Raw genomic sequence first — 72,089 nt, 5'->3', positions numbered from 1 at the left:
GTGAGCAGTCTCTTGAAAAAAAGAAAGAAATATAATTGTGTGCAACAAAATCTTACCGTTCCACCCTCCTGCTACCTATCACTCCTCAATCTGTCCGGAGCGTGTGACTGCTGATGCTTGAGTAGCAGGTGGAATGTTTCAGTGAGCCCCATGTGCTGGATGGAGAGAGGAAGAGATGTGTCCTCCTCCCTCAATCAAGTGTGCCTGAGTGCACAGCACAACAACACTTCATCAGGCAGGGGCTTCCAGGACCATCTGTGGGGAGGGGGACGGGGAGAGGACTGCTTGCTAAAGACCTGGCGCAAAAGATGCTGCCTGGTCCACACATGTTCTCTGAGAACGCCGGGAGACTGAGATGGATGCTGATGGATGGAGAAAACTTTGAAGGAGGGATGCACTTAAAATAAGAGATGATTATCCCTGTGACATCTTTGTTTCAGGAAGGATATGTAATATGGTGGAGAGTTGAAGTTGCACGCCAAGCCCCAGCATGCCTTGGTGGGGCACATCCCCCAGTTTGCCTAGCGCTCCTCCTGATTCAGATGTCATTTGTGTATTCTCTTTGGATCATAGGCAGGTCACGTTAATTAGCAGATTTCACACTGCTCTGCCAGCAAACACCCCCATCTCCCCCTGACTGTCACGGAGTCATTAGACATGTTAATCGCCTGCATAAGCCTGGGAGCATAATAGTAACTGGTCAACACATGCTTCTGGAGGTCATGGTCGAGGCACCTCTGTGACACTTGATCAAACCCAGCCCAGGTGTGGCTTGGTCAGTCCATCTCAGGGGTTCCCATTTAGGATTGCAGGGTCTTAATGTGTCGCTTTGATCCACACCTGGGCTTCTGTTCCTCCTGCTGGGCTGGAACGAAAGCTACCACTGCAATGGATGGGTTCTGGAGGCTGGCCCGAGTACTTGAGCCCTTTGAGAAATTTTGATCAATTCAGTCTTTTTGGCACTGAAGTGTCTTCTGGTATTAGTGCCAAGAGTATTAGTGCCATGTTGTGTCCCATACGTCAGTCCAAGGGCGAAGTAGAGGACACAGAGGATGAACAGAAAGTTTCATGTTAACCTGCTGTACCTGTTCGTGTAACTAGTAACTGAGCAAACTGTACTTCACTGTGTAGAATACAGGGAAATATACTGTACCATTCAGAAGTTTAGGGTTGGAAAGATTTTTTTTAAAGTCTCTTATGCTCACAAAAGCTGTATTTATTTGATCCAAAATACAGCAAAAACTGTAATATTATGTTATTACAGTGAAAATAACTGTTCTCTATATTAATTCATTTTCATATTTTATTCCTGTGATGGCTAAGCTGAATTTTCAGCAGTCATTACTCCAGTCTTCAGTGTCACGTGATCCTTCAGAAATAATTATAATATGCTAATTTGGTGTTTAAGTTAGTTATCATCAATCTTGAAAATGTGTTGCGTAGTATTCGTTGAAACCATGAAACAATTTTAAAGCCATTTTAAATCTAAATGGATAGTTTACCCAGAAATGAAAATTAGTTGGGCGAACTATCCCTTTAATGCACTCTTACTGAATAAAAGTATTTTTTCCCTAACCTTTGACTGTCTATTTTTTTCTAAGGCTGTCAGCTTGCATCTAATTGCATAATATGCCGATAAATTAATCAGAAAATAAAAATATTTGCTGAGAAAAGCACCCAGTTGAAGAGTCAAAGATATTATTAGGGCTAACACGTAAAGCATTTGAATAGATGTTACAAAAGGTTGCTGTAGAAAGCATGCCGAGCTTCTGAAATGTGCAATTAATGCAATTACTGCTGTAGATACCAAGAAAATTGTTCGTTGTGTTAAATTGTATTTGTTTGGCAACACCAGCTACATTCATTTGGAGTCAAGCTTAAGTTGATTTACATATTTTCCCCATGATCCAAAAATTCATGTCATGATGAATAAAATAAAATGGAAACTTTCATCTGAACTGATAAAGCCTCAGACCAGCGTGTGTCAGCTGCCCTTCAGCACTAATCTGTGAATAGTTCAGGCTTTGAGTTTAAAATAATGGTGCTGAGATGAAGCCAAAGCCCACGAGAACATAGGCCCAATACAGAGAAACCCTGGAGCCCTCTAATCCCTATTGGAACCGGTAAGTCTTCCTGGATGTGAATTTCTATCCTGTCAGTGTGAGGAATAGTTCGACCCAGTATCTTCATTAGGAGCATCATTTCAATTCCAGGTCTGTCAGGCTGGCGTGAGACTGCCATCTAACCGTTCCCGGCTGCAGGTGAATCAGCGCGGCAATTAAGAGAGACAATTAGAGCCCATTCACTTCTGCAGGCTACAGGCACAAAGATAAGCTAAGCCTCAGCTTAATTGGATCATTGTCTCTGCAGAAACACAAAATACTAGAGGAAAAAAGGAATTAAAATGTGATTAGTTCACTGACAAAAACAACATAAATAGGTTTTTAAACTTCTTGGAAAGCTAGTCATTTCTTGCGGCTTTTTGGACTTTTTGTTTTACCTAAGTGGGTGAAAATGTGCACTGAATTTTGTATCCCATATCGCCGTCTCTTCTTCGCCCATGGTGTCATTTTGTGTTGGAAGATTAAATTAGATCGTCGTATGTACCCTGACAATTAGATAATGGAATAATTACATCCTCACCCTGACTGTCCTCTGCCCTAGCCATTGGCAACCTGGAATATTTGCTTAATGAACTGTTTTTTTATGGCTTATTGTTTTGCTGTAATAGTTTTTTTTTTTTTTATATGATAATTTTTAACATCTCTGTATTTTTGAGAAATGCCTTCTTATTATGTGAAATGAAGTATTCTCTGAACTTTTTCCTCACAGGCTGTGGGTTTGCTGTTGGCTCCAATATTGTTTGCACCGCACAATTCAATAACAGCCTTTTGGCAAACTCTGAATTACACTTGTGACAGCATCACAAAATATAATTCTGTGAAACCATGAAGTTGACACTAAACTGATCAGAAACATTATGAAAAATAAACAGCAGTTCATTTCTAATGTTGGAATCTGTCAGGAGGACATGTTGAGTTGTAGTTGCTTTACACAATCAGAGTTTGTAACCATAACTGTACAAAAGCGTACCAAAACAAAATAAATGGCAACCATATCAATGATATGATAAACAAAAGATTCTGACGACTGGTGGTAGGGGTGGGCGATATGACCAAAATCTTATTTCATGGTATGATACATTTTATTTCACGATAATGATATGTACCTCGATTAAAGCAATTTTTATTTAATTTTTGTTATTAAAATTAAGAAAAAGGAGCAAATTGCAAGCACAACAGAACAAATAAATATGAAATAAACTTTTAATTTATTCAGCTACAGTAGGCTAGGTTTATTTAATTTAATCCTTTTTTCCTCTAGTATTTTGTGTTTCTGCAGAGACAATGATCCAATTAAGCAACTCTTTAACAGTGTAAAAAACTCAGTATGCATGAAATAGCATTTCACCCCCCCTTGAAGTACAATTCATATTTCTTTATTAAATAACTTACAAAGTAATTTGAAAACTTTGATATGTTATTTCACAAACAGCATGAGTGAATCACCGCACACTCTCTGTCTTTCCCTCTCAAAATGCGCAGATGTCTTCAAATCACCACATCGCATCCAAGTGAGCTGCACGGTTGACACAGGAATTGTCATTTACCCAAGTTTATCATGTATATTTTAATGTTTACAATATAAGTTTATAATAAGTCTTGCCAGTGTTCAAACCATTCAGCACTCGTGTTCTCTCCTAGAGACGGTGTGCTCGTGCACAAAGTGCCGCACACACACAAAGACGGCTTGCATACAGCTCACAAAATCAGACTTGTGCTGTGTGTAAGCTATTGTGCAACAACTGCTCCATTGTTAAAATAAATGCACTGTATGGTCAAACATTTAGGTGAGAAAATTATTACATATTTTTGAAAAATGAAAAAAAAGAAAAGAAAAAAAAAATGACACCCACCCCTTAAATTAAAAAATCCCCCCACAAGAGTCACCAAAGAGGGGAAATCCCTCCCATTTTCAAAAATGAAATTCAGGGTCTGGATGAATGTCTGTAAAAATCTTGATTTGAGCATCAATATAAATAATTCTACATGATAAAAAGAAGGCTTCAAAAAGATCAGTATCGGTGATCGTATCGGCAGATCATGGTTCCTGCGATCGATTATCGGTGATCGGCTCCAAAAATCTTGATCAGAGCTCCGTGGAGAAGTGTGAAGAAATTCTGCATTTTATCTATGAAACAGCCCAGATTGTGTTGTGAGACTCAGATGCAATGCTTCGCAGGGTCAAGTGCTGTGAATGGTATTTGACCTAGCTAGTAAGGGAAAGAAATTGCAGTTTTTGCCCTCTGGCCCACACCTGTGGCCACAACAATACACACAGGCCTTGAGAAAAAGGAAACACGTGGACTGTCAGCAGACCTTTCTCTGTGTGTATGTACTTCCTTTTCCTCTGCCCTCTTAGGCTTGATAAGCGAGAGGGGGGAAACATGATGAAAGACAAGACAAACAGCACTGAGGCCTTTTCTTTTTACACTTTTTCTGTCAAGGGGATTAGTTCTGAGGTGAGGTTGGTGACAAAGGAACATTGTTCCCACCTCATGCTCAAAGAGGCCGTATGTATGTGCAGTGCCGTTTTTCCCTCGAGAGGAACCAGTTTTTTTTTTCTTAAGAAAAGGGGTTGAGGCATACTTGTGAGTGGGGCAAGTTACTTTTAAGTTTATGTTCAAAGGCTCATCTTAATAGCTGAAGCCTGATTTTCAATAAGAATTAAATTCTGGAGACTGAACAGGCCACTTAAGAACATTCTATAACTGATCCCTGAACCAAGCAGAAGTAGGTTTGGATGTGTACTTTGGGATGACTGTCTTGCAGGAAAGTCCACTGATCATTAGCTTCAGTCTTTGCACTAAAGGCATCACAATTCTTGTAAAAATGGCCTGATACTTCAAAAAATCTGTGATGTCCTTCTTATAGTCATGATTTCCACTTCCTGCTACAGCTAAGAAACCCCATAATAGGACTGATGCACCTCCAGGTTTGAGGATGGAGATGGTTTTCTTCAGCTTATGAGCTTTTCCTGTTTTGCAGCAGACATACCGCTGATCCATGGGTCCAAAAAGTTCTTGTTTGGTCACATCACTCCATAAAACATTCTTGCAGAGCTCCACGGGTCTACACAACTGAATTTTATCAAGTTCAAGTCTACCTTTTGTTCTTCTTGTCAAGAGTGGGATTCATCGAGATGTCTCAACATGAAGGCCATACTTGTCTAGTGTTCTTCCTACACGCTGCATTGAAATGGTTTTATTCCTCACCTTGCAAATAAGTGATTTTAAAACAGCATTGTTGAATAGGGGTTGAATAATTATGACATAGCAGTATTATTAAAAAATCTTATAACTCAAAAATATTACATTATATATTGACAATATCACTTTTAATATGACCGTCAACTGTTCTAGATGCAATTTTTATTTTATCCTGAATCTTCAGAAAAGCTGGTATTTGTAAAGTACTGCAATCTCTGAGGGTTTGAGTAATTTTGATTGCAACTGTGTGTAGTGCAAAGATCGCTCTTTTCAATTTGAAAATGATGCGAATGAAAGCTAAGGACTGAATGTGCAGAAAAGCACCTAATGTAATCCCTCGATAGACAGGACAGCTATAAAGATAGCATTAAAATCAATGTGGATTCTCTGTGACAGAGAGCAAGCTGCAGATAAAGTGATCCACAGTTTGTTCAGAGACACAGGATGATCGGGATGATTTCTCCTGACACTGGTCGAATTGATACGCACTGAGAAGGAAACGTAGAAGAACAACAGGCTGCTCTCTAAGATAAGCCTCCTCGGTCCTCTTCAGATGTGCATGTGTTTACCCTGAATAATTTAAGCAGTACACTCCAGCAACTGTCTGATAAAGACTGCACATGACATTAATGAGTCTGAGCAGTCAGTAGATAGCAGTTGACTTGCTGGTATTGGCTATTCGAAGCTTGTTGATGTGACTACTCAGCAGAGCAAGAAATAGACCATAATGGTGGATCTCAGCAGATTTACTGAAGGACCCTGATACATATCTGAAATCGAGCAGAGGGAACATGATGTCATCAAGTGGATGTTTTTTTTTTCTTCCCTTTCTTTACATAGGCTGGGCAAACATGTAAAGTGGCATTTTGCTGAAAAAAAAAAAAGATATAGATATAACTCAATTCAGTACTTGCACACTGTAACAGCTTAACAGTAATACTAATAATGGTAATGCTTCCTGACTGATTGCAAATAATTCTGCTCAGTGAGTGGACAATACAATAGACAGTTGTGTTAAATTTATTGTCAAATTGTGTCAGATTTGGTGATGCTCAGTCTTTTTTTCCTGTCACATTCAATTTACAAACTAGCAGCGCAACTGAAATATTTTCTCCTGTTGTACTGCAGATTTAGCAGTGGTGCAGGAAACATTGCTACACGTGCACAAAAAACACCCAAACTCCATTCAGGAAGTTCACTGGTCAGAACTGCTTCTCAATGGAATCTGCAGATGTTTGGATCTAAACTTTGGGGGAATTTTGAATGGGCTGAGCAGTTCTGACTCCATGTGACCCTGAGTGTGAGTCATTGGCTTGGACTCAGCTGCTTTTAAGATTTTCCTTGAGGAAACGGAAAGAAAGCATGTGCCAGAAAATGGGCAGGAAATACTGCATGTGTGTGCGTGAGTTACTGAATGAGTTTGAAAACCAGGGTAAAAGAGGACGATCTAAATCTGCTCTTGAGCTGCTGTCATCCAGAGATATGTTTATAGTGTCTTGAATCCTTATAAACCTTTTGTAATTACTTCTCTTACCCTAAGCACTTCATCTGGATTAATGGTAAGATCTGGCTTAAGTACTGTGCATATGCGAGTTCCCCCTCTCTGACCCCTGACCCTGCTGAATCTTGACCTTTGACGTTGAAGTAAACAGACAAATTTCTGGATGGCAAACTAAGGTGTCTGCACTGTGAAGATACTGTTGCTATTTCCTACTGGAAAACCGGCAGACAGCATGCTGTTATTTACAGATTTGTATATTTTGTTCCAAGTAAAATTCTACACGTCACAAATTCTATACATTTATAAAAGTCCAACTCAGTTTTTTTTTAAAGCATTAGTATTTTGATATTTAGCTTTCAGTAGGACTACCTAAAACATAATAGATTTAGAAAAATTCAGATTCCATGACTTAATCACAATCTTCATTTGAACATTCCTGAAATCTATTTTTAAAATGGCAATAAATAAATAAATAAATAAATAAATAAATGTGTTTATACAGCACATCCTCTCCTGCAGGTTTCACAGCATTCTGCTGAATTGTGTATGATGTGAACGTGAATTCGTAGAATGTGTTGTGATTAAAAAAAGAACATGTGCCGTGAACTAATCTTTCTATTGAGGTTTTAGTTTAAGGCTGCTATCAAAAACAAGCACAAAGCAACCAGGGTAGTTCAATTGACAAACAAATGGCTCTTATAAGGCAGTCCTTTTTAGTCAATGAACAAAGCATGAAAACAACGAATGACCAAAAATATGGCTTACATATATAATTTACAGCATCAGCAGGAAATGTATGTATGCACCAGCTAAATGGACATTATAGTTGCAAATCCATTGTAACTGAAATGAATGAGAATTGAATCAAGCGAATCCGAATCAAACCATGAAATCTGTATGAAATCCCAGCCCGTTGCCAGGCCGTTGCTACGGTGTTGTGATTGGATGTTTAAAGTGTATAGAGTTCCACAGTAGGTTCTGGAAGTAAAAACTCCATTCCATGGGGAAATGGATTTTTTAACAATAGCTTAAAAACCTTTAAAGACAGACCTACCGTGAGTTCCAAGATTGTTAATCGATAGTTTATGCTTTTGTTGAAGCTTGTTGAACAACTTCATTACCCATGAAGCTGGACAGAAAATTCCGCCAATCAGAGTAGCAGGAATCTGAGGAAATATTATGCACAATAAACTTAAAATATGTTGTACAGTCATCAACAAAATTCTTATTTGTATATTTTTTTAACTTGATTATATAATTTGCTTTATCTTTTATTTATTTAAAAAACTTTTTTTTCTTTTTTACCAATTTTCAAATATGTTTTTGGTTCCGATAAAAGTTTGTAATCTTGTGATTCACCTTGTCGCTAGTTAGCTTGTTTAATGTCTTCTAATGCTTTAAAGACTTTTTAAAGATTCATGTGGGCAAAACTTTTTTAAATAAAATAAAAAACACAGCTTAAACCAACACAGCTGAAAAAATGAGCAGGCACTAATGCACTCTTGATTTGTGGTTGCTAGGGTGTTTTTAGTGGTTGCTAGGTGGTTTTCTACTATCCTGAGTGCCCTTAGACATTGCCTGGGTTGTATGGTTTGTGGTATTCATTCATATTTATATAGTACTAACATGAGTCAAAGTTTAATTCTAGTAACAATAGTCATTCTTGCCTTAGCAAGCACTGCTAATGATGTTTTAATCTTCAGACAGTCCACTCTCAGATTTCAGTTCTTTTTCTTTTCCCTCTCTGAGACACGTGGTTGACAGAAGGGTGCTGAATGCTATTTACAGCAAAACAGTGGCAAAGGACAGACAGATCTAGCACAGTCATATCAGAAACAATCACAACAGATATTTGAAGAGGGTACTAGAAAAGTGTTTGGGTGTGTGTGTATGTCAATCCGCTCAGGAAGTGTTTATTGTGGTGTGTTTGCACGGCTGCTTGTGAGATCATCGTTTTTCTTTCCTCTATTCTTGGAAGTCGGAAGTCATTTCACAGGGATTTCTCTCGCTCTCTTTGTCTGAGCCACCAAGAATGTTGCATTCCTTTTTCTTTGTCATGTGTTTAGTTTATTCAGAATATTAGAATACAATGTTTCAACAAATTACCATCAAATGCACCTATTTTTCAAACTCAAGCTTGAGCTGAACGAAGTGGTATCTATTTACACGGAGGTGGTACTGTTTCAAGCTCATATAGTTAAACTACCATGTTTGCCATCATTTCCTGCTTCCAGCCTGTCAGGATACAAGTATTTCCTGTCCTGGGACAATCATGAAACCCTTCAATTTATGCCATATCCCACTCCAAATACCATCTCCTCTGGCAGTTAATATAATTCCCCTCCTCCATGGTTAGGAAGAAATTGCTGGCTTTTATTGGAAAGCGCTCATTGTGCCCTAACAGCAGATCTTTTATATGTGAGCTAATGAAACAAAAGCATATTTATTGCCATCATAAGATTAAAGGTTTAACAAAACGTGATCATCCCTCTTCAGACAGCAAAGCAGACATTAAATTATTGTCTAATACAATGAAGGGCTTTTACGAAGTTTCTTTATGAGTCCTTTGACATTTTCACCATTTTCAATCAAGTTTGATATTTCATTGTTGGTGGCAGTAAATTTTTTTTTTGTGAAATTGCTGGTGAGTGAAAAAGCTAAAATTCAAGACTATTAATGAAAGGAATCATATTTTGACCTTTTTAGTGTTTTATAACCATTTCACATCCTTTCCATTCAGCCTTCATGTCAGTTTTTATGCACATTTATACATCTATAAATACACAATATATGTACAATATATATGTGGGTATAGAAAGATTTTTTTGTTTTAAGCCTCACCAAGGCTGCATTTATTTGATAAAAAATACATTAATATTATGAATTATCATTACAGTGTAAAATAACTGTTTTCTATTTTATTATATTGTGTCCCTTTTATTCCTTAAAATAAAGGATGCTGACTTTTCAGCATCTGTGTGCTGCTTAATATTTTTTACAGAAATGGTGATACTTTTTCAGAATTTGTTGATGCATAGAAGGTTCGAAAGAACAACATTTATTAGAGATATAATTTTTTATAACACCATAAAAGTTTTTACTGTCACTCTTAATCAGTCTAACACCTCCTTGTTGAATAAATGTATGCGTTTCTCATGTGAATAACATGGGGAAACTAATTATTCAGTACCATGGTATTTCAAAATACGATGATATTATAATCTAATCCAGTTTGAGTAAGTGTAGAGAGTGGAATCATGGGAAATCCCTTTTGCTCATGCCTTCTACTATGTTTGCTTACATCCCAGAATGCAGTCTTAAGGGGAAATTTACCACCGCACAATCTAGGCGTTCACAAGAACATGTTGTGCGCAACAAAACATTGTTTTCCTGTCCCCAGCCACCTCGAGAGTCCTGTAAATTCCTGATTATCTTTAGCTATCACTTCCTTAATTAAATGACCTTTTGTTAGTTAGCATCAGTTACAGGGGTTTAGCCCTATTAAAGCAATAATCACATCAGTGGCATAATTTCCATTTAATCAACACACTAATTTTAGTACCATTGTCTCTGTGCACAAGGGCACGGGGACGTATTACATTAATAAACTTGGCATGGATGAATGTCTTCTCCGCCACCCAGACGATTCGACCCCTGTGCCAAGAGCAGAGGGGGTGAGTGAACTGGTGAATGGAGGGGGCTGGATATGCACATTAAGCTACTGACACGGATCCCAAGAGACCGAGCTGAAAATTTGCAGCTTGCAGAATTCCTTTTTTTCCTGATTAGCCTAGGTGAGATTATTCAGCAGTCACTGACACGTCTATTCCTGCAAATTAACAATGCAATTAATTGGATTTCCTCATTTACACATTTGACACCAGATGTGCTGTGTATCAGGTTGCCACTGATGAGATGAAACTGTAAGGCTTGCATCAGGAGGTGGATGACGCATAAATCTCACATTTGCCTTTGGTTTGAGGCGATGACAATGTGAATTTCAATTACCAGCAGCATCAGCCATAACCGAGCGAAGCTGATGGAGGAAATCTCACTGGAAGACATTTACAAGGCTGTGAGAATGTGCACTAAAAGTACCTTTTCTTTCACATAATTACTCTCTAATTAACCATTAGTTATTCGATTAGCCCTTTTAATCCTTGAGTCATGGCTCCAAGTTTCTAAATGGTGGCTTAGTCATTGGCAGCCCTGTGACGACTAATTAAAGGATGTGATGCACAAAATGGCCCGCAGAGAGACGTTTTGGGGGGTTGGGGGGTGGGGTCAAAATTAAATTATTAAATGGCTAGTTCTGGCTCGAAAATCTGATTGGATGAGTCGTTGCACCTCCACGGCTGACGCCTAGTATCCCAGGACGGTTTTTATGGGTGAGTGAGCTTTGCCAAAGTGGACGATTGTGGGCCGCCCTCATTGTAGGGTGGGGACAACAGGGCTTCTCTTGTTACAGGAGTATATCGCAGAATTATAAGCACTTGTTATATACTTGGACCTGCAACAGTTAGACTTCACATAAACACCTAATGTACTGATGCACAATGAGTAACTATATTATTAATGCAGCTGAGCAACCAGAAATCTCCCATAATTAGGGTAATTAACTGTAATACGAGTGTAGTTATGGAATTGATTTATTTATAAATGCAATTATATATTTCAAGTCAAATACACCATTATATCCTTCTTCAAATAAGATCTTGCACCTTCACAGTGCTTTTGTTGGCGACTGTGTTTGGCTTTCCAATTTCAACCATGGCGAAAAAAAATAATAATTTTGAGCCAACATACACAGAGCCATTGTCACAATGTGGTGATTTGATTTCTGTGACAAAAGCTGTCTAGTAATGAGTCTTGGCTTTTTGAAAGCACTCCACCAAATATTATAAAAGGTTATGACGAGACGCCTTTCTCTCACCTGCTGTCAAAGTAATATTTCTTCTTTCTAATCACAGAAAATGTCAGTCCGAGGCATTCAGATTCTACCATTTATTACACTTATTACATTCTTAAATAAAAATGCTCCACTGAACAGTTCTTGCATAGATATCTTACAATACCAATTTAAAAAAGAATTATGAAACAGACCAGTAACAAAAATAAATTTCATCTTCTGCCTTAATAAAGAACATTACCATACTAACATTATATCATACAAATAATAATATTTTAAACACTTTGTACAGCAAAAGAACCAATAAAGAAAAACACACAAGGAAAGAACAGAATAGAAAACCAAAAAACAGAGAGGAAGAGTGTGAAGGTTACAGGAAGTGAGGGGGTGGAGTGTTAGTGATGTGGCGAGGGAAAGAGAGGACAGTGTATATGAGGGTCCCTGCTCTAGCGAGAAACTACATGCTTCAGCCTACGTATGGAAAAAGTTTGTCCTACTTCCATACAGATAAATCAAGATGGCACATAACTGTTCTATTTTTGCTTTCTTTCTTTTTTTCAGATCTGTACCTGCTCTACCAACTGGCGGCTGTCTGCGAGATCAATGTTTGGATGAGAGAGAGCACCTGTGAAAGCATTGAGGTCTGTTGTTGGCCGGTTGCTTCCTGTTTAACGATGTCGAGGGACATTCACAGGTAAGAGATCGCTGACAGATGGTAATGCATAACTGCAGGATGAAGCTGAAGCGATAGCATTTTCAGGAAGTGGCTGTGGTTCAGCAGGTGCAGGGTGGGAAAAATGGGGGTGGGAGGTGAGGAACGCAAAAAGCCAAAGGGAAAGACCTGGTGAAAACCTTACGTACAGACATATCAAGTTTGGACAAACACGGATACAGACACACTTCAAGATGCGGTATACCTCAAAACAAATGACTGGGAACCATATGGATGAATATTTGAGTGTATATGCAGAAAAGCTGACTTTTGATGCACTGTTGACCAAAAAAGACAAGTTATATTGTGCCATGAACCTACAAGCATTATCTAGGGAGCTGAAAAATGAATGGTTCCCATATTCTTGTGATAAGTGCACCTTGAAATGCCACTAAATGTTATGTAGACAATCGACAACAGTGTCATTTAAACAGACTAAGCTAGCGGTAACAATGAAGAGTGTTCGTTATGCAGTGAAATGTTATTCCAATACGGACAATAAAAAAGGAAAAAAGTTGTCACCTCTGACCTTTTGTCATAAATTCCCCTTGTGGTGTTTCAAGCATCTTTTTGTATAAAATTTAAGCTGCCAAAAGCCTCTTTTGAAGCTAAAAAGCAAAAGGCTTGGGAAGGGAGCTTCGCTGAAAGAGTGCCCAGATCTAGTTCACTTAAAATTGTTCCCTTAGAATGTTTTCAAACATTCTTACTGTCGTGTAAAACGCTCCGCCACAGAATTATCTCCGTTTTGAAGTGGTACGGATAACACGCGGTACAAAAAGTGGTCTTCTGTACAGCTACTTAAGAATCGTGTTAGGAATTACGTGAACGATCTCTTTAAAACTGATTGCCTGGATGTTGATTTCTAAAGACATGCATGACCTGCACTGACTATAGAAGCACTAGAACCGATGCGACTAATTCGCTGTTTGAACTTCACGTTAAACTCATCCTCAACTTTGCATTCAAACCGTATTTTACAAAGCTCACATACTCGAGACCAATTCAGTGGTCACCTAGACGTTGTTTAAGAACGAATCATAGGAAGCTGGTGTAGGGCAGAAGAGATACTGTGAGAATAAAATGAAACAAAAATGTCTTCTTTCTCTCTTTCAGCATCCAGCAGTTTATTTGCAAATGTGTAAATCTTTGGGCAAAGTATGCACTGAACGCCTGTGCGATTGCGTGGACTGCTGCTGTCATTCTAAGAGCGAGAGATAGGGGGTTTCTAATGGCACTTGATATGTGAGGGGATATGTATGGGATGTTGTCGGCTAATGAATCTGATTGGCCTATTTTCATTGGTAACATCTGGAGCATGTTGGCAAAAGGGAGATTTGTTTGTAATTTTGCATTTAACGTTGCTTTGCACTGTATTTAAAAACTATATATTTGTATATCTTCAGAGTTGATTTGAAGATTTGCCTCATTGTTCGTCGGTGTTAAAGAAAATTATATGAAGCATTTGTTTTCGGTCCCTGCATTCCTGCTGTTATATCCCATATGGTGCATCAAGGAGTAAGTGGAATCATCATTTTGTCAAGGAAAAAGTAGGAGAGCAGAACAATGTGAAAACATTTAGCTTTTCATCCCTGCTATCAGTAAGTAAAACCCTTTCAAAGCTTTAAAGTTGTCGTGACACATGTAGAATGCTGTGCACTGTCAATAATTGCCCAATTTGTGGAATTGTGGGATATTAGCGGATGCTATTATGACACTGTAGCAATACATCCTGCTTGCTTTACAGAAACTCATACATACAGTCGTCACATACACCGCACTTCTTGCAGAAAAAAAGTGCCACGAACCACAACTGATTGTACATTAGTGGAGATTCAACCAATTTACCTCCTGTTTCTTCAGAGTTTTGGCATGACTTTGCATTTCAATTGAGAAAATGACACGGAAATAAAAAAAGACATCAACTGAAAATGGCAACTGAAGTCTAATGCCTAGGTTGTGGTCAAACAGAGGTGATGGCGTGTGAGTCTGTGTAAGTGTGAGTGTGTGTGTGATAGAAGAGCTGCCTTCAGCAGGCCTCAAATCAAGAGAAAGGCACCAACCATTCACTCTGCATTGAGAGTTTCGGAAACGATCTTTAAGCTCTGGCGGTCCCCAGAGGGATACTCTGGGATCGTTTAGTAGAGTCTGCGATGACTCAGAACATGTTACAGCTGAATTGAAATGGCTTTCAATCTCCCTTCCGCCCTTGTAGCCATTAAATCAATGCAGAAGAGGAGGGTCGGCAGGGAAAGGCCCTGATTGTGAAGCCACGGCAGGCTTCACATCCTTGGGAACGATGATATATATTTCATCCCCGCGATTTAGAAGCTGATTGTTAACACAGAGCTAGACCTTGGCCTGGTTTAGCATAATTTACTCGAGTGTAAGAACAAGCTCTCGATTTAACGTCTGACGTCTGGATGGAACGCAATCCTACAAAACAACAATTGCTAAAACCCTGCTGTGAAGATTTCGGTGCAAAACAAATAATGCTGAGAGGCAAGCTGTGCATGTGTGTGTGCGAGTGCGTGTATCTGTCTGAAAGAGGCTGCCATGCAGTGTTTTGTTTTAATGCTATTCATTAACTTGGTAATTATTGTTCTTGTTTTTTTCTTCTTTCATTTTTTTTTTCTCAGGAAAAAGCCAAGAGCAAAGAAACCATTCTGTCTGTATTGCAGCGTGTGTATGTGAAGGTTTTTTTTTTAATGCATTTTTTGTTTTCTGCTTTTTTCCCTCCAAGTAGTTTTTTTGTTTTTAAGCTTTTTTTGTATAGTTTTTGAGCTTCTTTTTTGACTGTATGGAAAAAAAAAAAAGCACAGAGGACATTGAAAAAAATCAGTGCAGACAATGGATACGAAACAGGCAAAGTTTGTCTTGGCTGATGGCACCAAGTTCTTTTGGATCCTGATCCCAGCAGGTGCTCCAATCTAAGAGTCAAACGTCCTGCCAGCTGTCCCTCCCCCATAACGTCTCCTCTATTGGCACACCGGTCTACTACGTTCTTACACAGGTGCCAGTATCAACACAAAGCAACAAAGGAACATTTTCCAGTGTTGAGAGTGACACACAAGGTCCATGACGACATGCTCTGGTTCGCTTTTCCTGGATCAAATCAGAGCAAAGCAAAATGAAAAACAGAAGACTTATGTCCTTTCATACCAAACCAGCAATCCCCATCTTATTATTATTTTATTTTATTTTTTTGGGGGGAGGGGGGTGCTCTGTTCTCATCTTATTCTTCAAACGTTTCGTTTCCATGCCAGATAGCAGTCACTGAACCATGTGCATACTGAGAAGGACTCACAATTCCCTCCTGCTTCCCGTATGTGCACATTTATGCTTGTTTTCACAAAGCAAGTTTTTACTTTTCAGGAGTTTAAGACATTTCATCTCAGAAGGAAAACAAACCATCTTTTTTAACACTCTTTTAAATAAAAACAAAGGCAAGAAAGTGTCGCTGCGCATCGTTTATGTCGCCTGTGAGGCGTGAAGAGCAGAGAAGAGTTTGCTCCTGAGCGAAGAGTACGAGAAGTCAACACACATCCTGAGCGTTGCCGTATTTGTTTGTTTTTCATATTTTTTTTATTTTCCCAGGCAGATCCTACTTTTGGGGCCGGGCGATGTGTTTGGCTGCTTGTTCCATTGGTCACTCCTCAGAACGCATTGGCAATGTTGTTTTCCGTGTTTGGTTGCTTGCTGTATACGACATAGCTGCAGGTTGGTTATTGTGAGGTGTCCTTGGAAAAAGAAAAAGGAAGTTCCTGAATGTACAATGAATATGATTCTCTAGTAGAACCATTATGTTATGTGATGAATGACATGTGCGTTTCAGTTTTATACATGAAGTGTATAGTTTCCATTCCATGCTATTGATTGATTTACTGTACACAAAGAGAATGATGGAGAAAAAAAAAAAAAAAAAACAGGGTTGTGTTTGGCAGTGTCTGACCTCCAAGCTCGCACTCGGTAAGGCATGGCTAATCGCTGATGAAAAGGCTTTTAGTCATTTAGAATCCAACAACATTTGCCCACGCTGCCTCGCATGTTCTTCCGGTTGATGTTTGCAGCCAGATCCCTCATGTGCACTCAAAGTCTGTTGTAAATGATCCCGTCTAGGCGGTGCACACCTGTTCTCCTCTTCGTTCTCACTCGTTTTCTCTCACTCTCTCTCTCCCATCTCCCTCGGCTTTAGATATGTCGCTTCATGTGCAATGCCAAATGATCAGACCTGGAAAAACATCTGTACGGAGAGAAGGAGAGAGAGTTAGCTTGGATTCACTTAAGGAAACACAGTTATCATCGCACTAAAGAGGGACACAATCTGAGTTTCTTGGAAGACGTGTGGCGGCTTTGCAGATGGAACAGAGAAAACAACATTTGGCATTTGGGAAAAAAATTAGAATTTTTAAGCGTAGCCAGCTTTTTGCTCTAAAACTGGTGACAGATCGTTTAGAACCAAAATCTTGCCAATGCAGTTAGCAGGGAAGTCTGTACTGAGCCTTTTGGGAGTGCGACCACAAATCACGCTGAGCCTATTTGAATTAGGAAATTATTTCGAGGCTGGAGGTGAAATGGTATAGTTTAAATTGTGCGGCCACATTAGTTATGTAGCACTTGAGTCATAGCGGTTGGTTTCTCGTCAGGAGCCATGGGCTTTTTTGTGTCATCATCAATTAAGCTCACATGTAGCCGCTGCCAGTAGTAGCAATACATAAACAGTATTGCAATGCCATGTCTATGTTACATTTATAAGACTATGAAGATTACAATATTACAGCTAAAGTTTTGAAAGTGAATCTTAACTAATGAATAAAAACTGTTTAAGAGTGTAGAGAATTGGAATTTTTTTTTTAATTTGCCTCTGGCTTTATCCATTATGAATTAGTCAAGAGCTACTTGTGTTAACTCTGGTTGCTTTTTGGATGGAAAGCAGCCAAGATGGAAATTGGGGTGGAAGGAGGATGTTCATCTTCAGGTAGACACAGTTGGTTTTCAAATAAGTCATCTTGATGATTTTCTGTAATGCATATCATTTGGATGGTTGCTGTTTTGTTGGTGGTTTGCTTTGCAGAATTCTGTTCAAATCGAAAATATTTACAAATCAGTATTTTTACATTGCACCATAATTTTGTCATTCACAGTTCTTCCCTCATAAAACAAACAAACACATATACAAACATTATATCTATTATTGAGGATTAAAAATCGTAATGTGAAAAACGAAGGTAGAGAAATATTTCAAGAATCAAAGCCATTCAAAAAGTGAGTGGTTGCTGTTGCATTGTGTTGACATTATTTTCACAACAATCAAGCCCATATCCCCAACCATAACCTTCACAGCAGTAGCAGCTTTGACAGTTTTTCTTAATTTCTTATATTGTTTTATTTTAGCACAGCTGGACTGCAGTATTGACCAATCAGCCTGGCTGTTGTATATTTTCTTTTCATTCAGGTATGTGAATTTTTGGCAGAGTCAAATGACATTGTATATTCCAATCCGTTAAATTTTTTGTTTGTGATTTGCATCGATATTGGTGTGACTAGGCTTTTAGGGGTGTGTGTGAGTCTGTCTGTCTGTGTGCGTGTGTGTGAAGTTTACAGGGCAGAGCGACTGGACAGATGGTCCTGTGACTCACTGTAAGTGGCAGCTACACCAGCTGGCACACCCTTAGATCTCATAACCCCTCCCCCACCTCTCACTCAACCCCTCTCAACACCCGACAGGGGGCTGTGCTTGATTAGGCAGGATTAATGATGCCCAGTACACTGGTGTGTGTGACTGTGAGACAGTATGACTGTGGCTGACTGTATTTACTGTTAGACTGCCTATGATTGTTGCTCCTCATAACTCAAACACGCGTGCAGTCAGTCATTACACCTAGAAGAGAGAAACGACACAACTCATGCTATTCCAAACCTGGATGTCTTTCCATTTATCTTTAAGAAAGTTTAAACCTTTTTAATACACATATATTCTTTATTAAAGTGACCTATTCATAAAGTTACCTTTTTTGAGTATTACTAGATTATATTACTATTTTACTATTACTTCTACCACATTTTGAAAATGAGAAGACAAATATTTTTATTCCATTGAATAATTACATTGAGAACTTTTTTTTTCCTCATTCAAACTTGTATGGCTTCAGAAGACTTCACATACGGATGTAGTTAAGGTCTATGGAGTCATTTTTGGAGCCATTGTTATTTTAGTATTATTTATATACTATTACAATATTTATTAGCATTTTCAGTTGGTTTTTATTTTTATAATTAGCTTTCATTTATCTTTCTTTTAGTTTTAGTAATTTTAGGACATCAACTTGTACAGTTTTGGAACAATATAAGAGTGAGTAAATGATGACAGAACATGTAATTTGAACATGTGAAATGTCACTTTAAAAGGCATAGATAATTTAAGTTGAACTAAAAGGTTGTGGGTTTAGCCCTGCAAGGGTTAATCCTTGAACTATCACTGTAATGGCCTTGAGCAAGACTTTTAACCTCAGGTTGACCCAGAGGGACCATCGATGTAACTTAAGACGGTTGCAAATGTCTGGCACTATACCATAAATTGTAGAAGAAATGCTCCATTGTGTGCTGATCTATTCTATTCTATTCTATTCTATGCTATGCTATAAGAAGGTTACCACATGTCTGCAACTGCTTTTGTTTATTAAGCTAACAAGTTAAATAAAATCTGTATCTAGCTATTCATCTCAATTGTAATGATACCATCACCATTTCACATGTTTTGGCAGTACAGGTGGCAAACTGATCTGGAAGCTCAACTCTGTTACAGGACTCACCCTGAACTGACTGGAAGCAGGACCAAAGAAGAGGACCGTTGCAAAATTGAAGATTATAATAGGCAATTTTGCACATCCTTTCAACAGGGTGCACTCTGAATCACCTTAAGCCCCTGGCTTATTTCATCCAGATTCAACTGGGCATCCTTCCTGCCATCAGACTGCATGGTATTGCCTCCTCCTGTCATTCCTACACATTAATCTTGATTGTTGTCCCAGTGAAGAGCAATAATGCAGCACAAGGTCACTTTTTAGATTCCAGCAGCATTGCTGTTCACACTTGTAATACTTTTTCCACTCTTTATGCGCTCATAATGCAATGCACAACTAAAAATGGATGTGCCACTCAAAGAGATTCTTCAAGGTTTAGTATTAAAAGCAAGAAACAGGAGTGCTCAGTTTATAAATGCTTCCCTGGTAATGATGGGAATCTATGTGTTGGGGATTCAGCAGTGGAGCTAAATTGCTTAATTGACTCCAAATTCAGAAGATGCTTTTGTTTATACCTGACATGAGGGAGAAAGAATTGCCAATGTAGATTTGCTTATCCAAGCTGGCTCCTCCTCCTTTTGTCAAGCAATAGCTGCCAAACACTGAGTAATGAGTGTAGGGACACAGATTTCCCCATGCCTTCCCCCAGAGAGTTCACGTGCTCTGCTGCGCCTGAGGGAAAATGTCGCTGTTCAGGTGTCAGCAGCAGTCTGCAGAACAGAGGCCTTCCCAGCCGTAACTCATCCACTGGGATCAGCGAGGCTTCATTGTGATGGAGCAGCAGAGAAATGTTCAATGGACAACTTTCTAAAGGCTGCAGCGAGGTTGGTTTGATGCCGGCGGCGAGATAGGGAGCCGTGTCTAATTGTGCTTCCACCTGGAGCTGGCTCAGTGGGCACGCAGCCTCCACTGTGTAATTGCTGCCCACATGCCAGGCCCGAGTGACATCTTCCTAATACTGTCACCTGACAGCCTATCACTCTTTCTCCCCATGCTAATGCAAATCTCTCTTTTTCTTTGCTGTTCCTGTGTCTCTTCACCTCTTTATCACCAATACACACACGCAAGCACATGTTCACCACATTGCTTCGGCAGTGTGTGTGTGTGCCCTGAATTACAGCCCTTACGATTTAAACAGGGATCCCACAGTCATGGACAACCTAGAAATATGAAATATAAGGGAAATTAAAACTTGTGATTTCCTGACTTTTAAGGCGTGTGTTCTTTTTTGTGTTCATTATTTCCATGCCTTCCTCTATGTCTCATGTTTAATGTAACTGTGTTTATTGTATGTTCAGCTATGAAATATTTTGTTAGCAAGACATTTGTTCTTTGGGAGTGCAAATATTATGTTATTATATCATGAAGAACATTCAGTGGTCAAAAGGTGTGGAAAAATTGTTTAAATAATTAATGAGGTTGGTGAAAGTTAAAAGTACATACTAAAAGTATTTTGAACAGTTTCATTTTTTTTTATTTCTTTAGAAAAAATACATTTAATTGATCATTTATCCACAATAAAATTCAAAATAATTGTTGGCTTGTTGTATTTACCAGAATTGTAATATCAATTAATTTCTAATAGTATAAAAATTGTGGTTAGTTATTCTATAAAACATCCTACAAAAAACACTTACTGTGTGCTGATGTTTCAAAAAACAAAACAAAAACAAAACATCAAATATGCTGTGTCTCTCCGCCAGAGCCCTACATACATCCATCTTATCTTGTTCCTCCCCAGCTCTTTAAAATGACTGTTGTATAACTATCTTACTTTGGAATGCGCACCCATGCCTTCAACTACTTTTTCTCCCTGCACTTAACCCACAGTGTGGGTATACGCTGTACTGATGGGAGGATGGAGGAAAGTGGAACAGAATGTGAGAATGAGATATTCGCAGTAATTTGGTAATGGGTATCACAGGACCAGACTGTGAATAAGTTATTCAGCAGGGAACTGGGCCTGCACTAAATTCCAATGAGCCCAATGCAGTACTGCTATGTGCGTGCCATCATAGAGAATTTGAGAAAATAAAAGCAAAAGGAGCGGGCGATAGGTTCTTTTTAAGGGAGAGAGTTTAGTCTTGTGGTCTCATAACTTGAGGAATTTGTTTATGGGCGCTCGAGGACTGTGGACTGGCGTGCTTGAATGTGTGTGTGTGGGGATGTTAAAGAACTAAAAGGGGTTAAATATGTGCATACATTTATTGTGAGCAAGCTTTGCAGCTTTTGCAGTGTGTCTCTTACCTGTCGCAATGGTTGCACTTGAAAGGTTTGGCACCAGTGTGCTTGCGGTAGTGCCTCGTCAGTTCGTCGCTTCGTGCGAAACGCCATTCACAACCTTCCCAGGAGCATTTGTAAGGCTTCTCACCTGCATGCACAAACACACATCACTTAATCCCTGCTTCGCCATTCACACACACCTGTTCACAGATGGTGCACCTCTGGAGTGAGGCAGACGCTGTGCTACTGTAAGCACCATCAGCAGTTCCATTATATCCATCATTCATTACTGTTTCTCTCAATCACATATCCAAGCCAACCAATCAGATCGCTCACTTTATCTCCCAGTCGACCCATTGCATCTCTGTAGCACATACCTCCTGCATTCCTAGTCATCGACATTTGAAAAATGCTGCCTTCTCAGTCAATATATGGAGGTGATCGTTTTCAGACACAGAAATTGATCAGATTGAGAAATCGATCAACGGTCATTTTCCATCTTTTTTTAAATCAATGAGGGGCTGCCTAAATGTGCTCAGCCACCATAACAGAACGAATTCATAACCCAAAGTCAAGTATGCAAAATGAAGCCATTTGTGCTAAATGTTCTCCACCCTCCCAGTGAGCTCTGAAATTCAAATGAAGTTAAACAGATAAGAAAGGAGATACCAATTGTTCCACACGCTGTACTTTTTATGGCATAGATTTAAAATATGGCCTTGAGTGAGGGAGGAAGGGGGATTCCAACCACCGAAGAGAGTGTCCCAGCACAGTTGCAGTGTTCCTGGGGAACAGCATGGGCTTCAGCCCGGGGCCTGGGTGGGAATGGGGAGGCTGTCGATGGCACTGATTCAGATCTGGAGGTGGTAATGATAATTGGGGTCTTAATGACACTTAATGGGAAACAATGCCATATTCACAGCACAAGAGCTGCTAGCTTCTCCAGCAAACAATGTGTGCACCAATCTTTCTAACTACAGTAAAGCTTCATTAATGTTGAAGTTGCCCAATTGGAAATAGCTTTTCACTGAATTGATACCGACCATGGTTCTAAACTAGGATCACCACCAAGTTGGGAATTTATTTCTTAAATGAAAATACATGATATTAGGTTACGTTTAATCGTTGCGTTAGGGTTAGTTAGTTGCGTTATGTTTTTCAAGACATGATGTTAGCTTGACAAAGCCTTGTCTGAAAGTTTCATATATTTATTACATTTATTACAGTCAGTCAGACAAAGTAGGTAGGTTTCTAGGGCATTGTGAGTGGTTGTTCAGGCATTACTAGGAGGCTGCTCTGATTTTCTAAGTGGTTTCTATTGCATTTCTATGGTGTTTGTAGTTGATTGCTAAGATGGACTTGGATAGGAAGTCCAGACAGATAGACAAATGGCTATACAGATAGCTGGACGCACAGATGGATAAATAGACAGACGGCTAGATTTTTGGTTCTTGATTATCGAAAATGAATAAGTCTTCAAAAAAATCTTACTAAACCAATTTACTTGAAAGACCAAACTAGCCAGTCTAAACTACTCTTGACCAGCATATAAGTTCATTCTGTTCTATGCTAGTCTTTCGGCAAGGATGTGCCTGGACCTCCATGACTGTATCTGGACACTGGCAAAGAAAATCATAGAGAGGAATGGAAATGATTACAGGCTGTTATTTTCCTTTTTCCTTTCCTTTTCTTTTCCTTTCCTTTTTTTTTTTTTGTAAGGAAAATATGACCCAATAAGAGGTGGAGAAAATGGAAGGTATTCGCTTTTGCAATATTTGCAGTTGATATGAGCATACATATTGCTGTAATGAAATCAAAGTCTTTTTATCTATTTATCCCATCTCGGTTTTTAGATTTATGATGCAAGATGAGGTAAAGGATGACATAACGGCGGGTTTACCACTACATCGCTTGGTCGGTCCTGGAATTCTCTTATGATGCAAGACAAAGTAAAGAATGACATGGCAGCGGGGATGAGGAAAACGTCTCCAATACGTCTGACCAGTTCCTCTTTCCATCTCCCATAGACATATTTCTTGACTTTCGAAGACAGAGAAGAGTATTTTTAAATGTAATACAACATGCTTGGCCTTTTTTTTCAACTAGTTCACCTCTGGGAATACTGCAAATAAGTAGCATGTCTTCTTTGACATCTCATCTTTCTTTGCCAGGCAAGACGAGCACAAACAAACAGCAGGTCAAAGTGCCTTGAGGTTTATTTTATTATGTTTGCCTGTCCTTGAGCTCTTTCAATTTATAAAATCAGTTGGAGAAAATATCGCCACATCTGCTCTCATGTCTGTGACTGCTACAAGTGCACAGAAAGAGCATCTCTGTGTCATTTGGAGAGTGGCGGGGCCGCAGGTGTGAGACGGCAAACGTTTCGCACTACATTCACAATAATTGGCCAAAGACCCCCCTCATGCTCGCTCCCTCTTTATGCCGTAGCCCACTTACTCCCCCTCTTCCTGTCTGACAGCAGCGAGGCAAGGCTTGGACCTGCAACCATGGCAACCATAACACAGGCCAATTATAACTTGGAGAGTCAAGGATGCAAAATGGAGTCGCCTAGCAACCAGCCAAGAGAGGTAGAGAGAGTGTTAAAAGGAGAGAAGGGAGAGAGCAAGAGCCATCCAGTCAGTATGCAACCTATGGACACTCTGCAATACCAACCAATTATTGCTTGCTTTTGATATGCATGATGTAGTTGCCTGGCAACCCCAACTGTACCAAAAGAGGGTAGGGGAAAGGTGGGATTGATTTGGCATATTGGAGCTTCAATTGGTGTCTACAGCCACAAATAATCAACCTATTACTGTTTTTTTTTTTTTATATAGTCTCCTAGCAACGAGCCCCCTCCAAAACAGCAAGCTCCTTCCCTAGCACCAGTGTCACACTAGGTGTGTATGGTGCGCTTAATTACATTTCCTCAGGACAGAGTGGTGGTAAGCTATTATTGTCTCTGAAGTTTAGATTTCAGAGGTAGGGCCTAGTGCCCAATTATCATCCATTTATTTTGTCTTCTCCAGTGGCTCATTCTAACCCACTTTTACTCTTCAAATCCCATTTGGGGATGTGCCGTTCACTTCAGCAAACACTGTCGACAAGGCAAAGCAGGACCATGTCATTAGGCTCCACAGCTGCTCTACAAATATATGAGCATAAATGATTGAGTTTAAATGTGAAAAATCAGCAATAAAATAAGTGGTGCTGATAGCAGATATACACGTTTTCATTTCTGACCTTTCATGAACTACTGTAGCAGAAATGAGTCAAATCAGACAAATCAAAGAGTCTATCAGAGCTGTGTGCATTGAAACATGAGCTGAATTCCTCAGGAAGTCGTAACTCAGTTCGAGTGCCACAAGAACCAAACAAGATGACCAACCAACTTGTTCACGCAACAGCTTTCAACATGAACACCACTAGAGCAATTATTTACAATTTCAATTCGAAGAAGAGATTGTCAAATTATGTTGTTCATAATTGAAATGCAACGCTGGACATCACATGAAAACCCATGAGAGTACTGCACACTTACAAGAGAGTCCCCCCCCCCCCACCTAGCAGAACCAGACTGAAATTCCTAAGGTGGGGGAAGGGCTTTAAACCTCTATCTTCACAGAAAAGTCCTTTGCCAGAGAATGCCAAAGAAACTTCTTTTGTACATATCTATGGACCAGAATGAACTCAAAAAGACTCATAAATGAATCAGTCCATCGCATCACTCCATATTCATTTATGTGTAACCCACACATTTGACTATCATGTTATAATCACTTATTGTGTATGTTTTTTTTTAAATAACTATGGTATAGCTGAAGGGTACATAGTCGTGTTTGATATGTGTGTGATCGCATTTTCTTGCTTGATATTGTCCTGACAATCATTTATTTGTAAAATATATCATAATCATGTTATAGGAATCATGTCCAAAATTAGACCCTGTGAGGCAAGAACCACATGCTTGGTAAGATAAACAAATGATTTATGATACCCACCCCAAGAACATATCTGATTGGTCAAGGCAACATTTGAGGGGTGGCCAACAGGAAGTTTTAAATACTTTGGACACGATGTAATTTTGCTTTTTAGTCATGCCTTGCTTTTAGTCTGCCTGCTGCTATTAGCCATGTCGGCTTTTAGTCGGCTTTTAGTTGGCTTTTAGTTCTAGTCTAGCTGCTGCTATTAGCCATGTCGGCTTTTAGTTCCAGCCTTGCTCGTGCTATCAGTCATGCCTGCTCTTAGCTTTTAGCTTGTAGCTTTGCTACCTAGCTTTAGCTTGTAGCATCTAGCCATGCGGTAGTCATCATTGTTCTTTGAGCGCGGTTCCAGCGTGCCTGCCTGCTGCTACTATGAGAAGGAACACAACCTAGTCTCGTCAAACTTTATTTCTTTTCTTTTCCGTTTGAAAGTTTCGTGTTCTGAGTTAAGTTTTGTAACGTCCATTCAACTTCAACCAGCGAACACGACTCTGCACTTTCAGCCAACGCCCAACAACCACGGGCTTCCCAAGACGTCACTTCAGAGACTGAACTTCCAGCCAATCAACGACCTCGGGATAGCCCTTTCACCGAGGCTCCTTCTTCACAGGAGATGCAAGTAACTTTACCTCCAGACTGTGACCTTTACTGGTGTATCTAATATAATTTTAACCTCATTGAGGAACTCAATGCGAGCGCTAATTACGTGATTGATGGTTGTTCATGTTTATGCAATTTAACGTATTGCTGTTAACTTGGGATTCCATATTTCCATTCTCTTAAACTCATCTTTCCCTAACTTTCGACCTTCCTGCAACTTGTGTGAATGTGTGTGTGCGTGCGTTTATGTGTTAGATTAGTTTATATGTCTTAGATTTATCTAATAAAGCCTTATTCATATTGAAAAGAGAAGTATCTTGTGTTTTGTGCTTACAAGTTAATGTCTTAAACTGCCGATCTTGTTACTGTGCTAATTGATAGTGTTTTCACTATAGTTTGGATATTAGTATCCAGCGCAGATTTGATGTTAAACGGCTCGTTCACTGAACCGCAGGCGCGTCTCCGTGAACAGCCGTGAAACAGTGATTCTGTTCAAATTCCCTTTAAAATCTTAAATGATTCCCTTTGAGCTAAATTGACCTGTTTCCCTTACATTTATAATGGTGGAGAATGCGGGCAGTTTAACCTAAATTGTGAGCATAAACCAAGTTATTTAATCTTTGATTTTGCTAAAGGAATGACGGATGAAAAGCTTGCGAGACCGGAGTATGTAGGTGTGTGTGTGACCCGTGACGTAAGCAGCGCGCGCTTGAATGAAAGGAGCTAGAGGAGACTTTAACTCGAGTCCGTCTCCCCTTTGTTAACAGCAGTAAGTGAACTTAAAAGTAAACATCTGAGATCGTACAATAAGGTAGAAATTGAGCGTGTTCCTCATTTGTGTAATGCCTTGTTTTATAGCTGATTCGATTTCACTGCGTGTTCCAGTGTCTCAAACGCTATCTCAGTCACTGTTTGCTGAACGGAGCTAAACTGTTAGTGTTTCAAAAGGGATATAAATCGGTGAATAAAGAATAGTTTGAGCGGGTTCCTCAATCTATTTATCAAAGTCCCCGTATTCATATTTCATATAGTTTGATTGCCAGTGCGTGTTCCACTGCCGAATCAAATTTGATATTCGACTCCCCTACGTTAACGTTAAACATTAGAGAACAATGTTTGCCCATTTGTATCCGTTCACAAAGTGAATGCAATCTCGCGTAACACTGCGTGTGTCCGAGAGTAATTTGAATGGGAGTGTTTTAAAAGCTTGATCAAGTAAAGTTTAACTGTGTACCAACAGCGAAGGAAAACTTTTATGTTTGTGTCCAGAAAAACTGGCACGGAGATTCAAATTGCTGAGATTGATATAACTGTGTTCCCTTAACTACAGCAGGAAGCTGCTATTTGAATTAAGATAAATTTAACTCTATACAAACTGAGAGTTTAAGTGCCACATCGCAAAACCAACTGAAAGGCGGTGTTGTTATTTGTACAGTGTTGAAATGAGCCGACATTTCATGTAACATGCTTAACTGTATTTGCAACAATGCAACGATTCATGTACTAATCCACTAGAATGTGTTTTGGTTGCCATAGTGACGACCGTGACCCGGAAGCCTAACGTACTTCCGGAGCAACTCTGAACTGTGCATGCGCAGCGCACAAACTCCGCGGTGTCGCTAAGCTAACGAAACCATTGCATTTACATTGAAGTCTATACTAAAGCCACTAGCCTCAAAGGTTAGCCGTTAGCAGTACAATCCAGTGGATGAATAGTGTGTGTTTGGGCAACGCTGACGTGATTTAACCATTTTAAACATCTTAACTAACACTTGTTAGTCTCTTTCTTTTTATCGCTCTGTTTTCTCACTAGACCACTTATTTTCATTTTACTAGAAAGGGAAATACTGACTCACAATTATTAATTGTCAAATTGAAATTTAATTGAAACATTAAATTTATTTTGAATCATTTAAAATTTCCCTCTCAGATCATTTCATATGATCTTTTATTTCTAGTATTCTCTTTTGGTCTTAATTATTTTAGGAATGAATAAGCCTTGAACTTTGGAAGTTAAGTAAACTTATTCTTCCTAATTTATTTATTACCCATCTGAATATATGCTATTCAGACCTTTACTTATTTGAATGCGTTTTACCCCTCTTCCTATTTTGGTTATACACTTAACCACTATTGTGTTACTTATTGATTTCCTCTTTTTAATTTCATTTTTGCATATTTTGCCCATTTATTAATTTTTTTAATTTTCCTATTTCTTACCATTTCTTTTGTGTATCCTAGCCTGGGAACGACAAACCTGAGTCCTAAAAGGAGACATTGTTATCCCTCACTACGAGTTCAAATAAATTAGAAAGACAACCCTCTTTCACTTAAAGTTTATTTTGTTTGATTAGTTGTGCAGCAACTAACACAACGCTCTCCTTGTAGTTGAGATAACCGCTACTGAGACTTACCATCTCCGTCCTCTCTCTCCTTTACTTTCCTCTTCTCTTTTTACATTTGTAGGACATGTAAGAACCATCAATCAATTCTAAGTGAAGTAAATACACAATCGTGCCAAAGACGACGAATCATCCTTATGAATTTGATTGTAATCATCCTCTCATTTGTTCTTCCTAACCTCCCTACATTTGGAAACGCAATCCAAGTTTTAGCATCTCATCCAACGTTGCGATCAATTTAATAGAGATACGTGTTGAGCAACTGTCGCCTTCGCTGACTCCCTGGTGAGAGGTCCAACTGAAAGGTGTACGGTGTCAATCCTGTCAGACTAAGAAAAGAGATATCAGAATTATTATTGTATTCTTTTGTCCAAAGCAAGAAATATAATAATATTGTTTATGTTTTTGATAACATTTAATTGGAAAAATAATTTTCCTCATTTGAAAAACAGAAATTTTGCTTGTCATTTGAATTTGTTTTTCACCTCTGTCTCTCTTTTCCTCTTCCTCATTAGAGTGACAAAGTCTTCGCATCTCTAGTCTACTTAGACACCCTGAGACCAACACAGTCATCACCACATTTCACTAGTGGTTCACAATCACTGATACAACACTTAGTTGTCCCACCACACATAGGCTTTTACTCCACACAGATCTGTGTCAGTCTCTCTTCTCCCCAGCGTGCCAACATGCCGCAGACTGCAGACCCCATTTCCCATGGGGAAGATGTGAACGTTTGGCTGAGAGGCATAACAGACAGCCTCACTCCAAAGACATTTGAACTGTTATTATTTTTAATAATAATCCTAATCCTGAGAAGATTCCTGACACAAGATTCAAGCCAGAACAACAACCACGAAGAGCTAGTCAAGATCACAAGCTCACTAAGCTATGCCTTCACAACCCAGCTGAAACTGAGCGACAAGCACATCACCCACCTTCAAGAGGAGCTGACACGTGCTCAACGTCGCATAGACAAGCTGGAAGTGAAAGTTCAAGATCAACTCAAAGCACCCAGCGAGAGGGAGCAGGATACAACAGAACAAGTTATGAAGCTCCAAGCAGCCCTGGCAGCAGCTCAGCTCGACCAGCAACATGCAACGGCTGCTCAGAAAGACCTGGTAAACAGACTCCAGTATGCCGAACGGCTACTGGAGAAAGCCAAGATAGACATCAGAAACAAGAACTCTGAAATCAGTGCTTTGAAAGACCACCTTGAAAGGTACAGAACTGAAATGGACAATCTGACCCAACAACTAGATGATACCAACGATGAGCTCTACATGGTCAGAAAAGAACTCCAAAATGCTTACAAGCACAAACAAGAGCCAAGGAAAGAGAAACCTCTCTTAGCCTCATCACTGCTGAGCAGAGCAGAGTCCCACGTCCAAGAACTGGCATATGACGAAAGGAGCGAAGGGCCACAACCCAAAACCTCACCTGCCTTCGCCACACAACCCTTTCCTGCCAACGAAAGAAAACCTCCCGTCCAAGGCCTTGAAGCTGCACACGGGATGACAATCAAAGACCTCAACAAGCTGTCTAAAAACATCAGCAGGTTCAACCCGAACTCCACAGAGAGCCCCGACATCCAAGCTTACCTGCGAGATATCGAATTTCACCTGGAAGTGAGACCTCATGTGACTGACAGAGACTGGTTATACCTCCTTAGAGCCACGTCCAGTCCCGAGGTACGAAACTTTCTAGATCGACAGCCCAGTCAAACCAAGTCAAACTACCAGCGACTTCGTGAGGTCCTGATTAAAGAGTTTACAGACCCAGAGTCTGAACATGGACTGTTAACTGCCTTGGAAACCAAACAAGGTCGTCAAGAGACTCCGACAATCCTACTTTGGTGCACACAACAACTCTGACCTTGAAGAGGATGTGAACTTCAAAACCCTCTTCCTAAAGAATCTGCACCCTGGAGTCAGTCACCATCTAGGTGTCATGGCCTGTCCGAACTCCATGACCATCCAACAGTTGCGTGACCTAACACAGAAGGCCTATAACAAGCAGAAGTTGGCCTCAAAGAAAGGTAACAAAACATCCACACTCTTGAACTCTGTCAACAAAGATTCAAGCCTTGCACTGGACGACACCCAGTGGCATCACAACACCAGAGTCTTCCATCAAGAGCACAGAGAACGTGACGCCCATATCCACGACCGCTTTCAGCCCAACTGCTGGAAAAGTCCATGGGACCAGCCACGTTTCTCAAGAAACCAAAAGGATAAGAACATCTGGAAACCTAACCAGATATCCAAAGGTAATCACCTGACTCATCCAAGAGCAACTCGTGTGGGTAAGCGACAACAAAACCCACCTCAGCACCACTCAGACATGCACAGTGCTGAGTATGCACAAGAACATAACCGCTTACCATTAGAAGACACGGAACAAGTCATGGAACAACTAAGAGAGTTCCTTCAAGACAATTTACATGCATATGACCACAAAGTTGAGTCGTGCTCGCTGTGACCAGCGACAGAACGGAAGGCCGGTGATCACCTGGTGCACCACATCAGAGATGACAAGCACCTGTTCAACAACAACCCAGAATGAACAAGTCTTTAACGGCCAACTGTTGATGAAAAATCTGAGGTACTAAAGGACATCACCTCAGTCACTAACAAACTGTCAAATGAACTCCAACTCCAAGTACCACATTCCCTGTCTGTGCAACAGCAACCACCAGAGCACAGAAGGTCAGAAAGTCTGCTACAGCCAGAAGGCATCACAAGAAGAATGCAACATAGGAGACAAGTTTTGCAACTCAGCTTCACACAGCCATGCCAAACTGCCTCCGACTGTCTGCTAAAGAACTTCCTGCCTTGCTGGACTGACCCCTCATTAGACCATGGACATGCCCTCATCCAAGCCAAGGATGCTGAGAGCCAGTCTTCAGTGACATGCTAGAAAAAGGGGGAGACAACACAGATTTGAACAGATCTGACCACACATGCACTACACCAGTAACACACAACATTACCTACACCCAGAGGTAAACACATCTACTGATAACACAGTCAACAAACATATTCTTCCCACAGGTAGAATATCCAACTTTTAGCGTAACAAAGTTACACATACCCACCATGAAGAAACGTGCAGCCATCCTCACAATAGGTAGAACACCTGACACTAAGTTAAGGTTCACGACACACTAGCTGCACCTGACATCCTAGCTCAATAGTAGTTGTAACACATGCTAGGAAAACCCACAGCAGCCTTGTTTTGTTTTGTTCTTCTTTTACCTATCCTTCTCCTTCCCCTCTTTCCTGAGTAGGTGAAACGCCTAGACACCCTGCGAGGGTCGAAGGTCTGATATTAGGATTGACTCGCAACACCTAATATCCGCCAGCCACTCTAAACTGAATGGAAGCCAGAGAGCTCCATGCATGATAGGTCAATTCATTGAATTGAAAATGAAATTACTAGAAAACTAATGGTAAACATGTAAAGTAAGACAACCTAGAAGAACCAAACAAAGTTAACCACAAATTTGATTGATGAATCAAAATAAAAACAATTTCCAAGACGATCTAAACTATCCTCAATGTGCTAAACTACATTGACTAATTGAACTTAACCACGTGTACCTATATAACCTGATGCCTGCACCAGTACAGTAACTGTCATGGAGGTGTTGTCTTGCTGTTTGCTGTGTTTGTCTGCTTCTTCTGCCTTTGTTTCTCCAGCGATCGACGATGTCTTCACCTAAACACCTCGCCGATCGAAAGGGGGATATATGTAGCAGAAATGAGTCAAATCAGACAAATCAAAGAGTCTATCAGAGCTGTGTGCATTGAAACATGAGCTGAATTCCTCAGGAAGTCGTAACTCAGTTCGAGTGCCACAAGAACCAAACAAGATGACCAACCAACTTGTTCACGCAACAGCTTTCAACATGAACACCACTAGAGCAATTATTTACAATTTCAATTCGAAGAAGAGATTGTCAAATTATGTTGTTCATAATTGAAATGCAACGCTGGACATCACATGAAAACCCATGAGAGTACTGCACACTTACAAGAGAGTCCCCCCCCCCCCACCTAGCAGAACCAGACTGAAATTCCTAAGGTGGGGGAAGGGCTTTAAACCTCTATCTTCACAGAAAAGTCCTTTGCCAGAGAATGCCAAAGAAACTTCTTTTGTACATATCTATGGACCAGAATGAACTCAAAAAGACTCATAAATGAATCAGTCCATCGCATCACTCCATATTCATTTATGTGTAACCCACACATTTGACTATCATGTTATAATCACTTATTGTGTATGTTTTTTTTTAAATAACTATGGTATAGCTGAAGGGTACATAGTCGTGTTTGATATGTGTGTGATCGCATTTTCTTGCTTGATATTGTCCTGACAATCATTTATTTGTAAAATATATCATAATCATGTTATAGGAATCATGTCCAAAATTAGACCCTGTGAGGCAAGAACCACATGCTTGGTAAGATAAACAAATGATTTATGATACCCACCCCAAGAACATATCTGATTGGTCAAGGCAACATTTGAGGGGTGGCCAACAGGAAGTTTTAAATACTTTGGACACGATGTAATTTTGCTTTTTAGTCATGCCTTGCTTTTAGTCTGCCTGCTGCTATTAGCCATGTCGGCTTTTAGTCGGCTTTTAGTTGGCTTTTAGTTCTAGTCTAGCTGCTGCTATTAGCCATGTCGGCTTTTAGTTCCAGCCTTGCTCGTGCTATCAGTCATGCCTGCTCTTAGCTTTTAGCTTGTAGCTTTGCTACCTAGCTTTAGCTTGTAGCATCTAGCCATGCGGTAGTCATCATTGTTCTTTGAGCGCGGTTCCAGCGTGCCTGCCTGCTGCTACTATGAGAAGGAACACAACCTAGTCTCGTCAAACTTTATTTCTTTTCTTTTCCGTTTGAAAGTTTCGTGTTCTGAGTTAAGTTTTGTAACGTCCATTCAACTTCAACCAGCGAACACGACTCTGCACTTTCAGCCAACGCCCAACAACCACGGGCTTCCCAAGACGTCACTTCAGAGACTGAACTTCCAGCCAATCAACGACCTCGGGATAGCCCTTTCACCGAGGCTCCTTCTTCACAGGAGATGCAAGTAACTTTACCTCCAGACTGTGACCTTTACTGGTGTATCTAATATAATTTTAACCTCATTGAGGAACTCAATGCGAGCGCTAATTACGTGATTGATGGTTGTTCATGTTTATGCAATTTAACGTATTGCTGTTAACTTGGGATTCCATATTTCCATTCTCTTAAACTCATCTTTCCCTAACTTTCGACCTTCCTGCAACTTGTGTGAATGTGTGTGTGCGTGCGTTTATGTGTTAGATTAGTTTATATGTCTTAGATTTATCTAATAAAGCCTTATTCATATTGAAAAGAGAAGTATCTTGTGTTTTGTGCTTACAAGTTAATGTCTTAAACTGCCGATCTTGTTACTGTGCTAATTGATAGTGTTTTCACTATAGTTTGGATATTAGTATCCAGCGCAGATTTGATGTTAAACGGCTCGTTCACTGAACCGCAGGCGCGTCTCCGTGAACAGCCGTGAAACAGTGATTCTGTTCAAATTCCCTTTAAAATCTTAAATGATTCCCTTTGAGCTAAATTGACCTGTTTCCCTTACACTACTGATTTGTTAATTGTCCTATAAATGTTCAGATGTTAAAGGTATCAGTCAGTTTGTTTATTATTATTTCAAGTGAGCTTAAAATATGCAGTTTGGAAAAAGGTTGTATGCATGTCTTATGTCTACAAAATTTTGAAACATTCTAATACACTTTTTAGAGTTTTGAATGCTCCTGAGCGAAAATATTAGTGTAGGGTCCTGTAGCATGTACGCGTCCCTTAAATCCTGTTGAAATTTTAATCTCCCTGTTTTAGTAATCTATGGAAATAAAAAATAACAAAAAACAGAAACAGGATTAAACCAATTGAAATAATAATTCTGTCTTGTAATAAACACATAATGTGATGAGCCAGCAAGCCAAAATGTCTCTTCTGGGTTTTATTTTCCCCTTTTTTCTGCTACTGCTTATCCCCCGCCCCCCATCTTCAAAAGTGAAAGTGCCGTCTATACACTAGAATCAGCCCAAAAGTGATTAGCATCACCAGTGCTCACAGGAACCTGCCGAGTCAACAGCTGGCCACAGGGACCAGATATGCTGCATTGAGGCCACTCTCACAGTAGGTTTCGGGGCCACGGCAGAGTGCAAGACGCTCTCAGGTTCAGCGAGAGGGCAGAAACGACGGCACCGGAGCGTGCAAGCCCGAATTAGCTGGGAAACGAGATTTAGCTCAGTCAGTCTATCAATCATCTTGCAATTACTGACTGCACTGGCAGGTTTTTGAATGGTGTGGCTGGGTTCATTTTAGTCTGAGATTAAGGTGCAGGAGAGAGAAAATCAGCTACCTTGCTGTAGGGTTGTGCTGCAAAAATCGAGTTAGCTCCACAAGATCTCTTGTGACCCTTTTGTAGTATCAGAGGCTTGGCAAAGAAGATTTTCCAAACTCTGAAACGTCATCTCATTACATGCAGAGTTAGACTTGGTATACCTGAAACCTTTCTCCAGGAAAGTAAAAAATGCTACATGTGATGCTAAATGCGAAAAAAACACATGATATCACTGGTGCAGGTAATCACCTGTATGTGTCCTCTGGTGTGCCTTTAGGTGGGAGCTTTTTGTGTAAACCTTCCTACAGCCATTAAACTGGCAACGATGGACCCTCTTTTTGTTCTCCGGAATGTCTCCTCCGCCTACTGTTCCCAGTCCTCCCTCTCCGTCACTCTGTGTGCCGCCGCGGTTTGGTGGTGAAGGTAGCGAATGTGTCGCCACCAGCTTTGCTGCTCCAAGACCGACTTTCTTGGCCACCAATTTCAGTGTGAGCGTGCCATCGGCTGTGGCGGTAAGAGTCTGCGTAGGCTTGACAAGATGGCGTCCCAGTTCCGGAGAGGAAGGTGGAGTGAGGGACGTGACTGCGTTTAGCTGGGCAGGATTAACCCCTCCGCTGGCTTCTTTCAGCCCTGCCTCGGAATTCTTGGTGTTGGCAGGGGCATGAAGGTTTTTGGGTAGGGATACAAGCAGAGGTGGCAGGCTGGGCTCATCAGATAAACTGGGCAGCAGGGGATCCAGCAGGTCCTCGTCGCTATCTCCCTTCATGAAGGCTGGCGTAAGGAGGCAGTCGAGCTCCTCATCGAAGAGCTCCGAAAGCCTTTTGGGCTCCGTCTGTAGGTACCTCTCCAGTTCAAGACATGTCTGCAGGAGAAACAGAAATGCATAAACGTAAGACAATAAGCTTCAGAATACTCTTTAAGTCCAGTGAAGTTCGAAGAGGGAATGCTAACCATCTGAAAAAACACTTGTGGTTACAGCTGAATGTGCTACAACAAAATATCTAGTTGGGATTGGTTCAGTCGGTCACACTATGGAAGGTGTAAATGACTAGATATGCTACATAGAGAGTTTTGGAAAGAAACATTTTGAAGTCAGCCAGGGGGAAAGATTTTCTGGAAGAGAAACTGAATATCCGTGGAATTATTTCACTTTGCTGTGGTTGAGGGAGCAATATTTATCCATGTAGCATAGTGCTTGTTGTACGGTTCTTATTGAGCGAGAAATTATGGTCTTATTACTTAAGATACCTTTCCCCTCACTCAGGTTTTTCCTCTGATGAATACTTTGGCAGGCAGAGGGAGAACGGAATAGAAAGACAGCGCTATCATGGCTCACTGACTGCTCACTCAGCAGTTTTTTTTCAGTGGTTTAACATTATTGTTCCCCAGTCACAGTGGCCAGTTTGGATATTAAAGAGTTCTGTTCACTGTTGCAATAAAAGCACTTTGACACTCAAACAGCAGTAGAGTAAACCTTCCAACTCTTTACTTCATGCCAGCAGTAAATTACCGTATAGTAGCTGTACATGCCCTCTCTTAACTTATTCTGTCGTCATCTTTACCTCAGACCTAAATAAATCTTCCAAAAAGAAGATTTTGCATAGCATCTGTTTTCTGCTGATAAACTGCACTTTTTACGGAATTTTACTGAACTGAAATATGCATACGCATGGAGTTTTTAAACTGGTGTCTGGGGTCCTCTAGGGGGTCTGAAACAAATGCATGCAAGAATGCACTTTTCATGAAAAAGTTGAAAAATTCCAAATTGCTTGTTTTACAAGAGATTAATTGTAGATTAATTACAAACTGTGTAATTAACAGTAAGAACAACAACAAATCTGCATAACATATAATATATATATATATAAATAAAACAGCAGAAATTACTGTTTAAAACCTAATACAGATAAAACCTAATACAGAACAGAAGTGTTAGAAACCGTATCAGAAGATTTCACTGAAATATTGACCATTCAATTAACCTGAAGCCAAATGGTTCCTGTGCACTTTCATTGACCTCAGTGGTGACACCAAAAAAAAAAGAAAAAAAAATCCTATAGCTACAATTGCATGTTATGCAATACAGTAGAGCCTTCAACAAAGACTAAAATAACTGAAATGCAGTCCACTGCAGCATCTACAATTTACCACTGCAAGCTCTCCCTGTGAGATCTGTGTTCATTTATGATTCTGAGCACTACCTGGAAAGTGCATGAATTATCCATAAACTGAAGCTTTTTTAGATATGTTTTAGCGAGCAGGAATTTTAGCAACTGAGACAGATCATGCACCTCTGGAATTATTCCATTCTTGTGCATTTTGTAGGCCTTATTACTTAATAGATGCCCTGAGGACATACCCAACCTGCCTTAATAAGAACCGAGCAGCATACAAATAAATTCTCTATGTCATGCAGCTTAAAGCAACATGCTATTAAGAGATGACAGAGGGTTAAAAGAGCTTGGCATAACCACACTATATTTTCACATGCATCTGTGCAACCACATAAACAAAAAAAAAAAGTAAAGAAAATGTAGATGAGGTGAATCAACTCTTTTGTACTAGCTGCTAGTGTAGAAAGCCCATTCATACCCTGCGTATATTGTGCACACTGAGCTCCATACATTATAAATGCAGTGCCAGGGGGTTCACAGGCAGCACTAAGAGGCAATGTCAGACAAAGAGCGGGCAGAGAGAGAGAGAGGCGAGGGGTAGAATCGCAAAACTGTTATTAGCAAATGTGGAAGCAGTCCAAGTTAGACACAAAGGGGAAATTATCGCCAATATCAGAGTCGGTTCCTCTCATGGTCTCCGCTCTCTGCTTGGATAATAAAGTCAGCACATTATCTAAACTAATGTGTTTATATCTCCACACCCTCATCTAACAAAACAGACCCTTCTCTATTTTGGGGGTTGAAATTATGATGATTTTTCGCTCATACAAATAGATTTTAATTAAGCATTTTGGCTTCCATGAGATGTCGTTTGAAGTTCTACCTCTTGATGCAAAACCGATCTCTCCTGCGCTCCTCTCTCTCTCTCTCTCCCTCTCTCTCCCTACACAGCATGCGCTGATGACTAATTAGCCACTCAAACGACCCAGCAAAGAGAGGCTCTTTATTCAGTTAATTTGCTGATGGGAAGCCTAAGTGTGTATGTGTGCATCTGTGTGCTTGTATGAGTGTAAGAAGTAGTGGCTAAGAACAACACTTGAGTTAAAAGTGCCGTATTTATATATTTATTTCACTTTTTTTTAGGACTGTAGGAAGATCTGCTGCTAAAAAATATTTTTTAGGGTCTAATGCAATAGATTTTTCATCCCTGATGGAAAATACATTTTAAACCAGCAAGCATGTTCTCAGCTGATTTCCCAGCCTGCATTGCATTTGGGGTTTGGTTGGTTTAGCAGGTCACCATGCTGATCCTCTACGATGACCAACTGAAAAGTTTCCCAGATCCCTTTAAAACCAGCAAACAGGCTGGCTAAACTAACACTAGCAAACCAACATAGGCTAGTTTAAGATATTTTATTTGTAATTTTTTTTAGCAAGAACAGGAGAATCGCAGTAAGTTCCATCCATGTACTGATGTTTCAAAGAACCCAGTAGAGCTTCACTTTTCCTCTATTTCCACCAATGTGCTGATCTGAAAGACCTATAATGTAACATCAATTACCTTTTTTTTTAAACCCTAGTCAGCACGAGAACCATTTATATTTAAAAGGAACCCAAGAAAATTGTCCTTTGACGTATGTTAAAGATTGTATGTCATGCAAAAATATGAACAGGCCAGTTGTAGCTTCCTGCAAAACCTGTCCTCGACTCTGGCAATGTTTTGTTCAGTAGAGCAAAGGCATTGTCAATGATCTGGTGATGAAAGCTGTCTATAATATGCCATCATTCCATACCCTGCAGTGTTAATAACAATTTCCCAGGGTGCTGTGATCCCACCATGGCCATTAGCTTTTTACGACCATAACATTCCCTTGTAAGACTGAATATGCGTCCTTCATGTATTGAAGGGCTTTTAGCCTGTTTGCACACCAAGTTCATTTATCTATATTATTTCAAGTATTTTTTAGGGATCTGGTATGGCTCCTGCACGATTACCTCCATAATGACACAACAATTACCCAGGACCCCTTAGAGACAATTTGTGCCAAGTGACACAAACTCGCCATCAACCTCAAGAAATGTTCTGAAACTTTATAGCCCATAAGGACCTCCCTCCAGGATCTGTCTATCTAAGCACCGAGAGAGATACCGAGCCGCCTGCAAATTTGCAGTCAAAGGCATATCCTATCTGTCCCGATGACATATAAACCATCATCACAGCAGGGTGGACACCAGAGTCATCTGAGGCCCTCACCGTCATGGATAGGATTTCACGGATCTTGCGCGCCTTTTAAACTGCTCTCTCTGTTTGGTTCCTGCACCTCGCCGGCTGAGCTCAGGGAAGGGAGCTGTCACTGCTGTCCTGTTGTTGGAGTGCAGGGGTGAGTAATGGTGGGGAGGCTGACAGGGGTCCAGGGAGGGGGGAAGTGAGTGTGGAAGAAAACAGCTGTCAAACACACACACACTAGAGTGAAGCTTGAATCTCTTCACTTCATCTACTGTCATCTTCCCTTCCCCCTGCACTCCCGCTCTTGGACTCCTGACATTTAGACAATACAGTTACAGCATGGGGCTCCGCACAGTTTGTAATTTACTGCAGACCTCGGTGCGCATGTTGCGAATGGCCAGTTGATAAGTGGCCATAAAACCAATGAACTACACTCTCTTACAAGCAGACCTCCTAACAAAAGGCCCAACAAAAGAATGAAAAAGAGCCTCAGTAAAGCAGTTAATAACCAATAGAAGAGCTGTTATGTGAAAGGTAAACATCAGTGTGGTACGATCCTGAGCAGCAACCGCAGCTCCTTTTGATCTCGCTCATGATTCTCCCCATCAAAGCAAGCGCAGTCAATAAACGGCCGCTTCCATTGCAACTTCACTTTCACAAAAGAGATGTCAGCAACTTGTTAGGAGTCTGCCGAGACATGATTGCATTTGAAATCGTAGCCCTAGCCTTCCCACAACCCATCACTCTCAATAAACTGCAACATTTGGACTACAAACGGTCCATGTGGCTAGCAATAGCACCCAACGCCTGCAGAAATACATTTGTATGCATACATATATATATATATATATATATATATATATATATATATATATATTATATAAAATTTATATTATATATATATAATATATATATTATATATAAAATTTATATAATATATATATTTTTTTATTCATAAATAGAATTAAATTAATTGACATTTTAAACAGTGTTATTTTTCTTATTTTACTGGGTTACATAACAGGTATTCTTAGAAAAACTGAACTGAAACTTTTCTTGAAAATAAGTTTTTTTTTTTTTTTTTTTACCACATTAAACCAACATGAATACAAACAGCTTATTTTCAGGAACTTGGCACATTTATTTAAACTATTTTTTTTCTTCAGTGTTTTATTGTGGACACTTATACATCACTTACCCCTAACCCTACACAAATAAAGGAAATCCAACTACTTCCACTGGCCTCCATCCACTTCTACTGTTCTTTTACTAACTACTACCTACAGCAGACTCGCCCCTTGGCCCCCTCCTATGAAATTTTAATCAGCGGTCTGTGATGGAGTGACTTTTAGCAGACTCTCCCGCTGTGTTATAGCCCTCCTTTTTCCCTGTTTCTGCACCTGTGTCATCTCTCCCTACCCCCTCCTTCACTTCAGCCTCCCCCTTTCTTGCCAAAACGGTGGGCTCCTCTGAACACACACATGCACACACAGACGTTCTCAAACACAGTGAGGCAATTAGCAACCGGGCGCCACTCCTTGGTCCCCACTGCCCCACTTCGGCCTAGTCAGTCTGATAAACACAGATTATAAAATGAATGAATGGCACGGACACGTGGGAGATAAATGCTAACAGCTGTTAGCAGGGACAAGACAGATATGCTCTTTTAATTTGGGCGGATAATTTAATCCCATTTCCCTTGGCCCTTGGCCACTGTTGCAGTGGATGGAAGCTCGTTGCAGGTCGTTTGTCAAGTCAGGGTCCCTGTCTTCCGATCTGCAGCATTTGTTTGCTGAGGAAAAAGCTGTAAGTTGGAGGATACGAGAAAAATGTTTTACTTATAACAGGCTGGGAATGTCTTGCAACGATCAGATGCTTTCATCTTATCTGTGTTTGAGCAGCAGAAAAGGATCTTGAAAAATTTGTAATTTTAGTAAAAAGTAGCCTATGCTTGAACGCCATGGCGGAACCATTTCTCATTCATCAGTGACATGCTAATGACCACCTGCCACCAATTTCTCCACATGGATTGGAGCTGACTATCTGTCATCAGGAGAATGCTGGTAATGTGTTAAGAATTTTAAAGATCACTAATATCATGCCTCTGACAAAGAGAAAATAATGCAGCTCTTTCCATGGCAAAATCCAGAGCTACACTAAAATGCTGGGGGAAAAAAATAGCCCAATTAATCTAAGGATGGTGTCCTATTAGCGAGTTGGCAAAACTGGACACTCGGTGACGAATGGGCCACTACAAATAAGCCAGAGGCTCTGGTAGCCCGACTGCCTGAATGTTTTTAGGGCTAGATTTACTGAGCAGCTATTTACTGAGAAAACCTCTGTCCCAGATTTCCCCCGGAGAAAATGACTTGGTTTTGTGTCCTGCATTTACATATAGGTTTCATTATTGTTGTGGTTGCCTGGGAACCAGATGATATTTAAATCCCTCGTGTACATCTGCAAATGTAACTTGCATGGCTTGTCAGGGAGGCATTCTGCACAAACAAAAAGCCAGCTTCGGTAGGCTTACGCTGCAAATACATCACAAGCTTGCCATCAAGTTGTTCAAAACCACCTCTGCAATACACGGGGTCGTAGTTTTAGAAACAACACAACTTGATTACAAACAAGTGCTTTTCATATAACAGCAGTCTAGTTCTTCATTATGGCATCTGAAATTGTACATCCTAATTGGAAATTATAACTTACAGTCAACATTTCAATGCTGGAGTAAAACCTGACTTCAAAAGCTGGGTCTTGATCTTGATCCATTTTTAAAAAATGCTGGATGGAACTGCCAAGATAAATAAATAAACACTTGTTCACAATCACTTGAGGTTAATATCGTGTGCGTTTTGTGAGACCTGCGCATACACCGTGTACATATTTACTGAACAAATGCTTAAATTTGCATTAAAAACACATGATTATTGACTACTACCTCCCAGAACTGTCTGGGATTCTGTTGCTTCCAGACATCTGTCACCCATTACTAGCAAACGTCGTCAACATAGGGATGCATGATATCAGTATATCATATCATATATATCAAGAGATTTTTTGTTTTTATTTTTATCAGTTCGTAACTACTGGACATTTAATAGTGCATGATCACTTGCCCTGGTTTTACATTTTGACTGACCTTTAAAGAAATCTAACACTCATTTAAAGTGTGTAAATGCATTAGCTTCTGGCTTCTCTGCTGTAGACAGATGCACAAGCTTTTTTCTTCTTTGTCTAGTGGCCTGTCTGCCTGCCAAACCTGTGAAGGAGTGCGTGTCTGAGTGCTCTGTTATGTAATGACTGCTATTGCCTAATACAAAGACACTGGCTGCAGTTTAAATCATTATGTCTTGAATATCTGTGTACCGAACTTGACCTTGCTCTAATGTGTACTTAGAATAATTGAATCACTGGCCTGGTCCCAGCATATTTTGTATCCACATTTATTTTACACATAACAAATTTGACAGGAGCAGCCAGGACAAAGTCATATTTCAGGAAGCCAAACACGCTTGTATTAATACTGTCATTTTCAACCACATCTTCTTACCTCATTACAATTCTTTGACCCAGAAGAAAACATGTGGTATCTGTGTTGCTTAATGCTTTGTTCATCTGTCTGGCTCAGTTTTTATCATGTTTCCAATCTTGGATTATTATATATTGATGGAGGTAATGTCTGGAGCTGTTTTCATGATGTGGCTTTTGATTTCCCCCGTCTCAGCATGTTCACATCTGTTCAGAGACAATATTACATGACTCCATTGAGGAATCAGATACTTGTCACAGGATTGCTTCTAAGTGCTTGCACTGTTCCTCTTCTCAAACCATAAAAAGCACCATGCAAATACAATGTAAGGATAATGCTGCTAAGCATAATGGTCGTACAGAGTGCTCTCTAGAAAGGCTAAGCTTGGCTTTGGGTTTCAGATTAGTGTAAACTCCATGTACTCATTACTGTGTGTCAATATTTACACTCGCACACAAAGCTAATTACATATTGACCATGTAATACGATTTGCAAATTTGTTTTGAAATCCTCATCCTTCCCCTGCCTTCCATTTTCCTTCCTAGTCTTCCTTCTTGCATTTGCAGCTGCATCTTGTGTGAGAGAGGGCCTTTCCAGTGCTGTTCCTGCTCCCGTGTCTCTCTTTGGCTTGTAAACACAGACCAGCTCCTCTGGGAAATGAGAGGAAGCAGACAGACAGGAACTCAGCCAGAGATGAACACAACAGGCTTGGCAGCAGGTTCCATAGCAGCCACATTGTTGGGTTTTAAAATGTGAAAAGACAGCAGGACACTGGTTCGGGACGTTATTGGGAGTGCAGCCTGTATCAGAAAGACCCATTTTCCTGTTTCCATTATCAAGTAAGAGCAAGAACACTGGGACCAGAGTCTTGGGAGGCACTGAAGTGTAGAACTTCCAAGTCACTGGATACCAGAAATGAAACAAATTGGCTAAAAACATGAGGTTATCTTATTTTCCCATTTTCTTCATCTCCAAAATCCCTAGGTAATACCTGGAGCTGAGAGTTGAGACTCAACTTGATCTAAAATGGACTTGGACTTGTGAACATATCTGCTGGCCAAATATTTAGTTACATTTCTTTGCACTGAATAGCAAGGTTTTAGTCATCTCGGACTGTTATGCAGTCACCTAACCATCTTTGGTGAGAAAATACAAGCTAATAAAAATATTTGGCAGATATGTTGTCTAGTGAAGGAGTGCAGGGATAAAAAGCATTCATTAGCCTTAGTTGTGGACGAGTTTATCCCCGTTGACAGCTCTTGGCGGAACATTAGGGCCCTGATCAGGATCATGACATAACGGAGACAGCTTTATTATGACAAGAACACTTGTGAGGTCAGGAACAGGAAATACGCACCCGTAGCCGTCCACTCCATCAAAACAACTGCCAATATCACTGAGCTTTTTCTCTACAGACACATGGCCCATTTCTCCACAATACTTTCAGTTAGCATGCATGTGATGCGAAACAATGAGCAACGCTAATCATGCAAGATAACAACCAAACATTATCTGTGCACTGTACCCTTAGAGGCAGGATTACTTCACAGATGAATGCTACTACAAGAAGTGTTTTTGAGAGATTTATGACACACCTAGCACCAAAGATCAACAAGCCAGCACTGACTTGTATGTATATAGAGTTATATTTTCAATTGTTGTCCAGTGCAAACTCTCTTTGGACACCAGCTAAAAAATTATTGCATGATACTGCATTCTAGGCCAGGCCAGAACATGGGCACTAGATCAGCCATTAATTGGACTGTTGTTGTCTACTTGATCTTCTTCAGTTGGTAGGACACTTCCAATAATTTAGGACTGACAGTGGAAGACAGTGTTTGCCGACTTCTCCATCTGCATCCAGCCTCAAAAGAGATTTTAAGTCTGACATGGTGCAGCTGCAGCTAATGAATACCTCCATTTAAAGATGGAAGAGGCGGCTTGGGTGCCAGTCAGCCTTTGGGTGTGCTTGCGTGGGGCTGCTGAGAGCTATTTCTGTGTACACAAACAGTGGTTTTGCTTTTAAAGTATTGTGAGACTTCAGTAACAAAGGTCACAAAAGGGACAAAGAAGCTGTGAAGGAACAGAAAAGGCATTATGGCATCTCTCAATATCTTCTTCAGCAAAGCATTGTAGAGGACATAATGTGACCTTGATCGTGTTCCCAAATGAACAAAGTTACTATTAACTCTTTGTAAACTCTGTGTAGAACACCTGATGAATTTGTAGTGGGGAGAGGTGCACAGATTAAGTCACTGTGTTTATAATGTGAAGTCTACGAGTCCACAAAGTATTTGGGTAAACAAGCTTGGTTTTTTAAAGATTATGGATTCATTTTTAACTATAACCAGACTGTATGTCGTGATCTAGTTATTTGTCCTTGTTTTTTGGTCATTGTTATTTATTTATTTATTATTACATTTGTAGTAATAATCTATAAAAAAAATGTTAGAAAAATGTACATTTACTATTTCTTGGATCTGGAAAGTAATATATACTAGGGGAAGTCATTTTTCTTGCCAACATTGCATATTGTTTTATTTTAATAATATGTTTTGCTTATTTAAAATTTAGATTAAGTTTTAGCAACATGGTCAATATTTAACCCAAGAGTGCTTTCCCTTTCTACTCCACGTTAGACAGCAGAGCTGTTTTTAATTCAAACTATACTATACATAGAAAATAATTTTTGGATCCATATAAAATATGTTGTGAAATATAATCTGTCATTCACAAACTTTAGTGTTTTACATTTTCTTTAACATAGATTTAAACAGTTGGACATTAGATAATCTGTGGCCATAATTAACAATAAATAAACAATAATGAACACATCATTTTATTTTCGGACCTATTTCAATATCAGTGTATCTAAGATTTACCACAATGAATGAATGCTCTTGACAAATCTCATAAATCTTAAATCTTAAAGATATGCCGTAGATGATCATACTCCGCAGACAATAAGACAAGCACAATAATGGATCGAGTGGGTACAGGAGGATGTGAATGAATCCTCACCATAGATGTGCCAAATGGGGGATAATCCCACTGACAAAGGCAGTTAGACTGCAGGCTGGTAAGAGGCAAGCTGAGCCTCAGAAAACCTCTCTCCGTCTTCCTTTAACTGGATTTGCGGAACGGGGCTGCTGTTTATCTGTGTACGGGGTCGGCTAATGGCCACTGGCTGGCGGCACTGGGGTAATCTAATCAGGATACAGCGATTTTCATTAAATCGCTTGGGCAGGATTATTCCCTCACAAGCCGATTGAAAGGGGACATTTTTAAATGGGGTTAACAGCTTGTTATAAGACTGGGGAGTCTAAGTAAGGGATACTAGAGATGGGGGGGCTCTATTATGACAGACGCTAGGCTAATCTTCATTACTCAGTGCAAAGAGAATGCCACATGGGTGGGGAATACAACACATGGAAACAAAAGAGAGCTGGCTGTCAAGGAGTGAATTGGAAGAGGGGGTTGAGTTGGAGGGCATTTTGTTTCATAAGATGCATGGCCCTCTGGGGTATTGTATAAAGATCTCCGGTTACATACCATACTGTAACATGCAACAGACATGACTTATAGGCCAAGTTCTCCAAGGGAGTCAGTTTCAGATGCAGACCCATTATCAAGCTCTGGTAAAGGTCTATACCCATAGGAGACATAAAGAGGGCTTTTTATTTCACCAAGAAAGTCTCTTATCTTTGCTGTGGTGACAAACACAGTAACGTATTTGAAGCACTATAAATGATTATGCCTATTAACTTGATGATATTTCACACAGATCCTTGCAAATGAGCTCCTATGGACTTCATATTAAACATAAAACTTCTTGAAGCTGTTTGGATTTAATGCTATTATTGGATTTAAAAAAATGTTTTTGTCTTGATCTAGGTGTTTGTTATATTCACTAAACATACTTGAGTGGAAGAATGATTCATGTTAGAGATTTGTCTGTGCTGTGCATTCCGCAACATAGGCTCATTCGAAATACATGCCTCTAAACACAATTCTGCAAAACTGCAAAACTGTATACATACGAATCGCTGCAGTTTACAGTTGAAATAAACACTAGATGCCGTAAAACTCCAATAACTTTTATTCCATTTCACACAAAGTATTATTTACAGGTCCACAGTTTCAATTATTTTTTTTTTAAGATCAACTTTTTATTAGTATTTAACAAATAACACCATAACATCCATTCAGGATAGAACGCAAAAACAACAACAGACATATAATCAATTTATATTATTCCATTGTGAAAGTTAAGGCCAAACACCAATAGTGCTAGGTTTGGCCTTTGTACTGTTGTGCTGTTGTACATTCACAGACTACTATTTTAAGAAGACTATGGATCCAATATGCTTTCCCACACATGTGTGGTGTAAACCAGTTCTGTATTTTTGTCTTTTTTGCAGCTGTAAAACCAGCAAACAACATTCTTTTTTGTATTGAGCTTATACAGAAGCTGAATCATTACAGTTCCGATTTAAAGCCATTTTTTTTAGGAATATTATGTAATTCAAAAAATGTCAACATGCTGCGAGATTTCAAAACCGATACTTTTGAACGTTAGCGTCCCATATCCAGATTCAAATGTATGAAGTTGTACTTGAGTGGTGAAGAGCTCCTGTACGAATCCCGTAAAACTATGCTTCAAACAAAACTGTTTAAACCTGCATATAAGGAAGCTCGAATGGCACGGTTGCATCAACAAATGCATTTTTATATCAGTTTTGCATTTGTTAATGCTATTGGTTAGGTTTAGGGTTGGGCTTGGTGTAGGGGATATTTCCAACACGATAGAGCATTAACTTTTAGTGACACCCCCCAGATATATGACTTATGAACCAATGCAATATGAACCTGAAGCAATGTTATAAAACACAGCAATACATGCCTATATAAAAAAGAAAAAAAAAAGTTCCAGGGTCATGTATTGAACCATTGTTTTTAGCATCACTCACTGGACATTTCACTTTTAAACTGCTGCGAAACGTGCAGTAAGGTACCTAATAATGGTGATGCAGAAATGTACATATTTCAAATGAGACTGGGTTGGCATTACAATTGGGAAGCCATGTGGAGAGAAGATCAAAATTACTATGGTGTGACGTCTCTATCACTGATGTGAAGGGGTTGTGTTCTCTCATTCTTAGTGATGTCATTGCAAAGAAAAAGCCCACATGATTTCAGATTGCAGGGACTTCAGTTTCTCTCTATCAGCTCTCTAACGCTGTCTGTGTCTCTCTGCAGGACGGAGCCTCAACCAGGGACCCAGCAGGTGCTCTCATTATGCCTATCCCACTGTGGGGACTATCAGTCAGGCTTCCCTGCTTTCTAAGCTCTGCAGTGTGGCATAAAACCATGGGAAATTCACATCTATACAAGGAACAGCAGGGGAGAAGTGAAAAGGCCAGTCTTATTCATTGACCACAGAGTCAGCGGTGGGGATGGCTGATAAATGGACTGATAAATGTCTTGGGTAAGTAAGAAAAAAATAATAATAGCAGTGCTGCCAAAACAGGCTGCATTGCAAAGCCCTTGTATGAATGTATTTAAAGTAGAGGTTTACCGTGCTTTAGTGTATTTTACCGATACCGATAGCTAGGTTGGACCACACTAGCTGATATGGATTAATAAAATGATAGTTTTTAAGATAGACACTGAACGAAAACTACAATTATGCTTTACTATAAAAAAAATAAATAAAAAAAATAAAATAATAATAATTAACTAATATTAACAGAAGCTTTAAATAAATAAAAAATAGTAAATGTTGAAATTAACTCTAACAAGGAACAATATTTTATGAACTTTTATTAACCTTAGTTATTGTTACAAATGGAGTCTCATTGTAAAGTTTTAGCATTTCATGTCAACAGTCATGCTTAAAGATGGCCATCTTTAAATGTCTATACTAGGGCTGAACACTTAATCAAAATTAAATCGTAAAGGCATTAGATCATGATTAGTCAGAAGCTGCAATTTTCATGCGTATCTTTCAATAAAGCACAGTTCTGTGATCAGTAGTTAATCTCCATCCAAAGGCCAGAGGGCGCTCTCGTGCTGAAAATCCCCGAAGATTCAGCTGCAGCTAAATAAACAGAAGATTTAACTGCTTTCATTGACTCAGTGTGACTAATAAACATACAACTACAGCAATATATTGTTTATCTTTAGTTATTTTGGTGACTACGTTATCTCACAGTAGGATTTATTTCAAACGCTCGAATGACGTTATGAAGTGAGTTTGGAGTAAAAAAATGTTAATTAAATATGGTATTTTCACGTGCTCTCAGATGGAGCAGCATTTATTACACAGAGCCATAGTTCACTGAGAAGATACTCAAACAGCTGTCATTATAGCGAACGATTTCATCAAATCTTTTATTTCGTCTGCGATTATGAATGCAATTTTGCATAGCTTGTCAGAGAACTACGGCTCTGTGTAGTAAATGCTGCTCCACATAAAAGCAGATGATGGAGATTTTCTACCAATCACAGAACTGGCTTTACTGACAAAATGTGCATGACAATCGCGATTAATCGCGTTTGATTAATCGTGCAGCCCTAATCTACACAAAGACAATGGCATTGAAGCTAAATATTTTATATATACTCTCACAATTAATTTGCTTCTATTTTAGAATGCTTGATTATCTAATCAAACAAATCACACACTGGAAAAAAGTTCAGCGCGTCTAGGACAACTTGCTGGCATCACACACTGGATGCATCTTGTTCAGTTCAGGCGGGAAAAGTTCACTTCAAGACTGGACAAAGTGGAATAGAGTTGGAAGTTCAGTGTTTAAAGCAAAAACAAAAAACAGACCAAACGGAAAGAGAAAGCACAATCTATATTGTAGACATTAATAGAGCCACAGAAAGACAAAAATGCACAATACAGAATCTTCCAGCCCAGGGTGAAATCATTATGTAAATTAACTATAATTTGTGACAAATATAATGTAATTTAATGGAAAACTGTGTGAATGGCGCTCTGCGGCGTGACAGCATTTCTGTCGGCTGAATCAACACATCAGTTTGCATTCTCACGTCACAGCTTTAAATCTGCTAACAAATGCATTAATGTGATCAGCTGGATATAAACTATTGCAAATAGATGGTAACAATTGTGACATTAAAGGGGGCCTTTTATGCAAAATCCACTTTCACATGTTGTTTGGACATAAATGTGTGTTGGCAGTGTTTGTACACAACCACCCTATAATGATAAAAATCCACCCATTTATTTTTTTTAATTCCCCATAAGTTTTCAGCATTGCTATTACTGTGACATCACATTAGCCACAGGCCCTGCCCACAAAAGTTGACAGACACTGCTGTTCTAACATAGAACCGTCCTGAGCGAGTTTATTGCTAAAGCTACCATTGTCTGTCTGTTTTCACTGATGTTGCCTTCAAGTGCTACCTGAATGATCACGGATAGTAAATCGGGAATTATATCTTATAAAAAAACATGGTTTCGTTATGGGGGGGGGGGGGTTGGTTAGGGGTGAGGGGCTCTTTATTCACCCCTCGGAGCTGTGTGAGGGACATTTTATTACAGATGCATGCACTTTATTTCATGTCTTCTGAACTGTTGACAACAAACACCTGCTTACCCCCATTGAAAGGCTTGGAAGAGCAAAGACAATTTTTAATATAACTCTGATTTTATTCAGAAAGAAGAAAGTCACATACACCTAGGATGCTTTGAGGGTGAGTAGAAGATGGACAAATTTTCATTCTCGTGTGAACTAACCCTTTAAGAATGTGAGCTGCAGGGAGAGTGCCACACCATCAACAAGGAGTTTTCGTGGAGAGGAAACACTACATCTATGTGAGCTTCCTGTCCCATGCGAGTAGCATGCACGATGGCTCAGCCAGCCAGCTGAAAGGAAATGGAAAAGGAAATTGCATAGATGGGATGCAGGGGTCCTTGCCTTGGTGCAGATGCTACGACTGGAGCAGAGATAAGTTACGTAACCCCGCTGGGCCTCCATCCTCTGGCTGGAATCCTGCCGATAAGCACTCATAAAAAGATCGGCCTGGACAAATTTTCTGGCTGGAATCGTTGCGGACTAGTGCAGGCACGCTACCCTGGGGAGAATGGATATGGTAACCTGTCCAATCTCCAACTTAGCCCCTGGATCAGGCAGTGATGGACAAAGGCGGTTATGATAACAGGAATTCAAGACCCCTTCCAACCCGGCAGCTGCCCCCACCAGTCTTTGTACTGCAGGGATATTTCACGCACGAAAGGCTCCAAAACAAAATGAAGAATGCAGATTAGCAAAGCGGCTTAAAAGAATTAAACAACTTGCTTGAGCCTGTTCGCAAGGTCCACCTCCAAGAGATAGGAGAAGGCCGGTCGTTTCTGGTTTGTGTGATAACCATGAGGATTTCCAGCCCAATTTCGCAGTTCCGGGATAGGCATTCGCGTTAATTGCCATCACTCACTTAGGTGCATGTAAATGGCTTCTTCATCCCTGCATCTGTCCTCTTTATAATTATCCTGCAGTGTGGTAATTGCACAGACTTCGCACCACTGGTATTTTATGGGACAACAAACTCCTCTGCTCTTTTCTAGTCTCTGTTCCTTTCGCTTTCATGCACCAGAAAGGTAAACATAAATCCTGTCTTTGAAAGCCTGTCTCTGGGGATGTTTATGAAAATCACAGTATTGCTATTTGCTGGATGCTTCCGAAGTATGTAAGCTGGAGTGATGAGGTTGTCGTCTGTCATGAGCGGAGAGTTAGAGCTTTAAACGACTGCAGTAAAAAATCCCAAAAGCAATCTCTCAGAGAGCCAACTACGACTTTGTTTCATGCTAGCGATGGAATTGTCCTTTCCATCTAGATGTCTCATTACTGACATGTACGGGAGAATTTACAATGAAACAATAGCCTTGTGTAGATTTTGAAACACTGGCATCGATCATAGACACCTCAAATAAGAGATGTCTGCTTCACTGATACCTCCTATGATCTGATACCACTCCAGCACGTGCTCTGAACGCTCAATGGCAAGCCACCACTGCGTTGTGACGTCTCAGTCCTCGCAGACTGTCCTGTTTTCTCCACGTGGCTATCAGCCCAGCTCATCTCTCAACAACAGACACAAAGCCCTGCCACTCTGCCAGTCAGCCATAAATGGGATGAGGTGGGAGGGAGCATTTGATTGTGAACTAATGCCTAAAAGCTTTTTTGTGAGGAATGAAACCACATACTGCAAGCAGGGGACACTGATAATTTTTTTTATTTATTTTTTTATTGATAAAACAATGTGTAGATGAAATTCCTCAGTGTGGGAGAAACTATTTTCCTTTGTTTATCAATTTTTTTTTTCAATGGACTTTGCAATGCACAATTTGCAGTATGTGAGCAGATGGGTCAATTACAACAAAATAAATGAGCAAGTTTAACATTTTTGTGTTAAAATTAATTTTGGTATTTCTTTATACAAATGTTTTCCAAAAAATATGAAACCAACATGAATACAAAGAGTACATTTCTATGTGTTCTAATCTAGAATTTTCCTTTTCTTTATTGTGGACATTATTGATCGATATCAGATCTAAGCTTTTCGTTTAGCATACTTTTTTTGTATTCTTTATTGTTTTATCAATGTCACAAAAAGTAGGCTCAGAAATCTCCAGTATTATCTCTGCCAGCATCTATCGCTCATATATGCAGACACGCACACAAAGACACCTACGCAAATCCAGCCAACACACTCCCAGCTAAAGAATGACCTCATCCCCCACCTCCCCCCTCCTCTCTGCACTCTGGAGCAGCTGGGCCGAGAGTGAGGTCACCTGAGACGGCAAGGTTCCGCCCCTTCTGACTCAGTCCCACAAAGCTTTTTACTGTGATGGCACTTTGAACCCAATTACCAGCATCTGACAAGACTGCTACAGTCACATAAAAGGAAACCTAACTGGGACTTGATGAATGCCTTTGCAGTCTCTTAATCCCTGACTACAATGAAAACTGCGGAGAGGAAGACCTTTGCTTAGTGTGCATGGTGTATTCGGAGTTGCACCTCTCCGGGACTGTTATGCTCACCTAGGAGTTTTTGAAGCCACCGGGCTCGCAGACGGAGTGGGACGATACCCCTGTAGTCGTCACACCTGTCTGCACTGCGGGGAACCCATACGGGAGCTCTGGCACAATGTTGCCAAAATTCCCAAACCATTTGCTGATTATCACAAGGTCACGAAATCAGTGACAGCATCGTTGCTAGGACAAGGTAGCAACTCGGAGATGGATCTTAGGCATTACCTCATCATTTTACTGGAATCTACAGTGCAGTTGAGCACATTTAGCACTTTGCATTTGATAAAGTGGGTGATCTCATCCTGAATATTGTAGCACACGAGATGAGTCACAGGCACTCGAAATGTAGACTTGAGCTGTTGGCCTGTCAGAGGATCGCCTGAGAGGGGAGGGTACCGTAAGACCGGGAGTGCCAGCGTGATGTGTTCACGTGTGCACAGATGCCGACTAGTCCCTGCTTGGTTTGCCCTGGTGCAGTGGCCCATGCATAAAAGCACACATATATGCTCCCTGCTCCACTGAATCTAAGAGGGTACAAGAGGTGCCCAGTAGGCATCGCTCACACTAAAGCAAATCTTTAAACAACCTTTCCGATCTACACACTCTAACCCACCATACATATGCGTACACAGGCAAACTGGCACTTGCACACAGACAAGCCCCCATTCCAACAGAGCCGGGCTGTTCCCCCAGGTATTCCCAGCAACATTACAGATTAAAATAGCAGCCGACCTACATAGTTGTACACTTGCTCAGCCTCCCTTCGGAGAAGGCAGACTTTACGTTCTTAACTGCAAACACCTCACAATTGCTGTCATTTTTGCACTCCAATTTTACTGCATTCGCACCAGATGGTGAGAGTGCTGTCATAGCATCCAGGTGTTTTGAGAAAACAGTGCTAGAAGAACTCGCTAACAACATCAAGAACACCAAAAATGTTGTAGAAATTATAATGAGATGATTAAGATTCTGGTGCCAATGGTGGAAAGTGGGTCTCTATGTCTTTGCGCAAAACAAAGAAGGTTGAATGTCTCAATGAGCAGGACAAATGCTCCAAGGTCGCTGGTCCTCAGCGCGTGACCTATTTAACTGAGCCATAACAAACTGGAAGGAATAAGAGCAGCACGTCTGTTCTGTCTCCTTCCCAAAAGCACTCAGCAGGACTTGCATTGTACAACCTTCAGGACGAAAGCGCAGTTTAGTGTGGATGTGGTGGGGAGGTTATTGTGTTTGTAGGGCAGCTCCAAATTAAGAGATTCAACGTTTCTGCTTCTTAAAAACATATTACACTTAGATGAGAAAGATTGAAATTCAAGCGGAATTATAGGAGAAGGTTTGCAGTTTTGTAACTAGGTTTTTTTTTTAAGGCAAACAGACTTTTATTTCAACATATGACATTATTTGTATGTTTTGAGCTATTTTTTGAAAGACATTGATGTAGTGAATTTAAGTATTTAATAAATGCATAATGATTGATTAAGGTATTCATGCTCACCAAGGCTGCATTTATTTGATTATAAATGCAGTAAAAAGTATATTATTACATTTGAATAACTAATAATTAATTGCTCTGTATTTAAATTATATCAATTTAATTTCTGCCATGGCAAAGCTGAATTAGTGCAGTCTTTAATATAAAATTATTACGAAGTCATAATATACTGATCTAGTGCTCAAGAAACATTTCTTATTATCAATGTTGCAAACAATGCTGCTTGTAATTAGTTTGAAATTTAATGCAACTTTGCTGAAGTAAAGTGTTTATTTCTTTAGGGAAAAAAAGGTTCACCCCAGACTTTTAATTGCAACTCAGCAATCTCTTAAATCTTTACGTGCTGCAATACTACTATTTCTCACAATGTGATGTTATTTAACAATTAAAGCTTTATAATTTATCACATAATTTGACTTTCTCTCTTATTAACTATATCTCACTACTTAATTACAATTAAAATTTTTACTCCATATGATTCAGCTTTATCTAAATTTGAAAAGTGGAGCATGCCAGCAATAGTGAACAGGTGGGTCTCACAGCAGAGCAGCTCCTAGCCACCTCAAGGAGAGACTGCAGTGCCTGCAGATCCTTAGCCAGAGCTATATCAGGTATACAGTATGGCACTTGGCACAATTTACAGAGGGTCTGGCCTGCCTAAAATAAAAGGCTTAAAATAAAGCTTACACAATATGGCTCTTGCACCAGCTTAACAACCACCACCAGGGGCTGTAACCGGCATAATTGTAACAGTACGGCTGTTGGGTTGATAAATGGAGAGGATTTTGGCAGTTGTCCATGTGTATGGAGTGACTTTTGGGGCAGGGGGGAGGAAAGGGAGGGGGGCTGTGAGTTTGGGGGGATAGTGGAGAATCCTGTCGGTAAACAAGGTCTTGGTTTGCTCCACTGAATAGGAAGTGTTAACTCACACTTAGAAACTTGATTTCTAGGAGAAGAACCTCAAAACATTCTCTGTTGGTGCTTGATGGGGCGGTCCTGCTTTCTGAACTGTGCTCAAAGTCAGCTCTATTGTGTATTTGCGTAAAGCTTCTCTGCTCGCTGGAGCAAAGAGTCAGACTTGTGTGCTCTTCCACATCGCCAGGTTGGACACACACCGGTGCAAGGGGGGCATCTGCCCTTTTTATTTTCTCCCCGTGTAATTATTGAGAAGAGCTGTTAGTTAGGTGGAGGGCTTTGTAAAGGGTGATGTGCGCCAACGCTGCCTACACAACTTTGAACATAAGTGGCACACACCTGCTTTGACCTCTACATGAACAAATACAGTAGCATCACAGAGATGTGATTTTACTATTTTAATACTATTCATTATTTTGCATATAACATCTCAAGTACATAATATGGTGATTGTACCATGGATGTAATGACATGCCGTCTATTTTGTGCCATACAATGACTCTAGATACGTGTAGGATCTGGTTTTGATTTTGGAATTTTGAACAGCCCACATCATGCAAATTGTACAGTAATCGTTGGCTGTGCTTTAAAAGGTCAGTGACGAACAGGGTCATACTGGGTGAGAGAGCAAGAAATAATGATCGAGTGGAGGAAAGAAAATGAGCTACAGGATATGAGCAAGTATAGAGAAACTGGACTGGCACAGCAGGAGGCTGGAGTCATGCCAGGTCATGTGGCCACCAGAGAGAGGGGATATGCAAATATGCACTTGCACACAAGTGTTTGGTTTTCTATCATTGTGGGAACTTTCTACAATTGTTTTTATATTGTGCTAATGGCATTTTCTTTCCCATAACCTTAACCTCATAGAATCGGTTTGGATTTTCATTAAGACTTTATTTTTGGAAGTTTTTTTGTTTTCCTGACACGCACACACACAGAAACAATATAGTTCAGATCACACTAAAAAGGCAAACTGGGTATGATAGGTTCTCAAACTGTTAAAAATATTATTCAAATTTATATTTTCCATGTTTTAATTAAAATATCTGATTGCAATTTTTTTTTTTGCATCTAAAAAGACTTATGCATAGCTCACAGCAGCCATGTTGCTATGTCTACCTCAGGTTTTAGAATGGAGTACATCATTCCATATTCATAATATTTTATTAATAGGCATCAGAATTACAAAACGTCTAAATGTCACTATTGTGTATGTGTTGTTTTAGATGCTGCTTCCACAAATCTGAAAAAGGGCCAATCAAGTATGCTTCAGCTGGTAAGTATGGTTACTACTACAGGAATATTAATCAAAATATTATATTAATAAATAAAAAAAAAAATTGTCCCTTTGCACTTTAGTAAATTCAGCTAATTTTCAACAAGCCCAGCCAATGTGCATTAATTCCCTTACAAGTAGTTTCAAGGTCACAAAACATACCCTAAAGGCATTTAATACCTGCTGGAAAGGTACCTGTTGTTGGTCTTAGTGTTTTGAATGGTCCATGTGACCTGTCCTTATTCGCTGTGTGTCACCAACACCAAAACAAACAATGAGCTCACTACTCTTGTTTGGCAGCTTGACCGCAGGTGTTGGGTGATTCAGACCTGAGCTTCCTGCCACTCTGAAACCAAATCTGAAATCACCATCTCCACTGAATCAGATTTGCCAGCAGTGTTGCCAGCAGTGTTTGCATGCAAAACAGGACAATTTGCTACTGATGCAAAGATATCTGGATACAAAGGACTGTGATGTGTGCATGTGAGAGTATACTGTGTTCGTTTTTGGGTCTGTGATGTCAAATAAGGTGACGTGGCTTGACTTTGTCATTGGCTAGCTGCAAAATATGAACATTAGACAGGCTAACAGCAGTCTTGGATTTGCCTTATGCACATTCCCATCTGGACAATGTCAGTGCAGGGAATTTCCAGAAGGTCAAAAGAGGCTAGAAAGAGAGTGCAGGATCATCTCACGTCAAGAACACTTGAATAAACATGAGCGACATCCTTCACTTCCCTCCTCAGCATTCATCTCCGGCTCTTTCCTCTCTCCATTTCTTTATTTTTACCTTGACATTTTGCAGGGCTACTTATAGCTGGTTAGGAGTACACAAAATACCATATTTATTATTCATATAAAATGCCCTCCTGGTTTATGTAACTCTCCCATTTGCGCTTAGAGAAACATGGCTGGTTTCTCTCAGCCTGTTAATCAAATCCTTGAGTGGCTAAACTGCATCTCAGTCGAGACGAAGGGGGACGACAGACCTCATGCATAAAGCTGCATTCCAATCACTCATCTTTCTCTGTCTTTTCTCTCTCTGTCCATCCTAGCCCTGTTTTTCATCTCCATGGGCTGATGGGCTCTTGAGAAAATGGCTGAAAAATGGCCCTCACCATCCTTACCATCCAACAGCTCCTCAATCATTGCAACTGAAAAGCTCTGGATTCCTACAATAAATAGACCACTTCCATCAGCAATCACTCATTGGCGTGGGGATAATTAGCATGTTGGCCCGTCTGCATACTGAATGCGTTGATGAGGGTAGGTGTGTTCAGTTATCATGTACTACCATTGGGTAATTTAATAATAACTGTCTATTCCATGCATGTTTTTCTTTTAGAAATACCTAGAATTCATCTGTGGAATTCTGTGAATCAATTGCAGGCTGTGAATCTTCTGCAGTTCCTTAGGTAGCATATGCAACCTCACATTTTATTGTGCCCACAGCTATGCAGGTGGCATACTGTTAGACAAACAACAGACACCCTAAGTGAAGATAAGCAAGGCCTATTAGTGCGTCAAACTTGCATGGCCAGATCAAGAGTGAGATCACTTTCCGTGCTTACTGGAAATGGACAGGCTTTAACGTAATCAGAATACTGCTCAGCAAATCAGTGGTTCTCATAACTGAGCTACAGTGCTTCCTTGAAATGTTGTCACAAGCTTAATATTCAACTCTCATAGCTTGCAATAGTGGTCTTGTTTCATACTTTATTCCTTAACAGTTTAATGTTCCTGGCTGTGTTTAAATGCAGCACATCTTCCATACACTTCTGTTTACCAGCGGGTGTCTGCAAAGAACACCACAGTTTCTTCTCTTGTAAAATTTTAAAGTCATTGTAATGGAAAATCATTCCATAACATCATATATATATTTAGTTTTTTTTTTTTTAACATATGACATTATTATATATTTTAATTTTTTTTCAGCCCTTTACTTTGTTGTAGGTTGTGTTCTCTGGAGATGCTAATCATCCCCCAGTTTCTCATTTCATTCAACTTATGTTTGACTGTTCAAAAACCTACCAACTGCCAGTTTGATGCTGTCTTTGATCTACCTCTGGCGCTGAGAACAAATTAAAGAGCAATTGCCAAATTTCATGTTGTGCGATATTCGGTAAACAGAGCACATGGTGTATATGCAGGTGAGCTAGGGCTGTGCTTCAAATGCTAATGATCTTGTAAATACGTTTCACCTTAATGTAGTAACTTGAAATCACAGAATAATAGTTAAGTCAGATACTTTTTTTCTGTGTAATTTTTACAGCTAGGCCGAGTTGTTTATTAGGTGGCCCAGACCTGTCACACAAGCTTGTGGTTACAGATTTATTTTAACAAAGAGATAGAATGCAACGTGAAATTGATGTGTTGCTGTGTTAAAGTCATAGTATGAACTTTACTCAATCATTACAGGAAAATGTGTCTGAAAGGTCCCTACATAAAAGCCAAACCTGTTCAGCCCTACACATGAAAGACCCTGCTGCACCCTCACTTTAATTACTGTCAGCTTACTGGGGGATGAGCGATCTGCTGTTTGGCGCTTCCCTTTTGCTGTACTCACTAATAATATTTACATGAGCAATTATATTTGAGCTACAGTTTTTATTTCTGTTATTTAAGTAGTAGCCGTGTATCTGTCTTTATCCGTCTAAGTATACATGACACAAAGTTTAACCAAATATTTAAAGGATTATATACACACGTTGCACACGTCCACTAAGTTAAATTGTAGTCAAATAATTGTGTATACATGCTGGAAGGAAGCTGAGCTACAACTTTTCACAAATCTAATATGCTAATATTATTTAAATCTAACTTCAGTGACTAGACATTGACACAACATGTTTCAAAAGACAAATCATTGCACAAGTGCATGTAAATGCATTTACTCCCAATGACTGCACACCCCAAAATGTAAAACACAGGAAAGATATAGGAAGGCGGGAAGAAAACCAGACAGCTCTTTTGTAATCTCAGATGATGGCTTGACAGTGATTCAAAGTGTATACCTAAACCCAGATAGCACTTGATTTTGACCTGTCTAGTCACTGGCAGGGGTAGCATTCACTAAATTCCTGGACAATGGGTTGGCTAATGATGTCACACCGATACCAACACAGTAGTGACTTATAAGTGCTGTCTGCCTCCTGATCCCTGTCCCCTTTCCATTGTGGGTCAAAAGTAATGTACGTGACTAATGAAGCCTGTAGACTGGTTTAGCAAGGGTCACTGCAGGGGCGGTAGGATGGGCATGGGAGGTGTCAAAGTTGTCAAGCCTCTACAGATGCAATGCATATCTCCTTAAGATAACTTTGTGATGGTTTATTTATCTTGACGTGGGAGTCCTTATGTTTCAACAAATGCCTGAGCATCAGCATGTGCTGATAGACCTGTTAACGCTTCAAAGTGGGGCCGGTAAAACAGGTTTAAGATTGAATTTCAAGGTGGTTCCCTCAGAGTATGGTCAACAAGTGAGGACATCACCAATGACAAAATTCAGGTTGTTTCAGAAAACACAAAGCTTTGAAGGAGTACAAGGAAACTTCTTTGGCTGAACCTGCAAGTCTCTCAGGAAACAAGGAGGAGCTTAGTACAGTATCTTGGGTCTCTGAAGACATCTCAATACTACCAATAGCTCCACAGCTTCAGGGGAGTTTTCTTTGGTGCTGTCAACAAGCTAATGTGTTCGCCCATTACTTTGATGTCCTGGAGCTTTACCAGTTGCAGAAAGAGACCAGAAAAGGGCCTTGAGAATCCTATGTGCTGTCAGAAGGTATACTATGAGAAAGCAGCTGTGTTCCTCGGGGTATTACATAATGCACATTTCAGTGTTCACTGCCCAGAGAAAGTTTGAATGCCTTCAGATGATACAAGCTCAATGTGGACAGCGAAGGAATGTGATAAAGGGATGGATGGCCAACTGCCTATACACCATAGGCTGCAGGGGGAAATTATAAGGAAAGCATAGGGGCAAGCTAGTGAAGATGGAGGCCTCCTACAGTCCCGGTGTGGAACCTCCATAGCAGCATTGACGTAGTCCAGCTAAAGGATATTGCATTTTAATGGTATTATGTAAATACACCACCTCTTTCCCAGCCCCCATCCACTGACCCAACTATCCAGTCCTTTGTTTCAAAAAGTTACTGGTCTGTGAAATGCAAAAAATCACAGCACAGAATATGCAAGCAGTTTGATTCATTATCTTGTCAAACTGGGCTTCTCTGGGACAGACCGAGCTCAACGTTTGCACCACCTTCACCTCAGATAGCTGTTGCCTTCAGCTAGTCTCTGGGGCTTACATGACCCTGCCCAGACGTGTTCCAGTTCTAATGACTGTGATGTGTTTCTGTGGGTTAGTCGTCTGCCCTCCAGCTGCCAGTGAGCTTTGAGAAGTTCACCACATCTCAGATTCTGTTTCTCCACCTTTTAGCATGGAAGCTATTGATAGAACATGGGGGGGGGGGGTTATCAGGACAACCAGGTCTCGCGGGTTCGGACTGCAACACTTACAGTAGTAGTCATATAAAAGGTTTGAGATAGGTGCAAAACAGTCAAACCCTGATTCTGAAATAAGAACAAAGTAATTTGGAATTACTGATGCTGATAAAAAAAAAAAAACTTTCCAAGCAAAATGCTTGATGAAGAGAAGAGTTCTGTAAGGACAGGTCTGCCAGACTTTGTAGACAAAGAGACCGAGAGTGACCCATTTTCGCTGTGACCCACAAAAAGGTCTGCTTGTCAGAGGACGACACACCAACAAAGGCCCACGTGGTGCAGTAGCTGATGGAGGACAGATGGATGGATGCAGACAAACAGACTCAGCCCTCCAACCCGTCTCTTAGGTGATCCTTACTAATTGGGCAGGCTGCCTTGATTGCCTCTAATGGTGTTGTTTACTGCCTCTGTCTCATTCCCCAGGCCGCTCCACCTGCTCTTCCAGCCTCCAGTGAGGAGCTCTGAGAGTCGAACTGGGTGGCACTGCTTTGAAAGGGGGGTGAGGGCCTACAGGGGCTCTCTTGTTGCACAAACAGCCGCTCTTTGAATTAACCTCACTTGTGGGTCACTGGTGAAATAATCCCTCCCTTCTCTGCCCTAAGAAAGGTTGGCGAGCTGTGATTACAGCGAGCCGCCCGCTCTGTCTTTTCCCTCTGTGTTTTTTTTTCTCTTTTTTTTTCTGGATCTCTTCTTGAGAGTGAAAGAGAGAGTGTCTTTGTTCAAGTTGGAGGAGACGGTGCCAGCAGCCAGCGTCCCTCGTGGGGAATGGATGCAGCACACGTCAGGCCCCGGGAGAACTTCATCACGTTCGACGGATAACCTCTCGACATCCCTGAGCACATCACCTCCGTCATCCTCCCCTCCATGGCCCCTGCGCCCCATCCCTTGTTTCCACCTGAGCTCTGAAACTCAATTCACCCATATCGCATCCATTAAGGTCTGATTCATTCTCCACTCGCAAGGGGCTGAGTACAGCTATCCATCTTGTCTCGTGCTCAAAATGTGCTGTTTACCTTGCACTGACAGATCTAGGGCTACATTAAAACTATCCCAACCTGTAAAAGCATCAAACTTTAACTGTGATGTCACTCAAAGAAAAATACTTGTCTACAGGGAGGCCTTTTTTCTCTTCATGCTCACTTTGTTGTCATCCAAATCAACTTTTATTTTTTCCATTCCCATGTGGCTGTTCCCCTCCTCTTCTAATTCAAGCTGATACTCTCTCTGCTGTCTCTAAACTGTATTTGCCAGTGGCATATGAGCACATCTTCGGGTTGTACAACAGTTGTTCAGCTTGTTTTCTTTCGAGTCATCATTAGGCTGGTGAGATAATCTTAATTCTGTCTCTCTTTGTTTCACTTCATAGAGCAGTAGGAGTAAAATAATCTTACTGCTACACATCTTGCTTGACTTCTCTTGCGTTTTCTCTCACGCACTTGGGCAAAGAAGTGTAAAGCTCTTGTGTAAAAATTGTAAACCATGTGTGCTTGGACATCCAGTTCACGACACCACAGGGAACCGATGCCCCATGTACACACAGGAACCATTGTTTGATATATGATATGATATGAGTTAATTAATGTCAGAATTAGAAGATGAATCGGACCCATTTGTCTTCCTGCATGACATATTACTGATCTTATCATAGAGATGAGATTGCCAGACCTTCAGTTTTCTTCTATACTCATGCCAATATATCGGTTTTTGCATTTGCTACCAGATAATATTTGTGTTGGTGAAGAAAGGGCCAGTTGAATTGCCAGTAGGTGCAGATCTGTTTCAAGTTCACACACCAGTGATAAATAACCATTCGCTGCATTTCCCTGCAGTTAAGCACATGGAATTGCAATGAGCAGAAGGCAGCCAGTGCATGCGTGCAGAGGAGTCTGTCCTCACATCGATTACCAGATGTCCAGACCTCAAATCATAAATCTTGGCATTAAATTGCTGATTGTTGGTTTAATTTACGGTTCTTACAAATCCTGTTATTGTTGTATTTGACTACTAAAACAATTATATTCCAAGAACACAAAGCAATTGATTTGCATTGATCATATAAGGACCACATCACTTAAAAACATTACTCTGAGAGATATGCACATATGTGCATCACTTCCAAATCATCCTGAAGGCTTAAGTGGGATGTCATAAAAACATAAAACACTACTATTATCATTGATTATCTGTACCTTTAAAAGAGTCAGCAAATTGTCATACAGATGCACACCAGTTCTCGGCAGAGGGATGCATCTTCCTCACATCCACTCACGCGCGCACCCTCGCGGCGGAGGTAATACATAATACATAACGATCGGGGAACGCGAAGTAATCTGACAAGATGCAAATGCATTATTTAAGAATTCGCTTATTTTTAAACAAACCCTTATTTTTTTTCTGGCCACATTACGTCCGCCTTAACAAAACGTCATTCAGTCAGTTCCAGTTAGAAGTATCCTTTAGTGCACATGAATCCACTTATGTGTGATTCTGTCATTGACATCTCGTTTGCCTTGAGTCTACAGCAGAGAAGTCTATTAAATATGCATGTCATTCCTTAAAGCATATTACAGATTATTCTTCTAACTAATAAACATTTTCGCTCGGTTAAATAAAAAGACCCGAGTTCTAGACATGCTTTAGCATGAAAGAAGCAAAACAACACTTGCATCACTACAAAACCACTACGCGAAAATAATTTGGACAAGGAAAGCAGCAGTGTTTGGGCATAAGCGCGCACTGTGAAGTTGTGAATGTTTCCATTAGATACATGTGCGCATATGCACGGCTTATTACGAACTAACAGTCCAAGTAGTTACGCGCAAACTCTCTCACCTGCTGCCAGTTCTCCTCCAGCGACGGCATCGCCGAGAAGTAGCCCGTGTCGTGCACCAGCTGAAGTTCCTGAAAAATACTGTAATTCGCCAACACGTCCATGTTGATGCTCAAAAGTGTTGCTTTGTTCCTCAAGTATGATTTGTTTCCTTCTCAGCCTAATGTCAAATGAAAAAGAAGGCTTCAAATCCTCCGTGAAGTGTGGTTTAAAGCTGATAATTTAAAGCGCTGAGGAAAAGGAAGGAAAATAAAAAATAATTATTGTCACTTAATTGCAATCCCCGCGAACTCTCAGATCCTCAGCCTGGGAGTGGGATGCAAACTCGGTGACATCAACTGTCCAGCTATTTCCGCATTGTGTCTGTCTCTTTTGCGTTGTAAATTCCAGGTAGCCTTTCTCTTGAATGCCGTGGATCACCAAGGCAAGTTGCGGGGCTCGCTGTCTAGCGAGCGAAAGGAAGCCAAGGGAACTGAGGGGGCGTGGTTTGTTGTCAATCAATTCCGTGCGTGACCATATACGGTATATAGGGTTGATGATCTCACTGGCGCCCAGTAAGGCGGTGCTTAAATGGCCGAAGAGGAGGAGTATAATTTGAATACTCTAGCGCGATTGGCTCATGACACCTGTCAATCGGGCCGTAGAAGGCAGTAGAAGGTGAGCTATTTTTAGAGCGCTATATAGCAGCAGCAGCGCTCTGGCGTCGCTCATACTGCCAGAGAGAACGAAAGAAACAGAAGTAGAAGTTGTAGTTTGTAACGTGAAGTAATTCTACGCCTTTATGAAGTAATTTCAGTTGGAAATGATACATTACTGGTAACTTACACCACAGAGCTGCCGATAATGTTGGAAACATTAGTTCAGAAATGTAGAATGACCTTGTGATGTAATAGTTTGGCACAGGCAAATTAAGAAATAAAAAAAGTGTGGAGATCCTCGATATTTCACAATTACTAGGATTAGCTGGTTCGCAGACACGATCAGGCAACTTTACATATTTTGATTTTGAAATAAGAGGCTTAGCACATATAAATGAGGGTTTTAGCTCCTCTGATGGCGCAAATTACATCAAAGAAAATCTGTAAATGCAACTATTTATTCAACTGATGCTATTTATTCAACTGATGGCATTGATTTGCAATACTGATCTTGTTATTGTTGTGTAAAGTGTAATTGACTCATCAGGATGTTTTTCATACCTGTGGGCAAGTAAGAAGCACTTCTAAAGCAGTTAATTCCTGAAATCCATATAATCAAAGCCTTTATAATAATAATAAAAAAGTATAATATTTCAGAATAATGACTTTTGCCCATGGCAGTGCTGTATAACTGACATTCATTCTGTCTACATGGGCTCTACAAGTAAGCTATTAAGTGTATAACGGTGATTGATACTCATATATACAATTATTTGATAAGTAGTAATGAAATGACTGAAATAATGTCCAAGGCAAGCAATCTTTAAACAATGAATGCACATTATACTTATTTATTGTGAATTATGGATAGGCTTCTGTCCATCTTCATGTTACAGCATGGATATTATTTCTACTTTTTTGTATTAAGTCTTATTCACACCTGTATTGTTAACAGATAAATCCTTCAATATATAAACTTATGATATTTTTTTTATTATTATGTTGTGGTTCTGGTATTTTTGGTGCAATTTGACTTAAACTGACCTTGCTCTGTTCTAGTAGAAGCTGCCATTATTACTTTGGAAATCGAACAGTTTCCATTTAAATTAATTAGTGACATATGGCAATTAAATTACTATAATCTGTGGACTGAGTGAGAGAAAATGGCATGATAAAGAACCACTTAATTACATGTTTGATTAACAAAGCAAATGCTACATTCAATAATTAAAATTCTGATAGCACAACAGCGGCCAACACAGGTTTACGGTTCACTCTTGAAATCAGTATAAACTTAATCTGCTCTAGTTAGCTATAGTTCATAAGAAAGGTTGCTGTAAATTTAAAACTGCAAATACACCTCCCGACCTTGTTGTCACACATACCAAATAAAATATTTATGTAAAATTACTGACAGGCAGTTGAAAAGTGTAAGCCTGTCTCTGCGATGTGAAAGAGTGTTTTAGTTGAAGTGAGTAATTGAGTTTGTGTTGTGCTGTCTGTCTCTTCTGTCACTTTCCCAGGGGACATTGGTCTTTGTCTCAGTGGAGTACCAGGGCAGATGGTTGCTAGATTGGCTGTTTCAAGACATTTTCCCCATTGATTTTTACAGGTCTTCCTGCCAGAGAGAATTAGTCAGAGCGGGGGTTGGATGGAGGGGAGGAGGCTACTCTGTAAGACAAACTAGCCCGTCTATATCCAGAATATACACTGTAAGATTTGCAGCTGAATGTCGAAGTGCATCTGATTATCTCTGCTACAGACCCATGCAGCGGGTCAGATGCTGGGGGACAAGACAGAGTCCTGCCTCCTCCTCATTGGCCAGAGAGCTCTACCGAGGGACAGAGGATGCTGGAAAGAAGAAGCAGGTGTGTGCTTTGGTGTTATTGCACAGCGGGTTGAGGTTCAGGTGTGAGTCTGCCAGGCTCGGTGGCACAGCTGGGCAGTGTGAGCCCTGATGACTGGCTCATCGCTCCCTCCCGTGGCTAACCCTCTGTCTCACCAAGTCTGAAACAGCTGGTTCCCACTGAGCCTAGCCCTGACCGGGGCAAATCCTGCACCTTCCAAACTGGGCCATGGACAGGGAATAAAACACACTCAGGGTGCCCCGCAGTTCCTGCCTCACACATTTACCTTGGAGGCTGGAGCATTACATTTTAAAGGCTGTATGATTTTTATGCTTAGGCACAACTATATGCAAGATGCATGATATTACATGTAGTAGTGTCTAAGCATAAGATCTTATTCTTCTTGACTTCATACACAGATATTAATAGTTATTTTTATATTCTTTTTTTTTTTAAATTCTCATATTGCTTTGCACTTGCATAATTTTCTTTATTATGTGGAGCACAAATGAAGAATTTTAACACTGCTATTTAACTATTCACTGAAAATACAGTCTTTCTATGAGGTTATATTTTTATTTTTCAAATTTTGACTTGCTGTGCCTACATTTCCATTGGCCCTATTATAAAATAAGAATAATGAGTAAATTAATAAATAATAATAGAAATAATTAATAAATAAGTTTTCGTTCTAGCAATGCAGTGTTATTTTCTGTATTAGATTTTTTTTTTCTTCACAAATATTTCATTTGCAAAAAAAAAAAAAAAAATGACAACAAGCTAAAATTATAATTAGCTTAATTTCATCATTTCACAAACACAATTGCTGGAAAATGTCATACGATGGAAATCACTGATTGGTTTGTATTTTTCATTGCATTTGTACTGATGCTTTCAAGGATATTGCAAGTAATTTTTGCAGTTACTGTATGACAAAACATCATTTATGTTGGCCAGCTAGATTACATTATCTTCGCAACAAACTGACTGAATCTGCTACAAAAATGTACAAAACTTTACAGAAAACCAATGTTTGAGGTTGCAAGACATACAAATGGATGTACAAGATCAATAAGAAATGTTATTGCTGAGCCTTAAATCATTTAAGAGCTATCTTATGTCTTCAGAAGACCTCAAATGTAACCCACTAGTCATATGGATTACTTTTATGGTGCTTTTTTATGGAAAAGAGCAGCATGAACTTTCTTAGAACACAACTGGAAATAATGCTAGAATTATATTTTGAAGGTGAACTGCTCTTTTAAACAGTGTGTTAAATCAAGACATCACCAGCGTCTCTGATTTGTGGGTGTTATGTTGATTATCCTGCTTTGCATGGTCCTAAATTAGCCGTGTTTCACTGTTATTGTTTTTCCCTCGCTGTCAAGGTGACATCATGTGAATCTGTCGCTGCTTGGATAGTCATGGCAACTGATCTGTATTTGTATAAACACACGGGGCTGACTCTCCTCCCCTGCGGTCCCTCGTGCCACCGGGATTCTCACAGATCCTAGCAGCTACAGGGTTGTACCATTACTGCTCCATGCTGCTTCACACACTCACAGGGGAGAGCCTGGCGCCGCTTCTGTCTGTACAGCCGGTCTAACTCCCAGAGCAACCCCTACCAGCCGACCCCGGGGCGCTCTTCACCCAACACCCTTCTTCGACGACGTCCCCCCAGACTCCAGCACTTACATCACAGCCCTCCACCCTCTCATCTGTGACCTGTGATCACACTCGACTTTCTGACGTCCTTTTAAGTGTTCTTGCACAAGCCGGCGCTTACGGCTTAAAGCTCACAACGCAGTAGAGTCGCTCGCAGCATAACAGAAATGTTAGTGAGATGAAATCGGAAGGCAAACACAGACTCATTTTTAGTTATGATGAATCCTGCTTTCTCAGTTGTGACAACACAAGCTTACCATGATAAGACGATAGTTGTATTTCATGCACCGCACAAGTGTTTTACAAGCGTATTAATTTGTCATCACCAATTTCAGATAAGATACCAGACTTTCTTTTGGTTATAGATCAAACCCCAGTTGGCAAAGCAGCGGTCGCCGACATGGCAGGGAATCAGAGGAGAAGTAAGAGGTTGCAGCATGAGATCATAGGAGTCACACTGAGGTAGGAATGAAATTATTTCACTAGTGGGAATTGTCCCAATTAGGTTGGACTGGAGCTCTGCCACTGAGATGAAAACGTCCACTTGCATTAGATTGGCCCTCCTGTCGTCATCCCGAGATTCCCCTTCTCTTGGCCTTGCTTCTCTTTCTGTCTAGGCGCGTGCACTAAAATGACCCTGACCTCGGGGTCCTGACCTGAACGTCTTTGCTCTTGCATGAGAGAAAACCTTTTATGTGGCTTTGGATGGAAGAAGCAAGAGGAGGAGATGAGAAATGAAGAGCACAGCGCCGTCCTTCACCATTATTATTGGGTTTTTGGAGGGGGCTCCAGTATGGCACACAAAAAGGTCCTCTTTGAAAAGAAGGTTTTCAGATTTGGACCCCTTGAGAACAGAATGATTAATTTAGCACAAGGAATAATGCTTTGGATGATAAAGGGAATACATTCATCTTTGCCCTTTCATCCAGACGTCTCTGACTGTGTGCGGGAGAGCCGAGGAAACCTTGAGGTATTGTGTAAATTCAGTCACAATTAAAAAAAAACGGAGTGCACGTCTTCAAGAAAACTTGTGTTTTTCATTACCTGAATTTTTAGCCCAACGTGCCTGCTCAACATCACTGTCTTATTTTCTTTTACTAGGCAAATGGAACTGTACAAATTCAGTCTGGAATTCCTCCAAATGAATCCGAAACCGTGAGAATGTGCTGGGGCATCTCTGGTTTAGCATGGATGCAGTGAGAGGGATTCAGTGTAGCTCTGTTGATGTGGTACACTGGGGTGTAATCTCATTAGTATGCTATAAGACTGACCCTGCACTGCTCGCCATGTTCACAGCATTATGAGAGAGAGGAGAGTGGGCCGCACAGCCTGGTTTCACATCCATCCATTTGACACATTTAGAACTCCCTCACACTGTCCCTTCAAACACTCTCCTCCTTTTACCTTTTATATCATATGTTCAAACTGTTAGACTGCTCATCTAGTAGTTTTTTTTGCATCTAATTTCACTTTTATCTCTCCCTCTTTTATCCCTCCCTGAATCACTATACTTCCTCCATTTTTGTCACTGAAAGCGTGTCTATGAAAGCTTGTTGTCTGTCTCTCTGTCTATCTATCACCTCTCTTCTTTCTCGCGCTTTCTATCTCACACCTTTTATCCTGATCAGTCTCTCTGACTCAATGTTAGTGTGAGAGAATCAAGATAAAAATGCCCAGTAACACATTGAGGGCGAATTGCCTCCCTATACATGTTGGCTTTACCATGTGGAAGTTGCCGCCTTCTCCATCGCATCACCCATGTGTCTTATCTCTGCTCTGCCGTGTGTAAATATTTAAAGAAGGCTCCAGGAGCAGCGCTGGTAGCATCTCTGCAGAGCGCACTTCCCAACTGCCCACACTATCCATAGGCGATATGATGGAGAGCCCAGTGTGCAAATTATAGAATCACTTTGAAGGGTGGTCTACTTTTTAAAGGAAATCGTATATAATATTTTCCATAGGTTTGCTTAAATTGTCTTTGGCATTCCTAGCACATAATCTAACAATCTTGTACAAATTCTGTTATCATTTACTCAAGCTCGTGAAGTTCCAGTCAGCATGACTGTCCAGTCAGTGGGCTCAAAAACCATTGGATCCCATTGACTTTCACTGTACAGGCAAAAAAACAGAAACATGCTTCAAAATTTCTTCTTTTAGGTTCCTTAGAATAAAGTATGTCATACAGGTTTGAAACGTCGTGAGGGTGAGTATGACGACACGATTTTCATTTCTGGGTGAAATATCTATTTAAAGGTGTTTTATCACAGATTGGTCTGATAATAATTCTAAGTAGAAGGTGCTCAAGCAGTCTGCTGTTGCTATGGTTACCTCAGGCGAAGTCAAAATCTTCAACTTTTGTGTTTGTTGAAAAGTTAGAAAACCATTTTTAAGCATGTATTTATATAAGACCCTCCTCCCACCTTTTTGTTTTTACTGCCTTTGGTGCATGCTTTAATTAGCAGAGTCAGAGCTCATAATTTGCGCCCTTGGAGAACCCTGGTCTTATCATCATCATGTGTTGTGGGCAGGATAAATGAGGTGGGATTTAGGGTGTTCATAACCACGTCCGCCTTCACTTCTGTGCCGTTAGTGATGAGGACTGCGCTGAGCCTCAAGATATGAGGCCTGACTCTTGCCTCGAATACACACATAAACATTCTTTAAAGCAATATAGTGCTCTTTCAGCCTGCAGCCACTGATATTACACCCCAGCCCCCTTGTGCTTGTATGATTTTATTAATAATAGAGAAGAGGCAATATATCCTTTTTCTGTGGAAGGTATATGAGGTTAACCATATTCTCTTGCTAATTCCACGTTGAGATTTTAATAAAGAAAAGATGCATAAGCCAGTGTCATAGAGGCACTGCAGTGCAAATAGTACACAGGGAGGCACGCAAGTGATAATAATGGTGGCTGTTACGACTGGTATTTACATAGAATTAAAATGAATGGCTCACGTCCTGGGAATGTGCAAGCATTAAATGTATGCTCACCACTTTGTGTTAGTGAACCTCTTAAAATGCTCCTCAGAGATGCATTTGTGCTTGAATATTTTGAATTGTCTTATGTAAGTTGCTGTCGATATGGAAGGTAGAAACATGATGTGGTGACAGTAGCTCAAAATAGCTTGTTAATGGAGCAGCTACACAATTTTGGGTGTCAGTTATTGTTGTAGTGAAACCTATACTATTCTGTTTATGTAATATTAAATTGCACACATGCAAAAATGTGTACTTTCCTAAAAAGTCCTTCCATTTAAAAAAAAAGTAATATTTAAGTAGATTATTCTCATTTTATAGATTGAGTTTATTATGTAAAGGCATTTTTAGGACCTAAATTCACTTTTAGTTTTCTTAGTGGTATTCAAGTTTTTTGAGTCTTAATATCAATATGTTAATCTAAAGGTTATCTATAAGGCAGTGTGCTTCAAAAGAGTGACACAATTTGCATTTAGAAGATATAAGCATTCAAAGCTTGCAGTTCGTCACTTCCGCCTAAAAATGCTCAACGATTCTTTTGACGTCACATTGTTATGTCCCCGCCCACATCTTCTCATCAGAACTTCTGGCCAATCAAATGCTCTCTATAATCCGAAGCGCCCAAATCCTGCACTATAAATAGATGCTGAAGGGCCGACTGAGTGAGATCGGTACACTTCACAGTGTAGTATTTCCTTTACAATGAATGGCTCGTAGTGCACAATGTAGGTTATAGGGAACAATTCAGACAGTGTAAATATGCTTTTGATTAGTGCAAATGTGGTCTGGTTTCACATTGTTTCACGCGAACCACAGCAGTGCACACTGTCTGATTTTGACATTGGTTCCGGGCCAGAGATGTGCTCGCATGAAGCTAGTTGACATATATTAAAAACTTTTACAACTACACAGCCTCAGCATTATTATGAACATTACTTTGTTTTACTAAGAGTTTCATTTTGAATCTAGGGGGTAATCTATTAGACCATGGCTGTCAAATGTGGCTTTACCAAGCTAAAAGACGAGCAGATTTAAAGTCCGCGTGAACCGAAAGTTGCAAACGACTTTTCTCCAGTATTGTGACGTATTTCAGAGAGAAACGGAATACTAAATGAGGAAAAATAGTTGTTGTGTCTTTATATTCCA

At 40.2% G+C, this 72,089-nt stretch overlaps 1 protein-coding gene across 3 annotated transcripts; it reads right to left on the bottom strand.

The window, feature by feature from the left end:
* Positions 1-11,819: 11,819 nt before the first annotated feature.
* On the bottom strand, positions 11,820-64,302 carry LOC113053224 (Krueppel-like factor 7). 3 transcript variants are annotated; one of them, XR_003277191.1, is made up of 5 exons: positions 63,817-64,302; positions 35,108-35,720; positions 21,499-21,622; positions 19,767-20,411; positions 11,820-16,691 (listed from the first exon to the last, which is right to left on the bottom strand). XR_003277191.1 is itself a non-coding variant. In XM_026218076.1 (4 exons), the coding sequence occupies exons 1-4, from the start codon at positions 63,916-63,918 to the stop codon at positions 16,640-16,642; spliced, it is 891 nt and encodes a 296-aa protein (XP_026073861.1). In that variant the 5' UTR covers positions 63,919-64,300; the 3' UTR covers positions 11,820-16,639. The 3 variants fall into 3 exon arrangements, 1 of the variants encoding a protein (XP_026073861.1); XR_003277190.1 differs by lacking the exon at positions 19,767-20,411 and having other exon boundaries at positions 11,820-16,188; positions 16,401-16,691; positions 63,817-64,300; XM_026218076.1 differs by lacking the exon at positions 19,767-20,411 and having other exon boundaries at positions 63,817-64,300.
* Positions 64,303-72,089: the final 7,787 nt, after the last annotated feature.

This window comes from Carassius auratus, chromosome 34 (genome assembly GCF_003368295.1).
Source record: "Carassius auratus strain Wakin chromosome 34, ASM336829v1, whole genome shotgun sequence".
Classification (NCBI taxonomy): domain Eukaryota; kingdom Metazoa; phylum Chordata; class Actinopteri; order Cypriniformes; family Cyprinidae; genus Carassius; species Carassius auratus.
Note: the sequence above shows the minus strand (reverse complement) of the source record. Positions and strands in the feature narration are given on the sequence as shown.

Excerpts from the sequence above, each read along its gene's own strand:
- LOC113053224 (XM_026218076.1), bottom strand. The coding sequence starts at position 63,918 with ATGGACGTGTTGGCGAATTACAGTATTTTTCAGGAACTTCAGCTGGTG. Across the intron at positions 35,721-63,816 it reads TGGAGGAGAACTGGCAGCAG|ACATGTCTTGAACTGGAGAG; the intron begins GTGAGAGAGTTT and ends TTTCTCCTGCAG. Across the intron at positions 21,623-35,107 it reads ACACCAGAGGACACATACAG|GTGAGAAGCCTTACAAATGC; the intron begins GTGATTACCTGC and ends TTGTGCATGCAG.